At 40.5% G+C, this 72089-nt stretch overlaps 7 protein-coding genes across 7 annotated transcripts; all 7 read left to right on the top strand.

The window, feature by feature from the left end:
• Positions 1 to 9098: 9098 nt before the first annotated feature.
• Positions 9099 to 10257, top strand: LOC311488893 (SLAM family member 6-like; the record flags this gene model as incomplete). Its single annotated transcript, XM_084545755.1, has 3 exons — positions 9099 to 9120; positions 9207 to 9512; positions 9597 to 10257. The coding sequence occupies 3 exons, from the start codon at positions 9099 to 9101 to the stop codon at positions 9920 to 9922; spliced, it is 654 nt and encodes a 217-aa protein (XP_084401881.1). The 3' UTR covers positions 9923 to 10257.
• Positions 10040 to 12290, top strand: LOC311488892 (SLAM family member 5-like; the record flags this gene model as incomplete). The annotated part of the gene is made up of 3 exons (XM_084545754.1): positions 10040 to 10109; positions 11333 to 11677; positions 11762 to 12290. The coding sequence occupies 3 exons, from the start codon at positions 10040 to 10042 to the stop codon at positions 12085 to 12087; spliced, it is 741 nt and encodes a 246-aa protein (XP_084401880.1). The 3' UTR covers positions 12088 to 12290.
• Positions 12291 to 29859: 17569 nt separating this feature from the next.
• LOC311488891 (SLAM family member 5-like) lies at positions 29860 to 40359 on the top strand (the record flags this gene model as incomplete). The annotated part of the gene is made up of 3 exons (XM_084545753.1): positions 29860 to 29881; positions 29968 to 30273; positions 39202 to 40359. 3 exons carry the CDS (start codon positions 29860 to 29862, stop codon positions 39510 to 39512), a joined length of 639 nt encoding a protein of 212 aa, XP_084401879.1. The 3' UTR covers positions 39513 to 40359.
• Positions 40360 to 42589: 2230 nt separating this feature from the next.
• On the top strand, positions 42590 to 43699 carry LOC311488890 (SLAM family member 7-like; the record flags this gene model as incomplete). Its single annotated transcript, XM_084545752.1, has 3 exons — positions 42590 to 43109; positions 43194 to 43478; positions 43578 to 43699. Exons 1-3 carry the CDS (start codon positions 42743 to 42745, stop codon positions 43697 to 43699), a joined length of 774 nt encoding a protein of 257 aa, XP_084401878.1. The 5' UTR covers positions 42590 to 42742.
• An 8417-nt stretch (positions 43700 to 52116) lies between these two features.
• Positions 52117 to 53678, top strand: LOC311489471 (SLAM family member 6-like). Its single transcript, XM_084546562.1, has 2 exons — positions 52117 to 53020; positions 53105 to 53678. Exons 1-2 carry the CDS (start codon positions 52657 to 52659, stop codon positions 53413 to 53415), a joined length of 675 nt encoding a protein of 224 aa, XP_084402688.1. The 5' UTR covers positions 52117 to 52656; the 3' UTR covers positions 53416 to 53678.
• A 3479-nt stretch (positions 53679 to 57157) lies between these two features.
• LOC311488889 (uncharacterized protein) lies at positions 57158 to 58969 on the top strand (the record flags this gene model as incomplete). Its single annotated transcript, XM_084545751.1, has 3 exons — positions 57158 to 58379; positions 58464 to 58748; positions 58848 to 58969. The coding sequence occupies exons 1-3, from the start codon at positions 58013 to 58015 to the stop codon at positions 58967 to 58969; spliced, it is 774 nt and encodes a 257-aa protein (XP_084401877.1). The 5' UTR covers positions 57158 to 58012.
• A 6314-nt stretch (positions 58970 to 65283) lies between these two features.
• On the top strand, positions 65284 to 66674 carry LOC311488888 (SLAM family member 6-like; the record flags this gene model as incomplete). Its single annotated transcript, XM_084545750.1, has 3 exons — positions 65284 to 65295; positions 65689 to 66037; positions 66122 to 66674. 3 exons carry the CDS (start codon positions 65284 to 65286, stop codon positions 66445 to 66447), a joined length of 687 nt encoding a protein of 228 aa, XP_084401876.1. The 3' UTR covers positions 66448 to 66674.
• Positions 66675 to 72089: the final 5415 nt, after the last annotated feature.

Here is a 72089-nt window from a genome sequence, read left to right as displayed (position 1 = left end):
AAAATGATTCACGGGGTCCATTTTCATAAAGCAGGCTTGACAAGCTCAGAGCTGACCCATCCAGAGATGGAGAACAGCTGACCAGAGTTAGACCAGACACCTCTGAGTATAATCTCTCTGAACACTGGTGAATGAAAAAAAAATGAATGAATAGAAAGTTCCAATAATACGATTCACATGAAAGTGGGTGCTGAATTTAAAACAAGTCTCACATGTTCACTTTCACTTTTGCATGATGATGATGTGAAACTTTGGTTTCACCTGTAAAAATAGAGCGGTGAGAGAGGGGGCTGTAGTCTGTGGTGTGGTGGTTGATTCAAAGCTATTTCCATTGTTGCATTTTATAGTCGACAAAGCAAGAAGCTCTACCATGTCTCTCTCTGTGATACTTGGACTGATACTCTGCCTTGAAGCAACAGGTAGGACAAGAACACTGACTAATTAAATGTTGATAACAGGAACCGCAATGATACCAGCTTCTTTATTTGGATTAATAAAAGTAGCAGTAGGGGCACAAGTTGATTGAGTTTTTATCTAATGTAGCGACTATTATCCAAAAGCAAAGCAGTCGCTGAGAGGCTAAGGTATGGGTGTTAGCTGATCGTCTGACGCGCTGTACAAACAAAGTATCCGCTGAGATCCAAGAATGCGTTTGACGGGTTTATTGAAGAAGTGGGATTGTACAACTTAATCATAACGTGCTCAAAGTGAAGAAAAGAAAAAGGATCCAGAGCACTCAAAGCAAACTCAGGGAAAACAAACTTAAACAGCGGTCAACGAGAAATACGGCCTCCCAGTAACTCACCCTCTCTCTCTCTCTCTACTTCCGCCCGTGCACCTGTCTTAAATTAACTAAATGTTACCGCCCCCAATTACTGTGATATGAAAATAAACAACAAAAAAGTAACAAAATATAAAAACCCAAGTAACCCAAATAAACTGTTAAATCATATTACTTAACATCTCATAATAATCAATGATATATGATACTAATAATAATAAACACCTTCATGGCTCCTACACACCAGCCCCTAATTATTAAGCTATTATCTAATAATTACCCACAATAGGAATCATGAAATAATTAAACTAAACAGAATACATAATCACATTACATTCTTCTTCTTCTTCCGTCTTCATGATCCTGAAAAAAGTCAGTCGGTAGGGCCAGAGGTTACCAGCACATAGCCCTGTGATCTGTGTTCACCACAGTCACTATTAGTCAAGCGTCAAAGTTAAGTCAGATGTCTAGTCAGAGGTCTAGGCCTTGTCATCTGTAGCAGCCGCCCCACCTCCAGGATCGGCTTCCTGCAGCAGACATACCTTGGTTATAGGCCGGTTCAGGCAACTACTCTTGGTCTTGATGCGCACCTGACGCACAAAGCCCCTTCGGTCCGGAAAGGTTTGCAGAACTCGTCCTACGACCCAGGAATTACGAGGCGCTGTGCTGTCCACTATAAGCACCAGATCTCCGGGAACAAGGTTTCGCTTCGCTCCTGACCATCTCTGCCGCTCCTGCAATTGAGGTAAGTACTCCTTAACCCATCTCTTCCAGAAAAGGTCTGACATATACTGGACCTGCTTCCATCGCCTGCGTGCGTACATGTCAGCTTCCTGGAAAACTCCTGGTGGGAAAGATGGTAATGACTTCAAAAGCAGCAGGTGATTAGGTGTCAATGCTTCCAGGTCGTGAGGATCCATGGAAGCTTTCGTTATCGGTCGGCTATTGATAATGGCTTCCACTTCACAGAGAACGGTGTGAAGTCCTTCTTCATCCAAACTTTGCACATTCAAGGTGGAGTTGAGGACTTTGCGGACTGATCGAATCAACCTCTCCCAAGAACCACCATGATGGCTGCCAGCTGGGGGATTAAAAGTCCATTTTATCCCTTTCTGAAGGAGGACATCATTAATCTGCATCTGATTCCACTGCTCAATTGATGTTTTCAGTTCTTGTTCTGCTCCCCTGAAATTCGTCCCATTATCTGAGCGCAATTCCCGTACTTGACCACGTCTTGCTATAAAGCGTCTGAGAGCATTTATGAAGGCATCGGTGTCGAGAGAAGGTGCCACTTCAATGTGGATTGCTCTTATGGCCATGCAGGTAAAAATTACTCCATACCTCTTCACGACACTTCTTCTGCTCCTCACCTCGAAAGGTCCAAAGTAGTCTACTCCTACCCGAGTAAATGGAGGTTCATCTGGAGTCACCCTTTCAGATGGTAAGTCTGCCATTAGCTGAGACACTGGCTGAGCATTCAAACGTCGACAGCTCACACACTTTGACAGAACACTCCTTATGGCTGTACTAGCTCCTAAGATCCAGTATTTCTCACGCAGCTTGGACAACATGTGGTTTCGCCCACTATGTCCCACTTCTTGATGGACGTGTCTCAGCAAAAGGGTCGAGATATGCGAATCTTTTGCCAGTATCATGGGATGCTTAGCTTCCGCTGGCATAGATGACCTGCTGAGCCGGCCACCAACCCTCAGAACCCCATCTTCCAATAGTGGGCAGAGTGTGTGGATGTGACTGTGAGCCTTGACACTTATGCCTTTTTCCAGCATGGCGAATTCTTCTGGAAACCTTCTCCTTTGGCTGAACTTGATGATCTCCAACTCCGATTTCTCCAACTCCTCCAAAGACAGGCAACTTGAAAGTCTCTTTCTCTTGAATGTTTCCATATCCCTCTCCAATGAACGTCGCTGTTGTTCTTCATCCAATCCTGATTGTGCAAGAGTCATATTCAACTGTCTCCTCTTCTGACAGAGAGATGAGAGCCAAGTTTTGAATCTCAAGATCCAGGCTACAGACTTTCTCAGACGAATCCAAGAGCTGAAGTGGTGGATCATGCGAGATACTGCATCAGCCTCCTCACTGGCCTCTACAGCATTCACTGTGGTTTCCTTCTTGACCTCAGGGTCATCTTCTGTTAGTCGATGAATATCCTCGGGGTTGACAGGCCACTCATCCTCTGGTTGAAGGAGAAAACGAGGCCCTGACACCCACGTTGCATGCTTGAGAAATGCATCACCTTTCACACCCCTGGAGGCGACATCGGCTGGATTACTTGCTGTTCCAACATACCTCCACTGAGAGGGTTGTGAAACCTTGCGAATTTCTGTGACTCTGTTGGCAACAAAGACTCTGAACCTGGATGTCTCATTCCTGATGTATTTGAGCACCGAAGTGCTGTCAGTCCAAAACACAGAGTCTTGAAGTTGCATGTGCAGCTCTTTTCTCCACAAGATGTCGATGCGACTGGCCATGGTGGCAGCGATGAGCTCCATTCTGGGGATGGTAGCAGGTTTCAATGGTGCCACCCTTGCCTTTCCCATGACAAAAGCACTGTGCACCTGTGATTGTGCATTTCGTGACAACAGGTAAGTCACTGCTCCATAGCCATCCTCGCTTGCATCACAGAAATGATGTAATTGCGCTGTAGTCACTTCCCCAAAGTCTGACGGTTTCAGACTCCTCATGATGTTACATTTCTCCAAATGACAGAGTTCATCCAGCCAACTTGTCCACTCCTGAGCCACGGTCTGGGGTATGACATCGTCCCAGCCAAGCGCTCTCCTGCACAGATCCCTTAAGATCTTCTTGGCAGACAAGACAACAGGACTCACAATCCCAAGAGGGTCATAGATGGAGCTAACCATAGAGAGAATTCCTCTCCTAGTGAGTGGTCTATCCTTAACAACAATCTTGAACTTAAAAGTATCAGACTGAATGCACCACTCCACACCAAGCACTCTCTCCATGGGTGGCAAATCTTGGTCCATATTCAACATTTTCATGTCTTTGGCTCTGTGCTCTTCAGGTATTGCATTTAAGACATCACGCCTGTTGCTTATCCACTTCGTGAGTCGAAACCCACCTTTAGCACAGATTGCAATGAGCTCATGATAAAGAGACACAGCTTTCTCCTCTGAAGCCACAGATACCAGGCAGTCATCCACGTAAAAGCTATGCAAGACTTTATCCATTGCTTCCTCGCTGAATTGTTCTTTATTGTCCTCTGCGCATTTCCTGAGGGCAAAATTGGCACAACTGGGAGAGGATGTTGCCCCAAAGAGATGCACCAGCATCCTGAAGTCCACATGATCTTGACTTAAGTCTCCAGCAGGCCACCAAAGGAATCTCAAGAAGTCAGCATCCTCTGGTGGTACCTTCACCTGGTGAAACATCGCCTCCACGTCCGCCATGATGACCACTGGTTCCTTCCTGAACCTGCTCATCACACCAATCAGTGAACTTGTGAGGTCTGGGCCCTGTAAGAGTTGAGCATTAAGTGATGTTCCTTGGAAACTTGCTCCACAGTCAAAAACAACCCTGATTTTCCTCTTCGTAGGATGGTAAACGCCTTGATGCGGGATGTACCAAACCCTGCCATCATTACGTTCCAAATCCTCTTCAGGTACCCTTTCAGCATAGCCTTTGACAACAAGATCTTCCATGAAGGCCTTATAGTCAGCATGAAATGAGGAATCCTTCTGAAGCCTCTTCTTCAGATGTAAGGCACGCTGCTCAATGATTTTCCTATTATTTGGCATTCTAACGTCCTTATCCCTCAATGGCAGGTTGATCTGATAATGACCATTGACCTGTTTTGCTGAACTTGTAACCAGCTCCATGAACTTTTGTTCCTCTCTTGACATGCCAGGCTGTTCCTCCACGCTGCATTCAGGGAAGTCTGTCTTAAACTGCTGCTGCCAAAGTTCGTCCAAAGTTACAACTGAAACTCTGTTCACGGTTAACTCTGGCTGCTCACCGCCACTGTCTTCACTCAGCGGCCCATTCACCGTCCAGCCCAGCATTGTTCTGATTGCATAGGGTCCATCTGCTACACTGCGAATCACTTGCAAGGGTTCCAAGGCTTTAGAGACATTTGTCCCAATTAACAGCTCAATCCCTGCATCAATCTCAGGCAAGTGAACATGCTTCAAATAAGGCCATTTCTGAATATCACCCTGTTTTGGAATGTTTCTCTTGTGAACAGGCATATGTGTTTGCGTGTAAGCCTTGGGCAGCTCACAGAAATGCTCCCCAGTCAAGCCAGCCACTTCCAGTCCTGGCACCACATGGCTGCTCACCACTTTCTCTTGGCCCATCGTCCGTAGGAGAATATGGACCTTCTTTCCTGGAATATTAAGTTTTTCCCTTAGAGCCTCTGTACAGAACACAGCCGTACTCCCTGGGTCCAAGAAAGCATAGGTGGTGACAATCGTATTGCCCTTCTTGGACTTAACTTGCACTGGAACTATTGGAAGTTTGCAGTCGCGATCACCAGCCCCTGTAAGCCCACTTGACATCAGGGCGCTGTTGACGGACACCTCTGATTTCCTCTCAGCTTGGTCCGGATCCTTGTCCTTTTCTTTTTGTGGAATGTGAAGAACAGTTGGATGTTTCAGACCACATTTTGCACAGGAAATCCGTTTTCTGCAAACTTTGCTCATGTGTCCAATGCATAAACAGCCAAAACAGACTCCCTTCTCTCTTAAGAAGCTTATCTTCTCTTTCTGTGCCTTCTTCCCCAACTGTGGACACAAATCCAAAGCATGTCCTTCTCCACAACAGATGCATGTCCTCCTTGCAGACTCCATATGCTCCTTTCCTTTAGTTCCAGGCTGAGTTTTGTGGATCACAGGAGCTACAGTGGTGGCAAAGCTGGTTCCCTTAATTCCAGAACGAGTTTGTGGATTAGGCTTGTTCGCTCCTCTATTAGTCATCAGTGATGGAGCGTCCTGTATGTTTCCAAACACTGGGTCAGTTAGAACCCGTACTTGCTTCTCTATGAAAGTTGTGAGGTCAATGAATGTAGCCCTCTGGCTGCGCCTATCCTGTAGTTCACAGGCTGCGGAACGCCACTTGTCTCGGAATTTGTAGGGCAACTTTTTTATGATGGTTAGCATGTTAGCAGGTATATCCAGTTCATGCATATATTGCACCTCTTCCATAACATTACAGCAACTTCTGAGAAAAAGGCTATAATCACGAAGAGCTTTTGCATCTTCATTCTTGATTGACGGCCATGAAAGAGCTTTTTCCATGTATGCGTATGAAATCCTCTGCTCATTTCCAAACTGCTCCTTTAACAACACTTTTGCTTTAGCATATCCTCTCTCAGACTCCATATGCTGGCAACTTCTGATCAATTCCTTAGGGTGGCCCCTTGTGTGCTGCTCCAGGAAATACAGTCTGTCACTGTGATTTGCAGTGTTCTTCTCCACACCGTTCTCGAAGGCCTTCACAAACGCATGATATTTTAGTGGATCACCGTCAAAGATTGGTATCTCCCTCTTAGGCAAAGATGAAAGGCACTGCTGTTGCACCAACAGTGATGTTATCTCATTTTGTTTGCTCATAATGCCAAACATATTGCTTTGATCTTCATTTGGACCAATATTTAAGGCATTTCCATCTTGCATTTGCATCCCTTCTAGAGTACTGTGATTCACTGCATACAAGTTGGATCTATGTGAATGAATCAACTGAGATGAATTTCTTTCCTTAGGTCTTGTTCCTGCATCCAGGTAAGCATGGTTGTTTCCATGTTGTGACCTTTGTGGTACAAATGACTTTGCTTTAGCACTGAGGGTCAATTTTTGTCCTTTTGCCAGATAGGAGTTCATTCCATCTGAGCGCTTTGATACAGAGGTTCTCTCACTCAAGATGCTTCGAGACTTGAGCACATCCAGTTTTGCCATGTTTGCTGCAATTTCCTCATCCAATTTAAGTTGCTCCTTCCTTTTACGCAGCCGTTCCTCCTCCTCTTCCAGTTCATGTATATCTTTTAATATTTTTTGTCTTGTCCTTAAAGCTGCCAAGTCAGCCTCTGCTTTGAGACGTGCAGAAGAAATACTGGAAGCAACAGACTCTCTTCCTGTGGCAGAGTTTCGTGATTTGGACACCCTGCTTCCCACATTTGAAACACTGTCATTTGGTTTTACATTGTCTTGCAGATCCTCTGCATCAATGATGGAGGCAGCCTGTTGTTGAGTTTCATCGGATATTGGAGGAAGCACCTGTTCATTCATTTCACCAGAATCAGTTTGAAACAATTCATCTGGCTCAATCAACCACTGCTCAACACACCTTTGAAATGTGTTGCTATAGGTCCTAATGCTAGAAAACCATTCATTATGGATCTTCTGTTGCTCCTCAGGGAGTAAAGGAATCAGCATGTCATGTGACTTGGTGGCATTTCCACACTGATCAATTAAACTCTCCAGAAGAGATTGTACTTGTGAAACATTTTCCTTATTTTTCATGAATGTTTTAATTTGTGGTATGAACCCTTTCATTTTATTCACACTCTTTCTTCTTTCATTTTGAAGCTCTTCGATTTTGTTTGCCAAAGCCTTTGCTGTGGGCTTAGATTGCCTTTTCCCACTTTCCATTTCAGAATTTGAAACAACACTCTTTTGACTCATTTTCTTTCTTTTTTCCAGTTACTTCTCAATACATGTGCATCCAGAAACTTCAACAAGTACAAAGAGCGTTACGCACATAGCAGAGCAGCGGCAATTTCAAAGAGACAAAGCGGAGATTTAACGGAGCATGGAGGTAGGCTACAGTGCATCCAAACACATCCACAGATCCATAAACGTCACGCACATTAGTAGAGCAGCGGCAATTTCGAAGAGACAAAGCGGAGATTCAACGTAGCATGGAGATATTACAGCACCGAATCCACACAATCAATGCCAGCGATCGATGACCAACTCAAACGGTGTTCAATCCAATAATGTCCCCAATGGACAAACAACAGCTTATGCGTGCCGCATTCCTTCCAATCTGAGTACAGCTTAATGCGCATAAACACCAGCAAGCCTACCTGGCTTTTGAGTGCGTCGTCCGAGGCTATGGCATAATGAAAGTCAGTGCAGTCTTCCTTCCTTTATCTCCGAAGATCCTTTCTCCCATTTGATCCTTGAAATGTCCGCAGTTGCTTTCCCAATGCCGTTTCTCGTTGACAAAATGTAGCGACTATTATCCAAAAGCAAAGCAGTCGCTGAGAGGCTAAGGTATGGGTGTTAGCTGATCGTCTGACGCGCTGTACAAACAAAGTATCCGCTGAGATCCAAGAATGCGTTTGACGGGTTTATTGAAGAAGTGGGATTGTACAACTTAATCATAACGTGCTCAAAGTGAAGAAAAGAAAAAGGATCCAGAGCACTCAAAGCAAACTCAGGGAAAACAAACTTAAACAGCGGTCAACGAGAAATACGGCCTCCCAGTAACTCACCCTCTCTCTCTCTCTCTACTTCCGCCCGTGCACCTGTCTTAAATTAACTAAATGTTACCGCCCCCAATTACTGTGATATGAAAATAAACAACAAAAAAGTAACAAAATATAAAAACCCAAGTAACCCAAATAAACTGTTAAATCATATTACTTAACATCTCATAATAATCAATGATATATGATACTAATAATAATAAACACCTTCATGGCTCCTACATCTAATGATTAGTAAAACACACATGTAACCTGAAAGAATGTGTTGTTCTATCAGAGAAGAGAAGATGACAGTAGTTTATCTTTCTTTATATGTATAATCATGAACAGATGGACCAAGAGAGCACAGATAAAAAAAGAGGGAGGGGTTTATAAGAATGGCTTCTTTATATTGAAATAAACTATGAACAAATTAAGACCTAAACTAATATGTAACGTTATAAAGGAAGCATCACTGTGAGTTTTTATTTTAAATAAATGTATTTAAATAGACACTTCTGACTTCTCTCTGCAAACGATAACTCAGCTTCCTGTTCCTGATCTGAGAAAATAAAATGCAACAACTAAAAATCTTAAGTACTCAATGTCTGTATATAAAATGTGAGACAAATCATATTCATGGGACAAAATGTGACAAGAGTTATTAATATACTGCAGAAAGAGGTTTGCCTCTTTGATTTTCAAGTAAAGCTTTGAACACATTGAATAGTTGTCAGCAGGAACAAGACAAAACGTTACGTCCCCTTGCAGCCCCTCTGCTGTCCTTGCAGTGGCAGTGCAAGTGTCTTTAGGTGGTGCATGAGCTTGATTTCCTCAACCAGCCACATCTGAAAAGGTGTCACATGGTTAAATATGAAGGATGAAGAGCAAACATGTAAGATAAAGTATTGGCATCAAAAACTATGCTGTATATTGAGTTAGAATTTTATTTTTCATTATCATGTATCTACTGTTTTACAGGGTCCAGTGCTGTGACTCCTGTGTTTGTGAAGAGAGGAGATGATGTACTTCTGGAAGTCATGAATAATGCTCCAAAGGAATTTATACTTCTTGCCTGGAAATTTAATGCAAGCAAAGTTTTAGTAGCATATTCACCTGGTAGAAAACCAACAGTCTCTAAAAGTTACACTGGAAGGGTTGAGTTCTTTGTGGAAAATTACTCAGTGAAATTGAAGAATCTACAAGATGCAGACAGTGGAGTTTATACAGCACGAATGACAGTGGATGAAGACCAAACAATAGCTGAATACATGGTCACAGTTCAAGGTAGGTTTCTTAACATTTCAGACACTGACAGAGAACATCTGCTGTCATGTTTCTAAACCTCCTCCACCTACTTTCCTCCATCAGATCCAGTGTCTCCAGTTGATCTGAATCCAGACTCTGTGTCCATCAGCTCAGACTCCTGTAACCTAACTGTGACCTGCAGCACAGAGGACTCAGACATCAGCAGCACTTTCAGATGTGACACCAAAACCTGCTCTCAGGAGGGAGGAGAGCAATCAAAGGTCACCAACTCTGGAGCTTCCCTCCGTGTCCACCTGTTGAATGAAACAATCATCTGTAACCACAGCAACCAGGTTAGGTGGGTGAAGAAAATGGCAAAGATTCAGGATTTCTGTTCCCTACGTGCTGGTAAGACTGACAGACAAAACATTTTGCTAATAAAAACATAAAGGTTAATGTAGCTGAACCTGTTCTGGTTTTATGATTGATTATAACAAAGTGAATTCTTCTGAACACATGTACAACCATGAAGAAATATCTCAGGCAGCTTGAGGTCATTTTGAGACATGGACAGATGGAGCAAAGAATCAAAGATGGAACAAGAGGGGAGAGAGAATAATGACAAAGTGGAAGGAAGTCTCCTTTTTTCAGAAGAGACTGTACAGAGGTGTAAAGAAATGTAAAGAGTTCTCTGTCATGGGGCAAAATGTGACAAGAGTTATTAATATACTGTAGAAAGAGGTTTGCCTCTTTGATTTTCAAGTAAAGCTTTGAACACATTGAATAGTTGTCAGCAGGAACAAGACAAAATGTTCCGTCCCCTTGCAGCCCCTCTGCTGTCCTTGCAGTGGCAGTGCAAGTGTCTTTAGGTGGTGCATGAGCTTGATTTCCTCAACCAGCCACATCTGAAAAGGTGTCACATGGTTAAATATGAAGGATGGAGAGCAAACATGTAGGATAAAGTATTGACATTAAAAACTATGCTATATTATGGGTTGTACTTACTTGTCGACTCTACTGCTGTACCGTGGAGCTTGAAGTAGGAAGTCGAGAAGTCGCTGATCACGTGACAATAACAACACGGACCCCTCAAGAAGATAGGTGAGGACCCCAGGGTGTCATTGCACAAAACTAGCAGCATTTTGTGGAAATACTTCACTTTCGATAGTGACATGCAAAATGTGTAAGTCAGTCCTGAAATACAACAGATGTACTGTTTAACAAGTTCACCAAACTTCCTGTGGGAACAGAGAGAAAGAGGCTGCAAAACAACAATTTGATGGTGAATTTCATTGTCTAAATACATTAGACCTTTAGCTGCTATACACGGAAAAGAAACTTCGGACATATTCTGCATTTTTTTTTTTCCATCCCAGCTACATTATTCTGCCTTACAACATGCTGTGAAATAAACGCTATTAACAGTCCTAATTTATATAGGCTATACATACCTGCAGCACGCAATATTTTTAAGCTCATGTATTTATGTTCAGTTCTGTTGTCTTCTATTACTTGACGTTGTTGTGGCTATAGAGCGTGTTTCTTTTTGAAATTTATTTATTATTTATTTATTTATTTATTTTTTGCCCAGTTAGAAGTGTCAGACTGACGGTGTTTATGGTGTTGACGTGGTCTGTTCAAGTTTCAGTAAACTTGCAGAAAATCCTCCGTAGCTTCCTTTGTGTGAGACGCTACAGTATTCAGGTCAAGAATATAGATTTAATTGTTGCAAAGCGTTACTTTCTACTATATTTTTATGTGTAACATCATCGACTAGTTGACCTCGACTCGACTTTCAACACATATTATTCAACTTTAAAAAAAAAAATCTAAAGGCTTACCCCTACTGTATGATTTAGAATTTTATTTTTCATTATCATGTATCTACTGTTTTACAGGGTCCAGTGCTGTGACTCCTGTGTTTGTGAAGAGAGGAGATGATGTACTTCTGGAAGTCATGGATAATGCTCCAAAGGAATTTAATTTTGTTGTCTGGAAGTTTAATATAAGCAAAGTTTTAGTAGGATATTCACCTGGTGGAAGAACAAGAGTCTATGAAGGTTACACTGGAAGGGTTGAGTTCTCTGTGGAAAATTATTCAGTGAAATTGAAGAATCTACAAGATGCAGACAGTGGAGTTTATACAGCACATGTGACAGGGGACCATGAACAAACAATAGCTGAATACATGGTCACAGTTCAAGGTAGGTTTCTTGGCATTTCAGACACTGACAGAGAACATCTGCTGTCATGTTTCTAAACCTCCTCCACCTACTTTCCTCCATCAGGTCCAGTGTCTCCAGTTGATCTGAATCCAGACTCTGTGTCCATCAGCTCAGACTCCTGTAACCTCACTGTGACCTGCAGCACAGAGGACTCAGACATCAGCAGCACTTTCAGATGTGACACCAAAACCTGCTCTCAGGAGGGAGGAGAGCAATCAAAGGTCACCAACTCTGGAGCTTCCCTCCGTGTCCACCTGTTGAATGACACAATCATCTGTAACCATAGCAACCAAATTAGCTCCACGAAAAATACGACAAAGATTCAGGATTTCTGTTCCCTACATGCTGGTAAGACTGACAGACAAAACATTTTGCTAATAATAACATAAAGGTTAATGTAGCTGAACCTGTTGTGGTTTTGCTCTGACACTTTTATCATGTTTGCAGGTCTCTCTGATGGTGTCTCCATCTGTCTGGTGAAGACAGTCGTGTTCTCTGTTGGTCTGATCATCATGGTGTCTGTCGTCATCAGTGTCCACCTCATGGAGAAGATCAGGAAACAAGAATAAACAGTTCTCCACTAATCAAATGTACATAGAGCTCAATCGCTTATAGTGGAAATCTTAAAGTTACCTGAGTTACCTTTTTTCTCTTATAGCACTGCTTTTAGTTTGTTTCTTTATAAAACGAATGTATCCCTGTTGTCTTTGAGTTAAACATGCAAAATCATGCATAATAAATATAGCAGTACCTGAAGAAAGGCAGAAATTATGATGAACCACTGATTGTACCCAGTGATGCAAGGGATCACTTACAGATTGGTGGGGCCCCAGACTCTAGATCAGACCCACCTAACAAGAGTCCAACAAGCTTGAGACAAGAAACAGAGACAAGAGACAAGAAACTTCCCTCAGAACGTGAGTCAGGCTACAGAATAAAGGAGACATTTCTTTAATGGGACAGAGCACGTCAGGTCCAGATGTAGATCATGAGGCGTACAACCCTCCATTCAGCACCTGTAAACCACAATCAAAAGGAAACAGGGACACTGGAGGAGTCATGGCACTGTAAACATGATTTTACAACATCCAAAAGCACAAGAAATATTTCATATATTTACACACACTCTATTTACATCAGACATGACAAAAGCCTCTACATGTTCATTCATGAAGTTGATTCTCAGGCCGAAACTGGTTTCGAAATCAAGGTGTCACCACTTCTGCTTTCACGCCTCTCTCTGGTCTGTACTGTCTTTCTGCTCATATTGTTGAAACCTGAGGTCAGCTTTCAGTTAAAATAAACGTCCCTCTCACCCTTTTGGGGTGGTATCTGTGTCATCCTCAAGCTTGGGTCCTCTACCAGAGGCCTGGGAGTTTGAGGGTTCTGCGCAGTATCTTAGCTGTTCCTAGGACTGCGCTCTTCTGGACTGAGGCTTCTGATGTTGTTTCTGGGATCTGTTGGAGCCACTCCCCCAGTTTGGGGGTCACTGCCCCGAGTGCTCCTACTACCACGGGGACCACGCTCGCCTTGACCATCCACATCTGTTCCAGCTGTTCTTTCAACCCTTGGTACTTTTCAACCTTTTCGTGTTCCTTCTTTCTGATGTTGGGCGTCAGCTGGTATATCGCCACATCTATCACCACCGCCTTCTTCTGCTCTTTGTCTACCACCACTATGTCCGGTTGGTTAGCCAGGACCTGTTTGTCAGTCTGGAAGCTGAAGTCCCACAGCACCTTGGCCCTGTTGTTCTCAGCCACCTTCTGTGGTACGGCCCATTGGGATCTGGGTACTTCTATTCCATACTGAGTACAGATGTTCCTGTACACTATTCCAGCTACTTGGTTGTGTCTCTCCATGTACGCTGACCTGGCTTGCATCTTACACCCTGCTATTATGTGCTGGACTGTCTCAGGGGCATCTTTGCATAGTCTGCACCTTGGATCTGATCTACTCTTGTAGATCTTGGCCTCTATGGCTCTTGTACCTAGGGCCTGTTCTTGTGCTGCCATGATCAGTGCCTCTGTGCTGTCTCTGAGTCCAGGCTTTTCCAGCCATTGGTAGGTCTTCTCGATATCAGCCACTTCTTCAATTTGGCGGTGGAACATGCCATGTAGGGGCTTGTCCCTCCAGGTTGTCTGCTCCTCTTTCTCTGCACTCTTATCGGGTTTCTGTTGCCTGAGACATTCACTTAGTAGTTCATCCTTAGTGGCCATTTTTCTGATGTACTCTTGGATTTTTGATGTTTCATCCTAGATAGTGGCCTTGATGCTCACTAGTCCGTGGCCTCCTCTGTCTGCTTAGTGTACAGTCTCAGGGTGCTGCTTTTGGGGTGGAACCTTCCGTGCATGGTGAGGAGCTTTCTTGTCTTATGTAGGGATGTGTTGTATCAACCAGCAACTCAACATTAAACCTCCTTTAACATTTTGTCACATCTATAAACCTCAGTGGTGAGTTTTGTCCACATCATCTTCCTTCTACAAGGGGTTGCATCACTTTCAGAGTTTTTGAGCCATACACTGATCAGGCATTCCATTATGACCACCTTCCTAATATTGTGTAGGTCTCCCTTGTGGCGACTTATCAGAGAATGGACATGGGCCTTCTGAGGGTGTCCTGTAGTGTCTGGCAACAGAATGTTGTTAGTGGGGGGCCTTTGGGTCCTATATGTTGAGGGGAGGGGCCTCTGTGGATCATCCTAGAGATACTTGATCAGTTTGGGATCTAGTGAATTTGGAGGCCAGGTCAACACCTAGTGCTGTTCTTCATGTTTTTTTTTTTTTTGTTTGTTTTTTTAGTTGTAGTGAGGGAGCTGTACTCACTCCCTCACTTGTCAGGTCAGCCCTTTCTTTTTTGCATATTTACTTTTATTTGGTATGTTTTTATTTAGTTAATATTTGTTAACTAAATATGGAGCTGTTTAATACATTGACTTGGTTAATATATTTTCTCCAGGGTTTATTTTATTGGTATTGGTGTTTTTTTAACCATTTCCTCTTTTGGAGGTGTTCCGGTCGAGGTGGTGTTCAAGAAGCGCACTTGAACGCCACATAGACGGCCTCCTGAGTTGCGTAGATTTCCACTTAAATCGGGACGTAAGCTCAAATCTACAAGCATTTATAAGCACATTTCCTTTGTACATCCCGATCGAGCGTACCGGACCCCTCCCTGTCCACGCCCCTTTTAAATATGCAAATCCCGGTCCACGCCCTTTTTAAATATGCAACTCTCTGTCCACGCCCATTTTAAATATGGAAATCATATTTAAATTGACCCTGCACCTGAGATTCCCCTCTCTGCGCTATCAGAAAACGAAAATATAAGAATGAGTAAGACGGGAAAGAAGAAGAACTTCACAGAAAGAGAATTGGAGACGCTACTGACTGGAGTGGAGATGCGTAAAATGTGCTCTTTGGCACGCTGCCACAATGTTTACTTGCATTTGCGCATCACGTATGATCTTCCTGTTGACATTTACAAATTCATGCGATGGCGCTTTTATATCAATGTGTGTGCAGTCGATAGCTCTGATTACATTCAGAAAACCGTCTCTGGCTGCAGATTGCTCTTTTTGTTGACCTGTTCAGATGCATTGTGGGTATCTGATATACCTGGCTGACATGCGGATAACTCCGTCCCACGCGGCTGGCATGGCTCTGTTCAGGGTCGACCGGCACAGTCCCGATCGGTCGGAGTAATAGTTTTCACATTGATGACAGTTTCCCGGCATCACCTCTAAGTGTCGCCAAAGGATCGACATCTGTAGAATCCTACTTACGCCAGCAAAATAGTTGCCGTAGGAATGTACGTAAGTTACGGACCTTTCACTCTTGATACATCTGAACTTTTACGTAAATGAGTACTTACGTAACGTTTTTGTACTTACGCAACGTTCGTACATGAGGCCCCTGGGGCCTCCAATACAGACCGGACCATCTAGGATTTAGAGGGGGAGAAACTGGGATTGCTCTCTTTTATATTTTCTTTTTGTTAAGTCTAATATTAATTTAAGATTAAAATATTTGTTTTGAAGTTAATGTATTTTAAAAGGGTTTAATTTAAAAACTTGCTTACACTTGTAGTTTCTAGGTTTGGTTGTTTTCATTTCTACCTTGGTTTAGTCTACACTTAAGAGGAGGTGTCAAGTTCGCCGGGGTCTCTTTTCTTGTGGGGCTGGGCTTGGAACGAGATGGCTTCTGCTGCCAGGTTATATTTTTGTTTGTTTGTTAATAAAGTGATCAGAGCTCTGAGTTCGGTGGCTTGGTCATCATTTTTGGAGCACTTTATGCTTCTTCTGAAGGCTGCTCTCATTCTGGGTGGGGGTGAAAACATCAATCTCTAACAGTTGTTCTTAAAGCGTTTTTGTGTGTGTGTTCCTGTGTCAGGCTGCATCCTGCTGGGGATGGCTGCTGCCATCAAGGAGTGTCATTGCTATGGGGTTGAAGTCCATCTAGTCTGTATTTATTTTGAATGTTAATGTGACCTTCTGTTTCCAGGGAATATAAAAAATGCACTAAAATGTGCAGATAAACCCAGTTAAGATAAAGAAACCTTTAAGGTTCATGAGTTTGTTAAACATGCTACACATGGTCATCATGGGAGTCAGATGCATTCAGATGTGTCTTCTTTAGGTGGAAGTTACTTCAGCCATTTGGACATTTTATGTAACTTTTTCTTCTTGACCTTCTCCACGAAACAGATAACACAGACACCATGATGATCAGACCAACAGGGAACACGTCTGTGTTCACCTGACAGATGCAGACGCCATGGGAGAGACAGCAGAACAGGAAGTTTCATTACAACAACAGAAGAGGAACTTGACATAAAGTTTGCAAAATATTCATGAAGGAGATGCATGCAACGCATGACGTATTTACAGAATTTGTTTTGGCAATTAACACCAAAGGTAACAAACGCACCAGGGACAGAAGAAGCGACTAACATGTAAAGTTATAATTAGTAACACACATGTGCAACCTGAAAGAATGTGTTGTTTTATCAGAGCAGTGGCAGCATGATACATGCTTCTTTTTTAGACTGAGGAATTGAGCACCAGGGGCACAGCTGAGCAGAGGTTTCCTTTGTTTGTATGACCAGTGTGTTGTGAATATTAGTGTACAGAATAACTAGGTCATATTAAGGAGACATAAATCCCAAATATGTATAATACAGACAAACCTGGAGGATTTGTGGAAGATGATAGTATTCATGGTGGTTCACACTTTCACACTCAACCTTGCTTGAAGGACTTGAGGGAGGGGACTGTAGTCTGTGGTGTGGTGGTTGATTCAAAGCTATTTCCACTGTTGCGTTTTATAGTCGACAAAGCAAGAAGCTCTACCATGTCTCTCTCTGTGATACTTGGACTGATGCTCTGCCTTGAAGCAACAGGTAGGACAAGAACACTGACTAATTAAATGTTGATAACAGGAACAGCAATGATACCAGTTTCGTTGTTTGGATTAATAAAAGTAGCAGTAGGGGCACAAGTTGATTGAGTTTTTATCTCATGATTAGTAAAACACACATGTAACCTGAAAGAGTGTGTTGTTCTATCAGAGTAGAAAAGATGACAGTAGTTTATCTTTCTTTATATGTAGAATCATGAACAGATGGACCAAGAGAGCACGGATATAAAAAGAGGGAGGGGTTTAGAAGAATGGCTTCTTTATATTGAAATAGACTGTGAACAAATTAAGACCTAAATTAATATGTAGTGTTATAAGAAAAATTACAAAGTGGAAGAAAGTCTCACTTTTTTCAGAAGAGACTGTGCAGAGGTGTAAAGAAATGTAAAGAGTTCTGTCATGGGGCAAAATGTGACAAGAGTTATTAATATACTGTAGAAAGAGGTTTGCCTCTTTGATTTTCAAGTAAAGCTTTGAACACATTGAATAGTTGTCAGCAGGAACAAGACAAAACGTTACGTCCCCTTGCAGCCCCTCTGCTGTCCTTGCAGTGGCAGTGCAAGTGTCTTTAGGTGGTGCATGAGCTTGATTTCCTCAACCAGACATATCTGAAAAGGTGTCACATGGTTAAATATGAAGGATGAAGAGCAAACATGTAGGATAAAGTAATGACATTAGAAACTATGCTGTATATTGAGTTAGAGTTTTATTTTTCATTATTTTGTATCTACTGTTTTACAGGGTCCAGTGCTGTGACTCCTGTGTTTGTGAAGAGAGGAGATGATGTACTTCTGGAAGTCATGGATAATGATCCAAAGGGATTTTACCAACTTGTCTGGAGATTTAATACAATCAACATTTTAGCAACATATTTACATGATGCAGGACCATCAGTCTATGAAGGTTACACTGGAAGGGTTGAGTTCTCTGTGGAAAATTCTTCAATGAAATTGAAGAATCTACAAGATGCAGACAGTGGAGTTTATACAGCACATGTAACAGATGGTCTAGTTGAACGAACAATAGCTGAATACATGGTCACAGTTCAAGGTAGGTTTCTTAACATTTCAGACACTGACAGAGAACATCTGCTGTCATGTTTCTAAACCTCCACCACCTACTTTCCTCCATCAGATCCAGTGTCTCCAGTTGATCTGAATCCAGACTCTGTGTCCATCAGCTCAGACTCCTGTAACCTAAATGTGACCTGCAGCACAGAGGACTCAGACATCAGCAGCACTTTCAGATGTGACACCAAAACCTGCTCTCAGGAGGGAGGAGAGCAATCAAAGGTCACCAACTCTGGAGCTTCCCTCCGTGTCCACCTGTCGAATGATACAATCATCTGTAACCATAGCAACCAAGTCAGCTGGACTCAGAATAAGACAAAGATTCAGGATTCCTGTTCCCTACATGCTGGTAAGACTGACAGACAAAACATTTAGCCAATAATAACATAAAGGTTAATGTAGCTGAACCTGTTCTGGTTTTGCTCTGACACTTTTATCATGTTTGCAGGTCTCTCTGATGGTGTCTCCATCTGTCTGGTGAAGACAGTCGTGTTCTCTGTTGGTCTGATCATCATGGTGTCTGTCGTCATCAGTGTCCACCTCATGGAGAAGATCAGGAAACAAGAATAAACAGTTCTCCTCTAATCAAATGTACATAGAGCTCAATCTCTTATAGTGAAAAACTTAAAGTTACCTGTGGAGGATGAGGATGTCATCTGGAAAAATCCCCAAACAACAATATTTATGGGGCCCAGTTAAAATTGTAAAATCGTTTAGAATGAATACAAGCAATTAACACAGTACAGATTGCTGGGGCCCCAGACTCCAGATCAGACCCACCTAACAAGAGTCCAACAAGCTTGAGACAAGAAACAGAGACAAGAGACAACAAACACTGTAAACATGATTTTACAACAACAAAATGCCCATTTTGTGTATTTACACTGTATTTACATCAGACATGACAACAGCCTCTACATATTTGTTCATGAAGTTGATTCTCAGGCCAAAACTGGTTTTGAAATCAAGGTGTCACCACTTCTGCTTTCTCGCCTCTGTCTGGTCTGAACTGTCTTTCTGCTCATATTGTTGAAACCTGAGGTCAGCTTTCAGTTAAAATATGACATGCTATATATATCCTGTAATACATTAAGTATATATAAAATAAATAATGTACTGTAGAGGACAGTAAACCTCAAATGTGGTTCATTCTGATAAGGCGGCTGTGATGTGGGGATGTGTTTTTACTCAACATTAAACGTCCTGATAGGGACAAAAGTGTATTTTTCAAATTTTATTTTTTTGATTAATTGGCTTTGGTTATGCTTGTTGCTATGATATTTGGCAAAGGTGTGTAGTTTTTATCAAATTTTGATATTTCAAAAACAATTCTCTTAATATAGTATTTTACCATTAAGGGACGAAAAGTGTCCTCTTCAAAAATGCCATATTAATACCACATGTTAATATTTTTTTTCAATTTTTTTCAGTCTTTTAATCATCTTCAGTCCTATTCACAAATATCCCAGAAAAGGTTTAAAAAAGGCAACTGGGCTTGTAGACTGCAGTTCAGAACTGAAGAAGCTACTTGGATGAGTGGTGAAACGTCTTCTCAAAAACTCTACAAGTCCAGTTACCTTTTTTAAAACTTTTAGTTTTTGGTATATCACGACCTGGATGACTGAGAACCTTCACCGTCCTATTCATAAATATCAAATACTTGATTAATTTCTGACTTTCTACCCTTTATATTCCAGTGTTTGCGATGTCATCACAAATTCTTCTATAAAAAACACAAAAATTTAAATATTTTCATTAATCTAAATGCAAGGTGGATTTTTCTCGGGAGGACAAGTTAACACTGCCTGGAGTATAGGAGCTGCACTCACTCACGCAATAACAGCGGGACCACCACCAGGGCACCAGGACCACCACTTTGGGCTCACAGCAACTGAAAGTGAAAGAAAATAAAACTAATGGGTCTTACATGACACAAATCGAATCTGACAAATGAGCAAAACAACAACAAGGATCACAAACCGTGATGAAAAATTATATTTTCAGTCAACCAAGAAACATCCCAAAAGAAGGGAAAAAATAAATTAAATTTACAATATGGAAAATAAAGTAAACAAAAGAAATAGCTTACCAGACACAATTACCAAATAATGTGTAACATTAAATGATGACTTATAAAGCTACATCAAACTAAACAGAAACCTAACCTGAATCAGTTAAACAAAATAACTGAAAATAACAATCAATAAAGTAACAGAAAATAACAAAATCTGAATCTAAAGACTAAATTCAAAGCATCATGAAGAAAAGGAAAGAAACAGAAAAATATGTCTCTTTCACACATTAAAACATCCCGTTAAGGATTAGCCCTACAGGCAGCATGCTAGCAGTCTGCACCAAGTGGCCAATACAAAGCAGCAGTGGACCCACCCAGCAGCCAGTCCCTGAGGAAGGAGAAGTTGAAACATATTGTTGAAATCTGAGGTCAGCTTTCAGTTAAAATATGCATGACAACCAGAAACAAAATAGTCTGCATTAAACCATGTAACTAACCTTTATATACAAATAGTAGAAGTTGACCTATGTGCATTTAAGAGGAAACACAATGAAACCGGAAAAACACAGAGATGACAACACTGTAGCTTGTGGTGCAGTTGCTGGTGGAAAACACGTCAGACTGTTACATTTCTATTGAACAAAGCAAGAAGCTCTACCATGTCTCTGAAGGTTACACTGGAAGGGTTGAGTTCTCTGTGGAAAATTACTCAGTGAAACTGAAGAATCTACAAAATGCAGACAGTGGAGTTTATACAGGACAAATGACAGGGGATCAACAGCAAACAATAGCCGAATACATGGTCACAGTTCAAGGTAGGTTTCTTAACAGTTCAGACACTGACAGAGAACATCTGCTGTCATGTTTCTAAACCTCCTCCACCTACTTTCCTCCATCAGATCCAGTGTCTCCAGTTGATCTGAATCCAGACTCTGTGTCCATCAGCTCAGACTCCTGTAAGCTCACTGGGACCTGCAGCACAGAGGACTCAGACATCAGCAGCACTTTCAGATGTGACACCAAAACCTGCTCTCAGGAGGGAGGAGAGCAATCAAAGGTCACCAACTCTGGAGCTTCCCTCCGTGTCCACCTGTTGAATGAAACAATCATCTGTAACCATAGCAACAAGGCCAGATGGTCAAATGACATAGTAAAGATTCAGGATTTTCTGCCCCCTACATGCTGGTAAGACTGACAGACAAAACATTTTGCTAATAAAAACATAAAGGTTAATGTAGCTGAACCTGTTCCGGTTTTGCTCTGACACTTTTATCATGTTTGCAGGTCTCTCTGATGGTGTCTACAAACCAGCAACATGATGAAAACAAAACACCATTTGAAACTTTTACAAATAGAAACATTGCTTAAGTTTCATGATGAAGGAAATGTACGCAACACTTCAAGGATATTCAGAATTTCTTTAGCCAAGTAACACTGAAGGTAAACATAAATGTTGTCACTCCACAGGGTGTGTGTTACTGATCAACCACTGATTGTACCCAGTGATCCAAGGGCTCACTTAGTAAATAAAATGCTTGTGATGAGAATTATTTTTGAGGATATTATCTGGAAAATTCCCTAAAAACAATATTTGTGGGGCCCAATTTCATAAAGCAGGCTTGGCAAGCTCAGAGCTGACCCATCCAGAGATGGAGAACAGCTGATCAGAGTTAGACCAGATACCTCTGAGTATATTCTCTCTGAACATTGGTGAATGAAAAGGTCCACTTTATAAAAGGGCTAAAGTCAGTCACAATTTGACTTCCTTCCATATAACACACATTTCATTCATAACGTTATAAATACAGGCCTATAACTCATAACTGCATGTTTTTGTTTTTATGAATTGTGTGAAATGGTCAAATAAAAACAGGTAATACAAAACGATTATGTGGTCACCAAGGTGAATTGGTTTAGTCTTGACTTCTGGTCGTGAGTGACAGTGTTGGAGGATGGAAATCTGTTGATTGTCGAGTGTCAAAAAAACAGAGATGGACAGAAAAAGGTCAAAGAAATCAGGTGACCAATTTAGGAAAAAAAGAAAAGAAAAGGGGAGAAACGAGCAGAAGATAAAGGTATGCTATGTTCTCTCTGTATGATTACAGTATCCAGGTCATGAATGAAGGGCTAATGTTAATTGTTGGTATACGTTTCTTAGACTTTTTGCTATGATGCTTGCAGTGCTTATACAACAGTAATTCGTCTTAACAAACACCAGATCTAATTTCACCGTAAGATTGTGCTTTGCAACAAAACTGTTACAAGTTCAGTTATTATTTATTTCAATCACGTTGGGTCCTGTAATTAATTCATATCTGTAGGTAGTTTCAAAGATGAACATTTGCCATTTGCTACAACTCTATTTCGTGTCAAACTTAGTTTAACGAGTCAGAACTAAAAGTGTACCAAGCATAGAATTCGAGGCAGTAACCAAGGAGCTAATTGTTCCTCTCTGAAAGATAGATTAATATAGCATCTAATGACTGACATTTAGCATGTAAGAGCATGTTTATTTAAAATTGCAATTCATGGATGTTTTGTATAAGAGTTATATTGTAGTCTATGGTCTTTTGATGTCAGTTTCAATTGCAATTTCAGGGGCACTTCTAAAAGATTTTGGAGCATCCTCTGCCACTGGTCAGGATGAGCCACCCACCTCCCCTGCTAAACAAGACCTGCCTATGTGGGAGGTGGAGATTGTGCACCTTATAAAGTGTGTTTCCTGTTGTAATTGCAATAGTTAAATAACTGGATTCTCTTAAGTGTGATTTTCAAACGTTCTATTGAAGGATTTGTGCAATTGAGAAATATAAGTTTCTGTTTCACTTATATTGTTACAATAGAACATGGCTGTTTGTGCAAAATTTTGTTATTGTTAACATTGTTTTGCTTGTTCTACAATTTTGCATTCACATTTTTATCATGTCCTATTTTTAAAAAAAAAACTTTTTTAAAAGTTTTATTTATATTATTTTATATACATACATTTTATTTATTCTTATTTATTATTTTTATATTTTTTATGTATTGTTATCTTGTTTGGACATTTTTACACTAAAGTTGTTTTGCATGGAAGTTATCTGTAGCCTGTGTCTATTGTACCACAAAGTTTTTTCACTGTTCAAGCATGAGGATATGGCACCACCTTGTGGAATGTTTGCTACCAGTCATTGTTTCCTTGATAAAAACGAGTTAGCCCTGGTTGACTTCTACAAAATAAATGATTGTAACAACGAGCCAGTCTTTTGAACGGCTCTTTGATAGGATCCTCAAGATCCGGCTCCCTTCAAAGAACCATAAATCCCATCTCTATGACGCTATGATGACCGAAGTGTAGAATGAATGGGCCGCCATCTGCTGTAAATAACAACCAGCAGTGACCAAAGGAGCCAGAGGGAGAAACAGGGAGTAGTGATGTGTCATGTGCAAAAGAGCCGATGCTTGGTAATGAATCAGAAGAGCCGGCTCTCACCTGTTGGGAGTCGGCTCCACCATTCTTTTTTTTTCCTTTTGCTCTTCATCTCTGCTTGTGTGAGGAAGGAGGGGCAGAACTCTGTTTTGATGGGTAGACCATGTGGACTTAGGATCGTACCATTATGTAAAAGCAGACAGTGGCAGATATTCACAGAGAGAAGGAATCGCATCAACCCGTCAAAGCTGAGGCATCTGATTTTTCTCAATGTCAATATGCACTAAAGGCATTTATAACGTTTGTTTACTTTTAAAAAAGGAATTTAATGGCGGCATAAAATAGTTATTTTGACTATATGACTAAAGATAAGATGAGATAATCCTTTGCAAAATTTGCAAAAAACAAAGCCATTTCACTTTCACCAGTTATTTATAACTAAAGAAACTACTTGAATGCCTTCAATAAAACTCAAACAAGTCCAGGTGCCATTGTTTTAGCTCCATTTCAAATTCATTCATCTTCTGTAACCCCTTGTCCTCTGGATGGTCGCAGGGGGCGATGGTGCCCATCCCGGTTGTTATAGGGCGAGAGGCAGGGTACACCCTGGACAGGTCTCCAGTCTATCTCAGGGCTAACACAGAGAGACAGACAACCATTATTTTTCTATATAGCGCTTTTCTACCTATTGGTACTCAAAGCGCTTTACAGTCATCGCTCACACAAGCACACACACATTCACACACCAGTGCCACGCACTGGGAGCATCTGGTGGTTCAGTGTCTTGCTCAAGGACACTTCGGCATGTGGCACATTCCGGGGATCGAACCGCTGGTTCGTGGACAACCCACTCTACCTACTGAGCCACAGCCGCCCCCCATTCACACTCACGCCTATGGCCAATATAGAATCACCAATGAACCTAACCAGCATGGCTATGGACGGTGGGAGGAAGCCGGAGTACCCATTTCAAAAATGTGTAAGTAAAATCTCAATCTTTTACCTCTTTATTGTTTCAGGTTAACAAATTTTACACAGTTACACAGACAGGCCTTAAGACAGTGCTTCAAGATCACAGATGCACCTTTACCTGCATAACGATGCTCCATTCAGAGGTACGTATTCCCAAAGTAATCTCTAATGAAGCACAACATTTCTGATCTGCGCTAAGTCCAGAGCTCTTTGTCTTTGGCGCGTTGCCTACTCTTCCCAGTTGGTAATTCAACCTTGCTTTAATACCAGAGGTGGACAGAGTACACACCTTCACTACTTGAGTAAAAGTACAGATACTCCTTGTCAAATATTACTCCAATACAAGTAAAAGTAGCTTAGTCAAAATATTACTTAAGTACTAAAGTATTTGCTTAAAAAAATACTGAAGTAAAAGTATTTTGTCACGACCTGGCTCGTAAGCCATGACAAAATACCAAAGAAACGCAGTTAAACATAAAAATCAACCAGTTTATTTAAACAACCAAAAGAACTCAGAAGAATTAGTGAGATTTGAACGTGAGGATCAGTGTGTCTGTTGATGGATGCATAATAATGTGTGTGCATTGTTGGTGGGTGTTAAAACAAAACAAACAGGCCGAAACCAACGGAACCAAAACCCACATTGGAGGAGTCCAGGTGGAAGATGAGAGAGAGAGAGAGAGTGAGGACTGTGACTGCCTGGTTTTATCAGCTCAGGGAGACTGGCCAGGTGCTCCCAATTGCCCAAGATTAGCCCCACCCACTGAGGTACCTGCAGAAACAGAGAAGACAAGACAAGGGAAAACACAAAACAGGCCCTAGTGGCAGGTGGCCGTCACAATTTAAAAAGTATCTCAGGAAATACAGGAAAGGAAAGTAGCTTTATTGTCATTATACAATCCACTCTACAATCCATAGCCTCAATCTTTCTCTTGCAGACAGCTTCTCTCTCTCTCTCTCTCTCACACACACACACACACCCACACACACACACACACACACACACACACTACAAGCTCAAACAATTACGTTTAAAATGTTCATCAGCCATTTAACAAACATTAAGCTACTTTACATACCGCGACGTGCTTTTTTAGGTTGGAAGATGAGTTCTTGTAGGCCGTGATATAATTTGTTCGTGGTAAGCACAACAAACATTTAAACTGAAACAAATCAGTTTTTGCTCGGTGGGAATTTCTCCAGGTGTTCCTCCAGTTTCTTCCTACATTGTATGGATTGTATGGCATGACGTAGTACAGGTACGGCAATACGACCAAGACAAACCATATGCGACTCAGCAGAAACAGTTTATTTTCTCAGAATTTTGAAAAAAAAAAAATAATAATCAGCTGACGTAAACTCAAAAGTTGCGAGTAACGAAAGCATCAACAGAAATGTAGTGGAGTAAAAAGTACAATATTTGTCCTTCAAATGTAGTGGAGTGAAAGTAAAAGTATCCCCAAAAAATAATACTCAAGTAAAGTACAGATACTCAAACACTGTACTTAAGTATAATACTCAAGTAAATTTACTTCGTTACTGTCCACCACTGTTTAATACCAGTGTTGCGTTCATAAAACAATCATGTTAAAGTGTTCCTTTCCTCCCTTCACTCATCAATCACTAAAACCACAGTTTTGTCACCTTGCTCTGAATTATTAACGAGTCGATGGAGACACATGACGCATGCAGAAAGCATTCAGGCAGAGCTCGGGCAGTTTCATTTCACTCCTTGTTAAACTTTCATGCACATTGTTATGCTACCATCTACATAATGCAGGCAGTAACACAAATATATGGACCTGTTTTAGATTTAAGCTCCCATGCAGACTTTTTACAACCGACAGGGAAGGGGTGCCAACATCTTGGGGCCCCAGGTCTTTAAACTTTAAACTACAGCACTGGCTATGTGCTATACTATAAGGTGAGAGAATGGGAATTAGCTAAAGTGATTAAAGTATTAACACATAACGACCAGTCAACTAAGGTACAGTTACTAAAATACTGAGATTTGGACTTTTCTGTAATGTTAGTTAACTATTTACTGGAAAAATCTGCCTACAGGTTTCAAATGTAACCGAATAGAATCGCCACCGGTCGTCATTAGAAAATACCAATATGATATTTATATGGTCACAGTCACACAAAAAGATAAAGTAAGTAAATCTGATGTGAATCTGGGCTTAAGACTATTTTATGACTAATGTTTGTTTTTCAATTCAGTTCAATTCAAAAGTTTATTGGTCACATGTTTTTGTAAAAAAGAGCATTCTTTACATACATACTTTCATTATTGACCTGTCTTCTGACTTTCTCAAGTAGATTAAGAGGCTTAGTGGGTAAATATGAAAAAGATGTAATTAAAGGTGCGTCACAAGAGTTCAAGATGATGTGTTAAAGTTGACTGTTTTGTCCAAAAGAAAAAACAGCTTGAAATCCTCAGGTATACAAAACACAGTGATATCTTACAGATTTTGTTTTTGCTTTTAACAACTTGATTTACGAAGAAAATCCATTCAGATTTGATCCAGGTCGCATTCTTTCCCCATCTGACGATGAATTCTTTGAGTCATTGTCTAAAACTGCCCATCTAATCAGTGAAAAGCGTCAGCAGATAGAGTTTAACGGTGTAGAGGTGCATCTGATGAGGCCACAAACTGACCAGCAAGTCACCAATCAGTTCTGCTTTCTTTGTCTGGCTTTGATCGCAGCTTCATTGCATTCAGTTCCTTAAATCACTTCCTCCAAAGTACTTTCAAAGAACCTGTGCAGCATCTGTGATTCTGGAAAGACAGCAGACAGAGTTGCACGAGAGTATAAAACACTAAACTGGCAAGAGATGTGCAAACAGTCTTGTTTCGGTTGGGTATCATAATTTTGGCGTTCCTGCCTGAATGAAGCAGGGAGAGATCTGTTCTACAGCTTCATGGCTTTGAAGTCTGTGGATTGGGAAAGATTAGGAGCAACTTGTACATCATCAAATTGCAGATGATGCATCAAAGCTAAATGTGTCCGTTTTTGTTTGACAGATTTGTCTCCGTCTCACTGAGGAAATTCATTCTCAGTGGGCTCCACGTAGAAAAATCTTTTCACACTCTGAAAAGATTTAACAATATGACTTTATTTACATAACAGGTAGAACAAGAACACTGACTAATTAAATGATAACAGGAACAGCAATGATACCAGCTTCTTCATTTGGATTAATAAAGGGAGCACCAGGGGAAGACCTGACTAATGTGTAAAGTCCTGCAGTTTCAAGCAGTGAAGAGCGTGTTAAGAGTTCACTGGATTAGAGAAGTTGACTTGTGTGAATTGACGAATTAACACCATGAAACCGGAAAAACACAACAATGACAAGACTGTAGCTTGTGGTGCAGTTGTTGGTGGAAAACACTTCACATTGTTACACTTCTATTCAAGCAAGCCTCTACATATTTGTTCATGAAGTTGGTTCTCAGGCCGGAACTAGTTTTTCTCACGGCGTATAAAATCAAGGTGTCACCACATCTGCTTTCACGCCTTTGTCTGGTCTGTACTGTCTTTTTGCTCATATTTTTGAAGCCTGAGGTCAGCTTTCAGTTAAAATATGACATGCTATGACAAACAGAAGCACAACAGTAAACCTCAAATGTGGTTCATTCTGATAAGGCGGCTGTGATGTGGGGATGTGTTGTATCAACCAGCAAATCAACATTAAATCTCCTTTAACACTTTGTCACATCTATAAACCTCAGTGGTGAGTTCTGTCCACATCATCTTCTTTCTACAAGGGGTTGCATCACTGTCAGAGTTTTTTGAGTCATACACCGATCAGGCATAACATTATGACCACCTTCCTAATATTGAGAACAGAGAACAGAGAACACGTCTGTGTTCACCTGATAGATGCAGACGCCATCGGAGAGACATCAGAACAGGAAGTTTCATTACAACAACAGAAGAGGAACCTAATATGAACTTTGCAAAATATTCATGAAGGAGATGCATGCAACACATGAGGTATTTACACAATTTGTTTTGGCAATTAACACCAAAGGTAACAAATGCACCAGGGACAGAAGAAGTGACTAACATGTAAAGTTATAATTAGTAACACACATGTGCAACCTGAAAGAATGTGTTGTTTTATCAGAGCAATGGCAGCATAATGCTTCTTTTTTAGACTGAGGAATTGAGCACCAGGGTCACAGCTGAACAGAGGTTTCCTTTGTTTGTATGACCAGTGTGTTGTGAATATTAGTGTACAGAATAACCAGGTCGTATTAAGAAGACTTAAATCCCAAATATGTATAATACAGACAAACCTGGAGGATTTGTGGAATATGATAGTATTCATGTTGGTTCAAACTTTCACACTCAAACTTGCTTGAAGGACTTGAGGGAGGGGACTGTAGTCTGTGGTGTGGTGGTTGATTCAAAGCTATTTTCCACTGTTGCGTTTTATAGTGGACAAAGCAAGAAGCTCTACCATGTCTCTCTCTGTGATACTTGGACTGATGCTCTGCCTTGAAGCAACAGGTAGGACAAGAACACTGACTAATTAAATGTTGATAACAGGAACAGCAATGATAGCAGCTTCTTTATTTGGATTAATAAAAGTAGCAGTAGGAGCACAAGTTGATTCAGATTTCATCTAATGATTAGTAAAACACACATGTAACCTGAAAGAATGTGTTGTTCTATCAGAGAAGAGAAGATGACAGTAGTTTATCTTTCTTTATATGTATAATCATGAACAGATGGACCAAGAGAGCACAGATAGAAAAAGAGGGAGGGCTTTATAAGAATGGCTTCTTTATATTGAAATAAACTGTGAACAAATTAAGACCTAAACTAATATGTAATGTTATAAAGGAAGCATCACTGTGATTTTTTATTTTAAATAAATGTATTTAAATAGACACTTCTGACTTCTCTCTGCAAACGATAACTCAGCTTCCTGTTCCTGTTGTGAGAAAATAAAATGCACCAACTAAAAATCTTCAGTACTCAGTCTTACAAGTCAATGTCTCAATGTCCGTATATAAAATGTGAGACAAATCATATTCATGGGGCAAAATGTGACAAGAGTTATTAATATACTGTAGAAAGAGGTTTGCCTCTTTGATTTTCAAGTAAAGCTTTGAACACATTGAATAGTTGTCAGCAGGAACAAGACAAAACGTTACATCCCCTTGCAGCCCCTCTGCTGTCCTTGCAGTGGCAGTGCAAGTGTCTTTAGGTGGTGCATGAGCTTGATTTCCTCAACCAGACACATCTGAAAAGGTGTCACATGGTTAAATATGAAGGATGAAGAGCAAACATGTAGGATGAAGTATTGACATTAAAAACTATGCTGTATATTGAGTTAGAATTTTATTTTTCATTATTATGTATCTACTGTTTTACAGGGTCCAGTGCTGTGACTCCTGTGTTTGTCAAGAGAGGAGATGATGTACTTCTGGAAGTCATGGATAATGATCCAAAGGGATTTATAATTTTTGTGTGGAAATTTAATACAAGCAAAGTTTTAGTAGGATATTCACCTGGTGGAAGACCAAGAGTCTATGAAGGTTACACTGGAAGGGTTGAGTTCTCTGTGGAAAATTACTCAGTGAAATTGAAGAATCTACAAGATGCAGACAGTGGAGTTTATACAGCACAAATGACAGGGGCTAAAGACCAAACAATAGCTGAATACATGGTCACTATAGAGTCTTTCCAATAAAAACTAATATATTTGAGCCACTGAGGGGCGAACGGGGAAAACTCTTTCGGACGCGTGTTGGATAACAATAAAAACCAATGTCCCAATGCGGCGTGTTTTTGGTGCAAAGACCCGTTTATTTTTCTTCCATTCATGAACTTAAAAATTTAACTCAAAATACCAATATTGGCTGTATAACGCTTATCTTGACACAGTACTATATCTCACACGGTCAAAAACTGTATGTACTCCCCTTCACACACCTGCCACTCATTATCTGGAGCTTACCTTTATGCCTTTTTCTGGCACTAATGCTCCACCTGGCGTTGAGCCCAAAAAAACTACACATAAAAAATAAAACAAACCCAAAATACTTAAACATGGCTCCAACACACCGGCCCCTAATTGTTCATGGCAGGAGGGCATAACAATTATAACACATATATTACATAATGGAGCCAGCAAATAATTTTACGTACATAATCAAACCCAAAACCATGTCTGTAGGTCAGAGGTTACCAATAATATTTGCAAAATGCAGCTCATGTCACAGCTTCTTGCAGAAGAAAAAGTTTGGTCACTGGCCTGTCTAGTATGCTAGTTTTAGTTTGCACTTTTACAGAGCGCACTAACCCTTTTCTGTCTGGATAAGTCCGTAGGACTCTTCCAAGCAATCATGAACTGCGTGGGGCAGTCGGATCTGCAATAAGCACAATGTCTCCTGACACAAGACTCCTTTTTTCCTTACTCCATTTTTGACGCTCCTGTAGCAAAGGTAAGTATTCTCTTATCCATCGTTTCCAGAAAAGGTCAGAGATATACTGTATCTGCCTCCATCTTCTCTTGATGTAAAGGTCGTCCTTTTCAAACAGTCCAGGTGGTAAGAGTGGTTTTCTTTTCATTGTGAGCAGGTGATTGGGCGTGAGAGCTTCCAGATCATTGGGATCTCCAGATAACTTGGTGATGGGGCGATCATTTAGAATAGATTCGACTTCACACAAAACTGTCTGGAGTCCTTCATCATTCAGGGTCTGCTGATGTAAGACTGATGTTAGAATCCGTCTTACCATTCTTATGATGCGCTCCCACACACCTCCATGATGAGACGCATTTGGCGGGTTGAAGCTCCATTTTATTCCTTCCTGTAGAAAAGCATCTTGTATTTTTCTGTGATTTAAAGCAGCAAGAGCTTCTCTCAACTCCCTTTCAGCACCAATGAAGTTGGTTCCATTATCAGAGCGTAAATGAGAGACCTGTCCTCTCCTACAAACAAACCTGCGCAGAGCGTTTATGCAGGAGTCTGTATCCAATGAGTACGCAACTTCCAAATGTACTGCTCTACATGCCATACATGTAAAAATGACTCCGTAACGCTTCTCCAGGCTACGTCCTCTTTTGACCTCAATTGGTCCAAAATAGTCAACCCCCACATTGGTGAATGGAGGAAGATCTGGAATGATTCTTTCCACGGGCAGGTCAGCCATTTTCTGCTCACCCAACTTTGCTTTATGGCGCCTACAGAATCCACAGTTGGACAGGATTTTTCTTGCTGCTGCATTAGCACTGGTGATCCAATATTTCCTCCGCAGTCTGGAGAGAACATGGTTTCTCCCACTATGGCCCAGTTGTTCGTGAATGTGCTTTAATATTAAACAGGATACATGTTGGTCTTTGGATAGGATGACTGGATGTTTTGTTTCCTCAGGCATGGCTGCTTTACTCAGTCTCCCTCCAACTCTAAGCAATCCATCCTCCAGGGTGGGGTCTAGTTTGTAGATCGTACTCTGTTTTTTCACTTCACATTTGCCAGATGATAATGCAGCATATTCGTCTGGAAACCTTTCTTGTTGAGCAAAGCGAATGATTGATGTTTCTGCTTCAACAAGGTCGTCTGGAGTCAAACTTTGTACTCCAAATGCAGCTTTAAGCTGTTGCATTTCCTGTTCCATCTGATTATTGCTGATGTTTGCTATCTCTTGACTGAGTAGTTTTCTTTTTTTTGCCATCTCCTGTAGAAATTTCCTTATTTTCAGAAACCATGCCACTGACTTCTTCAACCTTTTCCAGTCTGGAAAATAGGTTATCAGTTGATGGGTGGCAGTTGGTGTGTCTTCAACAGTCACTGCATTGATCATGAGCTCTTTTTTGACCTCTGGGTCATCAGCAGCAATGCTGGAATCCAAGCTGCTTACTGGCCATGCCTCCTCTGCTTTCTGCAGAAATTCAGGGCCTTCAATCCACCTTCTGTTGGTCAAGAAATGATCCATCATTAATCCCCTTGAGGCTTCGTCTGCAGGATTTTGGGTGGTATGAATGTACCTCCACTGCGAGACATCAGTTGTTCTTCGAACGGAGGATATCCTGTTTGCCACAAAGGTTTGAAATCTTCGGTTCTCATTCCTGATGTACTTCAGTACTGATGTACTATCAGTCCAGAAACATGATTTCTCAAGTGGAAGCTGGAGTTCCCCTCTAAGCATTGTGTCCACTCTAACAGCAAGAAGTGCAGCAGTGAGTTCCATACGAGGAATCGTCTCTGGCTTGAGTGGTGCCACTCTGGCTTTGCCTTGCACAAAAGAGACATGGATATGGTTGTCGTCGTTTTGCATCCTGAGATATGTCACAATGCCATATCCACGTTCACTTGCATCTGAAAAGTGATGTAATTGGCAATGAGTGGGTTGTCCAAAATCCAGCGGCTTGAGGCATCTGTTTACAGTGAATGCTGTCACCCTTTCCAGGTCTTTTAACCATTTGATCCATTGCTGTTGGAAAACTGAGGGAATTTGATCATCCCATCCAAAGCTCCTCCTACACAGATCCTGTAGTATGAGCTTAGCTGAAAGCGTGAGTGGAGCAAGAAATCCCAAAGGATCATAAACCGAGCTGACCACCGATAGAATTCCACGTCTGGTATGGGGCTGCTCTTTGAGTGCCATCTTGAACTTAAACGTGTCTGTCTCAACACACCAATGAAGGCCAAGGGCTCTCTCAACTGGCAACTGATCTCTGTCCAAATCCAACTCATGTAAAATCTTTGCTCTCTGCTCCTCTGGAATGGATGACAGTACACCACGGTTGTTGCTAATCCATTTTGTCAAATGGAAGCCTCCCTTATGACAAACAGCAGTCAAGTCCTTGACCAAGTTGACAGCCTCCTCCTCAGACGGCAAGCTTTTGAGACAGTCGTCCATATAGAAATTCAAATTAACTGTGTCAATTACTTCAGCAGGGAAACTGTTCTGGTTATCTTCTGCAGTCTTTCGTAGAGCATAACAAGCACAGCTGGGTGAAGATGACGCCCCGAACAGATGCACAGTCATCCTATACTCCACAAGTTCATGCTTTAAATTGCCTTCAGGCCACCACAAGAAACGCAGGAAATCTCGATCATCCTGGGACACGTTGACTTGATGGAATATAGATTTTATGTCAGCCATTACAGCCACAGGTTCTTGTCTGAATCGTGTGAGAACTCCTAACAAGGAATTAGTAAGGTAAGGGCCCTGTAAAAGCTGACTGTTGAGAGAATTTCCTCTGAACTCGGCTCCGCAATCAAACACAACACGAAGATTTCCTTTTTTGGGATGATACACTCCGTGGTGTGGAATGTACCACACCTTTCCATCAGATCGTTCCAACTGATGTTCAGGAACAAGTTCAGCATATCCCTCCTTGATAACATCACTGAGAAAGTTGGTGTATTCCCTGTGGAACTTCTCATTTCTCTCAAACCTCCTCTTCAATCCAAGCATGCGTTGCTTAGCAACACATTGGTTGTTTGGTAGAGAGACATTTTCTTTCTTAAAAGGAAATTTCAAGATATAATGTCTATCTTGAAGCTTTACTGACTCCTTCATGATTTCCATGAACCTCTCATCATCTTTTGACATCTCCTCTTTGTCTGCTGATGTATGTTCATTAAAGTCATGGTTGTATTGCTTATTCAGTAACTCCTCCAGCCTTTCTATGGATATCCTGTTACCAGTAGCAGCGAGGTGGCCACTCTCACACCGCTCATCACTGTATCCTTTAAGGGGGCCATTAATAACCCACCCCAATAGGGTCTTAATGGCGTAGGGTCCGTTTCCGTGACTATTAATTACTTCCCAGGGTTCAAGCAATTTGGAGGCGTTGGTTCCTATCAACAACTCCACGTCAGCTTGGATGCGAGGAACATTAACACCGTTAAAGTATGGCCACTTAAGCCGAAATTATGCTTCCGCGTTGACACAGCGCGTCCGTGCGTACGGACCTATTACGGACCTATTGCGTCCTTGCGGACCCCCGTGCGTCCTACGCAAGGGCCAGACGCGCACCTCCCAAAAATCCTCGACGCGCGTCGAGGCGACGCAACAGCAACGCAGCAGCAACGCAGCAGCAACGCAGCGGCATTGGCTGTGATTGGTCCGCTAACTACATCCGCTGGAGACCGCTTTTCCGGTTTCCACTCATAAACATAATTGTCTCCTTTGTCGTGCCCTAATTTGCAATAGAAGTATTTCTTCCTCTGCTTGAATAATTTGGAGCTCCAGTCAGTCTCTCTGTCTCGGTGTCCATCGTTCACTGTGACTACGGCAAAAGCCGGAAGGTAAATAACGAGGCGAGATAGTCACAAGAGTGTCGGTCGGTCGGTCGCAAAAAACCATAGCGCCCTCTACCGGTGTGGCATGCATTTCGACACGTAAACCCCACGCAGAACCATCACGGTCTCACACTGCGTCCAAGCAACTGCGTGGCCATTGCGTGGCCATTGCGTGATCACTACGCGGAAGCATAATTCAACCTTTAGCCAGTTCCTCTTCTTTTATGATGTTATCAGTGCTCACAGGCATCCTCTTCTGAGTGTAGACCTCAGGTAAGTCATAGTACTGTTTTCCAGTTAAACCGGAAATCTCCAGACCTCTCAACCTGTAACTGGACACTGATGCTCTTGGGCCCATGGTTCGTAAACTGATTTGAGCTTTCTTTCCTGTCATATTCAACTTCTTCATTAGGTTTTCAGAGCAAAAGGTGGCTGTACTGCCTGGATCTAGAAATGCGTATGTTTGTATGATTTTGTCACCTTTGTTGGACTTTACTTGGACTGGTAGGATAGACAGGATCCCATCACTGTTTCCGGCCCCTGTATAATCACATGGCTGCAGAGAGACTAGTGTGCTGCTCACTGATGGTTCCTTGGACTGTTTAAGGTCTGTGTTACCTGTTTTCACCTTTTGGTTTATGTGGAGAACACTGGGATGGGTTTGGCTGCACACTTTGCAAGTCAATCGCTTATCGCAGTCCTTGCTCCTATGCCCAATGCGAAGGCAGCCAAAGCAGACTCCTTTCTCCTTAAGAAAGTTTATCTTGTCCCTGTGTATTTTCTCCTCAAATCTTCGACACTCCTCCAGTGGGTGATCTTTATTGCAACACACACAACTGCTAGTGATCTTTGCAGGTGCAATTCTTTGCCTTTGAACCTGTTTAGAATATTTGGATTCTTCACAGGTAGGGGTTTCAACGGTGGTCACAGTGGTTGCAAAACTGTCTCTTTTAAATCTTGGCTTTGACTGTGATTTTGTTGTGTTAACGTTTTTGCTTCCTGCAGTGAGTTGTGTATTCTGAATGTCCCCAAAGATTGGATCAGAGACTATTTTGACTTGATGCTCAATGAATGTGACAATATCAATAAACTGTGCCCTACGATGGAATCCTTCCAGTATCTCACAAGCAGAAACTCTCCATTTTTCTCTCAGCTTGTATGGAAGCTTCATAATGACTATTTTCATATTCGCCGGCATATCCAGTTCTCTCATGTATTGCACGTCCTCCATTGCATTACAACATTCCCGCAAAAATAGTGCATATGCTTGAAGTGATTTGACGTCTTCAGGTTTTATGAGTGACCAATTGAGAACCTTCTCCATGTATGCTGCACTGATCTTGTGTTCATTTCCAAAGTGTTCTTCTAAAAGTTGTTTAGCTGTAGTGTAGCCTCTGTCTGGATCCATATGCTGACAGCTACGCACTAACTCCTTTGGCTGACCTCTGGTGTATTTGTCCAGAAAATACGAACAATCTCCTTTGTTGCTGGCATTGTTCTCCACACAGTGTTCAAAGGCTCTGATAAATGTTCTATACTGCAGAGGATCCCCGTCAAAGTATGGAATTTCCCTTGGTGGTAGCAAATGAGCTGCTTGTTGTTGCATTAGCAGCGTTGATATTTCATTTTGCCTTTGCAGCAGGTTATAAAGTGCTGATGTTTCATCATTTCTTTGAAGAGGTAGTTGAGACTGTGTAACATTTGGATTTGTTAGTTGAGGGCCCAAAAGAGGTTCACTTATTGCTTTTCCATGCTTTGTTGTTTCACTTAGTTGAACATCCTGACTGTTATTTTGTGTGTTGCATTCCTATATGCATGTTGTTTCATGAATGGTTGACGCTGTGAGTCCACAAGTGCAGGTTGATATGCTTTTGCCTTTGGGTTAAGAGTGGTGGAAGTTTCCTTTAATACTGTTCCTTTTTCATGAGGGTTGAAAGTGGTGCAAGTGTCCTTTTTTCCTTTTTCAAAATAAGATTGCATTCCGTCGGATTGTGTTTTTGAGAGCGCTTGGAGGCTGGAAGATGATAAAACTGCTAGCTTAGCAGCAGTAGCAGCCATTTCAATATCGAGCTCCAGCCTTTCCTTTCTCCTCCTCAGTTCCTCTGTTTGTTCCTCCAGAGCATGTTTCTCCTTTAATGCTGCAGCGCGAGCTTCAAGTGCAGCTCTCTCTGCCTCAGCCCGAATGCGTGCTGATGCAGTGGATGATTTTCCGCTTCTTGAGCTGGCGTAACTTTTCAGGTTTGATTTTCCACTAGAAACATTTGTTTCGATTTTGGAGATGCTGTCACTGGGTTTGACTTCACTCTCAGCACAATCCTCTTCATCAGGTTTTGAAATATCTGTTTTTACCAACCACTTGTTCACATCATCAATAAACTCATTTACACTCAGCATTTTTGCTTTGAACCATACCTCATGTTTGTCTTTTTCTGCAGGAGGTAAGTAATTCAACAGAGCGTTATGTGTTTCCGTTGCTTCATTGCACAGAGTTTTGTATTTGTCAAAAGAACAATGTAGCCTACTTCCGTTTCATACTCTCTGTCCTGCATTAACTCTTGAATGGTTACTTTTAGATTAGATGCTTTGTTTAGTTTAGACTTTCTTGTTTTTTGCAGCGTTTCCAGTTTATCCAATAATGCCCGTTGTGTTAGTTTAATTGTACGTTTACTGGCAGATTGGTTATCAATTTCCACACTGTTTGCGCCCTCACTGGGCTGCGTACCAGCTGTGGCGGACTCATCAACATTAATGCTTTCATTTTGTGCCCTTAAATCCATGACCAAACACACACACAATCAGAAAGAACGCTTTCAATAAACACCTTTCACAGATCAATACACGACCCCACACATTTTCAATACTAGTTCAAACCAAAAAAAAACAAAAAACAAAAAAACAAAAAAAAAATTCCAATGCATATGCATTGGAATTTTTTTTTTATTTTTTTTTTTTCCGGTAAAGTGTGCACACAGCGTTTAATTGGCCATTTAATAGTTGGTAGCGCTACACATACCTCTGGTCCCAATGTGTGTCGGTGCATCCTGGTGCGTCCCGGTGGTGATCGTGCTCCCGGTTTGCGGTCCGTGCTGCTGGCAAGCAGACGCTGTGTTTCTTTAGCCTGGCTCCGCCTGCCTACGTACTTCCGCTCATTTGCATTCCCTACAGTACTCCGTCTGGAATAGCTTGATCCGCTAACGTTTACTCCGGCCAACTAGTTGGCGGACCAATCAGCGAACAGAGGGCGGGTCTGAGAGCGATTACGTTTCAGTTGCGCGCCGAGTTTGAAATGTTTACACCATTGGTTTACACGAACGGAGACGGATATACTCGAAGCCATTCGCTCCGTTGTGGATATGCTTACTGGCATTACAGCACTTTTATTCCAATTTCGCGTCCTTAATTGCAATGGGGGATGGTAGAGTAGCGATTTGTTAACTTGTTGCGTTCTTGAAAGCGGAAGTACGAGGCAGCAGAGCCTGAAGGCTCCGGCGCATAACATACGTCATTACCAAACGTTAGTGATTGGTTAAAGGAACTCCGATGATTTTAAACCTCAAACTGCCCTCCCACCAGGAAATAAACGTTTGCCAATGGAGCTAGGCCAGACTCTCTGCGAAGTCAGAGAGTCTGGTATCCAGGCTAGTGTTTCTTGTCCACACAGTTCAAACGATCCCACTGAAATCCAGCAATGCCCAATAGATCCAATACGAACCAAATCCAGTGATGTCCAATCGATCCAATACGAATCGGAAATCAAACGGTATCCAATCGATCCAACTCGAACCACAGAAATCCAGCGATGTCCAGTCGATCAGCTGCTTCCGTGAACGGCGATCCTAACGAGTTCGTTAACTAGTTTTTGACTTAAATATAGAGTCTTTCCAATAAAAACTAATATATTTGAGCCACTGAGGGGCGAACGGGGAAAACTCTTTCGGACGCGTGTTGGATAACAATAAAAACCAATGTCCCAATGCGACGTATTTTTGGTGCAAAGACTTTATTTTTCTTCCATTCATGAACTTAAAAATTTAACTCAAAATACCAATATTGGCTGTATAACGCTTATCTTGACACAGTACTATATCTCACACGGTCAAAAACTGTATGTACTCCCCTTCACACACCTGCCACTCATTATCTGGAGCTTACCTTTATGCCTTTTTCTGGCACTAATGCTCCACCTGGCGTTGAGCCCAAAAAAACTACACATAAAAAATAAAACAAACCCAAAATACTTAAACATGGCTCCAACAGTCACAGTTCAAAGTAGGTTTCTTAACATTTCAGACACTGACAGAGAACATCTGCTGTCATGTTTCTAAACCTCCTCCACCTACTTTCCTCCATCAGATCCGGTGTCTCCAGTGGATCTGAATCCAGACTCTGTGTCCATCAGCTCAGACTCCTGTAACCTCACTGTGACCTGCAGCACAGAGGACTCAGACATCAGCAGCACTTTCAGATGTGACACCAAAACCTGCTCTCAGGAGGGAGGAGAGCAATCAAAGGTCACCAACTCTGGAGCTTCCCTCCGTGTCCACCTGTTGAATGAAACAATCATCTGTAACGATAGCAACCAAGTCAGCTGGACTCAGAATAAGACAAAGATTCAGGATTTCTGTTCCCTACATGCTGGTAAGACTGACAGACAAAACATTTAGCTAATAATAACATAAAGGTTAATGTAGCTGAACCTGTTGTGGTTTTGCTCTGACACTTTTATCATGTTTGCAGGTCTCTCTGATGGTGTCTCCATCTGTCTGGTGAAGACAGTCGTGTTCTCTGTTGGTCTGATCATCATGGTGTCTGTCGTCATCAGTGTCCACCTCATGGAGAAGATCAGGAAACAAGAATAAACATTCATTCATTCATTCATTCATCTTCTATACCCATTTAGTCCTGTTAAGGGTCACGGGGGTCTGCTGGAGCCTATCCCAGCTGTCATCGGGCGAGAGGCAGGGGTACACCCTGGACAGGTCGCCAGTCCATCGCAGGGCTAACACAGAGACAGACAACCATTCACACTCACACGCACACGCACACCTACGGCCAATTTAAAGTCACCAATTAACCTAATGAGCATGTCTTTGGATGGTGGGAGGAAGCCGGAGTACCCGGAGAGAACCCACGCAGACACAGGGAGAACATGCAAACTCCACACAGAAAGGCCAGCCGGCCCATGGATTCGAACCGGTGACCTTCTCGCTGTGAGGCATCAGTGCTAACCACCTCGCCACTGTGCCACCCCCAAGAATAAACAGTTCTCCACTAATCAAATGTACATAGAGCTCAATCTCTTCTAGTTTTTTTTTCCCCTTATACCACTGCTTTTTGTTTGTTTCTTTATAAAATGAGGTGTAGATCATGAGGCGTATAACCCTCCATTCATTCACCTGTAAACCATGATCACAAGCAAACAGGGACAACTACTGGAAGAGTCATGACACTGTAAACATGATTTTATGACATCCAAAATCCAGAGGAAACATTTCGTATATTTACACTGTATTTACATCAGACATGACAAAAGCCTCTACATATTTGTTCATGAAGTTGATTCTCAGGCCAAAACTGGTTTCAAAATGGATGTGTCACCACTTCTGCTTTCACGCCTCTGTCTGGTCTGAACTGTCTTTCTGTTCATATTGTTGAAACCTGAGGTCAGCTTTCAGTTAAAATATGACATGTTATGACAAACAGAAGCACAACAGTAAACCTCAAATGTGGTTCATTCTGATAAGGCGGCTGTGACGTGGGGATGTGTTGTATCAACCAGCAAATCAACATTAAATCTCCTTTAACATTTTGTCACATCTATAAACCTCAGTGGTGAGTTCTGTCCACATCATCTTCTTTCTACAAGGGGTTGCATCACTGTCAGAGTTTTTTGAGCGATACACCAGTCAAGCATAACATTTAGACCACCTTCCTAATATTGTGTAGGTCTCCCTTGTGGCAACTCATCAGAGAATGTACATGGGCCTTCTGAGGGTGTCCTGTAGTGTCTGGTAACAGGATGTTGTTAATGGGGGGCCTTTGGGTCCTATGGGTTGAGGGGAGGAGTCTCTGTGGATCATCCCACAGATACTTGATCAGTTTGGGATCTAGTGAATCTGGAGGCCAGGTCCACACCTTGTGCTGTTCTTCATGTTATTTTTAGTTGTTCCTAAAGTGGTTTTGTTTGTGTGTCTGTATCAGGCTGCATCCTGCTGGGGATGACTGCTGCCATCAAGGAGTGTCATTGCTATCGGATTGAAGCCAGTCTAGTCTGTATTTATTTTGAATGTTAATGTGACTTTCTGTTTTCAGGGAATATATAAAATGTACTAAAATGTGCAGATAAACCCAGTTAAGATAAAGAAACCTTTAAGGTTCATGAGTTTGTTAAACATGCTACACACGGTCATCATGGGAGTCAGATGCATTCAGATGTGTCTTCTTTAGGTGGAAGTTACTTCAGCCATTTGGACATTTTATGAAACTTTTGCTTCTTGAGCTTCTCCACGAAACAGATAACACAGACACCATGATGATCAGATGAACAGAGAACACGTCTGTGTTCACCTGACAGATGCAGACGCCATGGGAGAGACAGCAGAACAGGAAGTTTCATTACAACAACAGAAGAGGAACTTGACATAAAGTTTGCAAAATATTCCTGAAGGAGATGCATGCAACACATCACATATTTACAGAATTTGTTTTGGCAATTAACATCGAAGGTAATAAACGCACCAGGGATAGAAGAAGAACCAACAAACATGTAAAGTTATAATTAGTAACACACATGTGCAACCTGAAAGAATGTGTTGTTTTATCAGAGCAGTGGCAGCATGATACATGCTTCTTTTTTAGACTGAGGAATTGAGCACCAGGGGCACAGCTGAGCAGAGGTTTCCTTTGTTTGTATGACCAGTGTGTTGTGAATATTAGTGTACAGAATAACTAGGTTGTATTAAGAAGACGTGAATCCCAAATATGTATAATACAGACAAACCTGGAGGATTTGTGGAAGATGATAGTATTCATGTTGGTTCACACTTTCACACTCAAACTTGCTTGAAGGACTTGAGGGAGGGGACTGTAGTCTGTGGTGTGGTGGTTGATTCAAAGCTATTTCCACTGTTGCGTTTTATCGTCGACAAAGCAAGAAGCTCTACCATGTTTCTCTCTGTGATACTTGGACTGATGCTCTGCCTTGAAGCAACAGGTATGACAAGAACACTGACTAATTAAATGTTGATAACAGGAACAGCAATGATAGCAGCTTCTTTACTTGGATTAATAAAAGTAGCAGTAGGGGCACAAGTTGATTGAGTTTTTATCTAATGATTAGTAAAACACACATGTAACCTGAAAGAATGTGTTGTTCTATCAGAGAAGAGAAGATGACAGTAGTTTATCTTTCTTTATATGTATAATCATGAACAGATGGACCAAGAGAGCACAGATATAAAAAGAGGGAGGGCTTTATAAGAATGGCTTCTTTATATTGAAATAAACTGTGAACAAATTAAGACCTAAACTAATATGTAGTGTTATAAGAAAAAAGACAAAGTGGAAGAAAGTATCACCTTTTTCAGAAGAGACTGTAAAGAGTTCTCTGTCATGGGGCAAAATGTGACAAGAGTTATTAATATACTGTAGAAAGAGGTTTGCCTCTTTGGTTTTCAAGTAAACTTTGAACACATTGAATAGTTGTCAGCAGGAACAAGATAAAACGTTCCGTCCCCTTGCAGCCCCTCTGCTGTCCTTGCAGTGGCAGTGCAAGTGTCTTTAGGTGGTGCATGAGCTTGATTTCCTCAACCAGACACATCTGAAAAGGTGTCACATGGTTAAATATGAAGGATGAAGAGCAAACATGTAAGATAAAGTACTGACATTAAAAACTATGCTGTATATTGAGTTGGAATTTTATTTTTCATTATCATGTATCTACTGTTTTACAGGGTCCAGTGCTGTGACTCCTGTGTTTGTGAAGAGAGGAGGTGATGTACTTCTGGAAGTCATGAATAATATTCCAAAGGGATTTATAGATCTTGTCTGGAAATTTAATACAAGCAAAGATTTAGTAACATATTCACCTGGTGGAAGACCAATAGTCTCTGAAGGTTACACTGGAAGGGTTGAGTTCTCTGTGGGAAATTACTCAGTGAAATTGAAGAATCTACAAGATGCAGACAGTGGAGTTTATACAGCACGAATGAGAGTGGATCTAGTTGAACAAACAGTAGCTGAACACATGGTCACAGTTCAAGGTAGGTTTCTCAACATTTCAGACACTGACAGAGAACATCTGCTGTCATGTTTCTAAACCTCCTCCACCTACTTTCCTCCATCAGATCCAGTGTCTCCAGTTGATCTGAATCCAAACTCTGTGTCCATCAGCTCAGACTCCTGTAAGCTCACTGTGACCTGCAGCACAGAGGACTCAGACATCAGCAGCACTTTCAAGTGTGTCAACAAAACCTGCTCTCAGGAGGGAGGAGAGCAATCAAAGGTCACCAAGTCTGGAGCTTCCCTCCGTGTCCACCTGTTGAATGACACAATCATCTGTAACCATAGCAACCAAGTCAGTTGGACGATGAATAAGACAAAGATTGAGGAATTCTGTTCCCTACATGCTGGTAAGACTGACAGAGAAAACATTTTGCTAATAATAACATAAAGGTTAATGTAGCTGAACCTGTTGTGGTTTTGCTCTGACACTTTTATCATGTTTGCAGGTCTCTCTGATGGTGTCTCCATCTGTCTGGTGAAGACAGTCGTGTTCTCTGTTGGTCTGATCATCATGGTGTCTGTCGTCATCAGTGTCCACCTCATGGAGAAGATCAAGAAACAAGAATAAACAGTTCTCCACTAATCAAATTTACATAGAGCTCAATCTCTTCTAGTGGAAATCTTGAAGTTACCTGTGGAGGATGAGGATGTCATCTGGAAAAATCCCCAAACAACAATATTTATGGGGCCCAGTTAAGATTGTAAAATCGTTTGGAATGAATACAAACAATAAACACTGTAAAGATTGGTGGGGCCCCAGACTCCAGATCAGACCCACCTAACAAGAGTCCAACAAGCTTGTGACAAGAAACAGAGACAAGAGACAACAAACACACATGATTTTACGACATCCAAATGCACAAGAAATATTTCGTAAATTTACACTGTATTTATATCAGACATGACAAGAGCCTCTACATATTTGTTAATGAAGTTGGTTCTCAGGCCAAAACTGGTTTTGAAATCGAGGTGTCACCACTTCTGCTTTCTCTCCTCTGCCTGGTCTGTACTGTCTTTCTGCTCATATTGTTGAAACCTGAGGTTAGCTTTCAGTTACAATATGACATGCTATATATATCCTGTAATACATTAAGTATATATAAAATAAACAATGTAGAGGACAGTAAACCTCAAATGTGGTTCATTCTGATAGGGCGGCTGTGATGTGGGGACGTGTTGTTACTCAACATTAAACGCCCTGATAGGGACAAAAGTGTCCTTTTTAAGTTTCATTTTTTTGATTACGTAGCGTTGGTTATGCTTGTTGCTGTGATATTTGGCAAAGGTGTGTAGTTTTTAACAAATTTTGATATTTCAAAAAGAAATTCCACAATACTCTTTTTTTACCATTAAGGAACAAAAGTGTCCTCTTCAAAAATGCCATAGTAATAGGACGTTAATATTTTTTTTCAATTTTTTTCAATTTTTATTTTTATTTATTTATTTTTTACATAAAACTTTTAATCATCTTCAGTCCTATTCAGAAATATCCCAAAAAAAGGTTTAAAAAGGGCAACTGGACTGTAGTTCAGAACCTATGAAGCTTCTCGGATGAGTGGTGAAAAGTCTTCTGAAAAACTCTACAAGTCCAGCTGCCTTTTTTTAATCTTTTTTTTTTATATATATATATATCATGACCTGATGACTGAGAACCTTCACAGTCCCATTCATAAATACCAAATATTTGATTCATTTCTGACTTTCTACCCTTTATATTCCAGTGTTTTAGATGTCATCACAAATTTTTCTATAAAAACAAACACAAAAATTTTAATATTTTCATTAATCTAAATGCAAGGTGGATTTTTCTTGGGAGAACAAGTAAACACGGCCTGGAGTATAGGAACTGTACTCGCTCACACAATAACAGGGGGACCATCACCAGGGCACCAGGACCACCATCTTGGGCTCACAGCAACTGAAAGGGAAAGAAAACAAAATTAATGGGGCTTACACGACACAAATCGAATGTAAAAAAACAAAAATGAGCAAAATCACAAACAGGATCAGAAACCGTGATGAAAAATGATATTTTCAGTCAACCAAGAAAATTCTAAAAAGAAGGAAAACTAATTTTTAAATTTACAATATGGAAAATAAAGTAAACAAAAGAAGTGGCTTACCAGACACAATTACCAAATAATGTGTAACATTAAATGATGAATTATAAAGCTACATCAAATTAAACAGAAACCTAACCTGAATCAGTTAAACAAAATAACAGAAAATAACAATCAACAAAGAAACAGAAAAAAAAAAAAAATCTGAATCTAAAGACTAAATTCAAAGCATCATAAGGAAAAGGAAAAATAGGTCTCTTTCACACATTAAAACATCTCGTTAAGGATTGGCCCTACAGGCAGCATGCTAGCAGTCTGCACCAAGTGGCCAATACAAAGCAGCAGTGGACCCACCCAGCAGCCAGACCCTGAGGAAGGAGAAGACAGTGCTGCACCAGAGTCAGTTGTTAGGAGTTATTTCCATGAACAGGTAAAAGTGACAAATATAAATCACATTTTTTTTTTCTTTAAATTTAGGAGGACGCCTAATGTCACAATTTCATTATTTAATTGTTCTATCTCCCACCCCTGTGAGCAGGTAGCTGGAGCAGCGACAACCAGAAACCCCACAGCAGATGCTGTCATGGAGACCACAGCCTTACCAAAGTCATGGTTTAAGAAGCTCTGTTTAGTGGCAACAACGGTTCCATCTGAAAGAGTATTCTCTAAGACAGGACAAATATTATCAGAGAGAAGTTGCCTCAAGCTGGCAAAAGTTAGATAGATCACTTGTCTTCCTTAACTCAAATTTGCCAAAGGATAAGAAGGAGAGGCAGTAGAACCTGCAACGGATGCAACTGCTTTATTATTTCAGGGATGTCTTTAATTTTGTTCACACTTATCGTTTACATTTTGTTATTGTTAACATTTTTCTGATTGTTCTACAATTTTGCATTCACATTTTTATCATGTCCTAATTTTTATTCTAGTTTTATTTATATTCTTTTATATACATACATATTATATATTTTTTTTGTATTTATTATTTTTATATCTTTTCTGAATTGTTATGTTGTGTGGAAATTTTTACACAAAAGTTGTTTTGTGTGGAAGTTATCTGTAGCCTGTGTAGTTTTTATTGTGCCCCAAAAATTTTAGGTGAGGGAAAATTCAAAATAGTGATTTCACTGTCAAAGCATGAGGATATGGCACCACCTTGTGGAATGTTTGCTACCAGTCATTGTTTCCTTGATAAAAGGATGGTTGACTTCTAAAAAATAAACGATTGTAACAATGAGCCAGTCTTTTGAACGACTCTTTGAAAGCTCCCTTCAAAGAGCCATAAATCCCATCTCTATAACGCTAGGATGACCGAAGTGTAGAATGAATGGGCCGCCATCTGCTGTAAATAACTATCAGTGACCAAAGGACCCAGAGGGAGAAGCAGGGAGTAATGAAGTGTCATGTGCAAAAGAGCCGATGCTTGGTAATGAATCAGAAGAGCCGGCTCTCACCTGTTGGGAGTCGGCTCCACTATTCATTTTTTTCCCCCTTCAGCTGTCATCTCTGCTTGTGTGAGGAAGGAGGGGCAGAACTTTGTTTTGATGGGCACACCATGTGGGCTTAGGATCGTACCATTATGTAAAACCAGAGAGGGGACAGACTGTGGCTGACTGATTAAGACAGTAGACAGCGGTGAACAGGACAGATACTCACAGAGAGAAGGAATCGCATCAGCCCATCAAAGCTGAGGCATCTGATTTCTCTCAATGCCAGTATGCACTAAAGACATTTGTACCGTTTGTTTTCTGAGTTTGGTTCCATTTTTGCATGTGTGGATTTGATTGCAGCGTTTTGTTCATTTGTTTGAACAGTTTTATTAAAATATTAAACAAAAGTAATAATACTTTTGTAAGACAATAACTGCACAAAATTAGACAATTATTAGGCTTCTCATAAAAACATTAAATCAAAAAGGCTTATCAACACACTAACCATATATATTTGCTGTGCTGGGCTACAATAGGGAGCCGAAAGAGTCGAGTCTTATTTGGGAGCCGAGGCAAGAGAGACGACTCTCAGAAAAGAGCTTAGCCCTAGCCTCATGCCCTGATTGGCCATAAAAACCCTAGGGCCCAGCAGCAGCAGGTTGCATTCAAGAGCAGACACGCATCATACTGCTACACATGTTTAATACAGACAAACTTGGAGGATTTGTAGAAGATGATAGTATTTATGTTGGTTCATACTTTTACATTTAAACTTGCTTCGTTTAGAAATAGTTTCATAGTTGAATTGATTTCAGTCTTCATCAAAAGAGATCAAGCAGTAAAAAGTGTGTTAAGAGTTAACTGGATGAGAGAAGTTGACCTATGTGCATTTAAGAGTAAACACCACGAAACCAGAAAAAACACCATGATGTCAATACTGTAGCTTGTTGTGCAGTGGTTGGTGGAAAACACTTCACACTGTTACATGTTATATTCGATAAAGCAAGAAGCTCTACCATGTCTCTCTCTCTGATACTTGGACTGATGCTCTGCATTGAAGCAACAGGTACACAAACATTATTTCCTAGTATATACAGTCAATGGTTAATCAAAAAAGCAGTATAGATCCTGGCATAAAAAATATCAAGTGCTGAGGATGGATGGGCAGGTCAGTCAGAGATTCTATTGAACAAGAATACTGTAGGTTGAAGCTGCTTATTAAAAAAACAAAAACAGAGAAAATGAACACGAACTGTTCATTTTGGAGTCTATGAACTTAGTATAAAATAAAAAAAATGTGAACTATGAACTTGAACTAGTTCACTCTTATCCCTGCGAACTGAACTTTGAACTAGTTCTTGTTTACTCCACACATGCAACCTGAAAGTGTTCTATCAGAGAAGAGAAGATGATAGTAGTTTATCTTTCTTTATATGTATAGTCATGATTCAGATATAAAAAGAGGGAGGGCTTTATGGGAATTGCTTCTTCATATTGAAATAAGCTGCAAGCAAATTAAGACCTAAACTAATATGTAATGTTATAAGAAAAATGACGAAGTGGAAGAAAGTCTACTTTTTTCAGAAGAGACTGTGCAGAGGTGTAAAGAAATGTAAAGAGTTCTCTGTCATGGGGCTAAATGTGACAAGAGTTATTAATATACTGTAGAAAGAGGTTTGCCTCTTTGATTTTCAAGTAAAGCTTTGAACACATTGAATAGTTGTCAGAAGGAACAGGACAAAACGTTACGTCCCCTTGCAGCCCCTCTGCTGTCCTTGCAGTGGCAGTGCAAGTGTCTTTAGGTGGTGCATGAGCTTGATTTCCTCAACCAGCCACATGTGAAAAGGTGTCACATGGTTAAATATGAAGGATGAAGAGCAAACATGTAGGATAAAGTATTGACATTGTTTTACAGGGTCCAGTGCTGTGACTCCTGTGTTTGTGAAGAGAGGAGATGATGTACTTCTGGAAGTCATGGATAATGCTCCAAAGGAATTTCGAATTCTTTACTGGATATTTAATATATACTACCCTTTAGTAGTATATGTATTTGGCGGAGAACTAAGAGTCTTTGAACGTTACACTGGAAGGGTCGAGTTCTCTGTGGAAAAATATTCAGTGACACTGAAGAATCTACAAGATGCAGACAGTGGAGTTTATGTAGCACGAATTATAGGGCCTAAAAGACAAAAAATAGCTGAATACAACATCACAGTTCAAGGTAGGTTTCTTAACATTTCAGACACTGACAGAGAACATCTGCTGTCATGTTACTAAACCTCCTCACACCTACTTTCCTCCAGGTCCAGTGTCTCCAGTTGATCTGAATCCAGACTCTGTGTCCATCAGCTGCAATCATAGCAACCAAGACAGCTGGACGAAGATTCAGGATTTCTGTTTCCTACATGCTGGTAAGACTGACAGACAAAACATTTTGCTAATAATAACATAAAGGTTAATGTAGCTGAACCTGTTCTGGTTTTATGATTGATTATAACAAAGTGAAGTCTTCTGAACACATGTACAACCATGAAGAAATATCTGAGGCTGCTTGAGGCCATTTTGAGACATGGACAGATTCAGCAAAGAATCAAAGATGGAACAAGAGAGATAAATAACAAAGTGGATACAAAAAAAGTATGTAAAAAGTATGCTGTATATTTAAAAAGGCCTTTTTTTTTAAGGTACTTCTAGGTTGGAGCATTTTTCTTTGTTATTTTGTATACAAGTGGCTTCGTTAAAGAAATAAATGAATATTATTATTTCAACCACAAAAAGGATTTCGTTGGTTTATTACGTGTTGGAGGAGCAGTCAAAACTAAAGCAATCAGTAACCAGTAGTGACCACAGGATTGGTCACTACAACTATCCTGTCTTACAACACTCTGTGAAGTACTACATTTGCGCCCAAGCTTTAACTTCCTGGCTGATGTCTTGAGATGTTGCTTCAATGTTTCCACATAATGTTCTTTCCTCATGATGTCGTCTATTTTATGAAGTGCACCAGTTCCTCCTGCGGCAAAACAGCCCTACAACATGATGCTACCACCCCCATACTTCACAGTTGGGATGGTGTTCTCAGGCTTACAAGCTTCCCCCTTTTTCCTCCAAATGTAACGATGGTCATTATGGCCAAACAGTTCCACTTTAGTTTCATTGGACCACAGGACATGTCTCCAAAAATTAAGGTCTTTGTCCCTGTGTGCATTTGCAAACTGTAATCTGTCTTTTTTAATGTTTCTTTTGGAGTAATGGCTTCTTCCTCGCTGAGTGGCCTTTCAGTCCATGTCGGTACAGGACTCGTTTCACTGTGGAGAATGACGCTCTCTTTCCAGCTTCAGCCATCATCTTGACAAGGTCTTTAGCTTTTGTTCTGGGGTTGATTCGCACGTTTCGGACCAAAACACGTTCATCTCTGGGACATAGAACCCATCTTCTTCCTGAGCGGTATGATGGCTGGACATTCCCATGGTGTCTATACTTGCCTATAATTGTTTGAACAGATGAACGTGGCACCTTCAAGCATCTGGAAATTGTACCCAAGGATGAACCAGACTTGTGGAGCTCCACAATTCTCTTCCTGATATCTTGGCTGATTTCTTTTGATTTTCCCATGATGTCAAACAAGGAAGCAGTGTGTTTGAGGTGTAGCCTTAAAATACATCCACAGGTGTGTCTCAAATTAACTCAAATGTTGTCTGTTAACCTGTCAGAAGCTTCCAAAGCCATGACATCGTCATCAGGGCTTTTCATCATTGTTTAAAGACATAGTAATCTCTGTGTATGTAAACTTCTGACTTTAAAGGAAAGTAATACAAAATTCTCTAAGAAATTCTCTCTCTCATTATTGTGGCATTTAGCAAATAGAAATAATTTTAGTAATCCTAACTGACCTAAAACAGGAGAGGTTTAGTCTGATTTAACTTCAGACAGTGAGGAAAAAAGGTTTATGTGTCTTTTAACACAGTGTATGTAATCATCTGGTTTCAACTGTATGTTCAGTTCTGTTGTGTTCTATTAGTTGATATTGTTGTTGTTGTGGTTATAGAGCGTGTTTATTTGTCATTTGCTCAGTGAGAGCCGCATATTAGAAGTGTCAGACTGACGGTGTTTATGGTGTTGACGTGGTCTGCAGCCGACAGTAGCCTATGTTCAAGCTTCAGTAAACTTGCAAAAAAGCCTTCCTTTGTTAGAGACGCTACAGTATGTGTTCAGGTCAAGAATATAGATTTAATTGTTGCAAAGCATTTCTTTCGACTGTGTTTTTATGTGTAATGTCATCGCCTAGTCGACTCGACTTTCACCACACATTAGTCGACTTAAAAAATCCGAAGTCATTCAACCCCTATTGTATGAGTTAGAATTTTATTTTTCATTTACAGGGTCCGGTGCTGTGACTGATGTGTATGTGAAGAGAGGCATTAATGTACTTCTGGAAGTCATGGATAATGCCCCAAAGAAATTTATGGTTGTTGTGTGGACATTTAATAGAAGCAAAGTTTGAGTAGGATATTTGCCTGGTGGAAAACCAACTGTCTCTGAACGGGTTGAGTTCTCTGTGGAAAATTACTCTGTGAAACTGAAGAATCTACAAGTTGCAGATAGTGGAGTTTATACAGCAAATGACAGAGAGTCTAGATGAACAAATATTAGCTGAATACATGGTCACAGTTCAAGGTAGTTTTCTTAACATTTCAGACACTGACAGCGAACATCTGCTGTCATGAATAACAAGGTTGTATTGGCGGAAGAAATAAGTCCAAATGTGGTCAATTTAAGGAAGCCCACTGGATTTGTTGAAGCAGATGATAGTAATGGTGTTGATTGTGTTTTCACTTAAATACTTTCATATACAAAGCTGCTTCCTTGACAAAGGGTTGAGTTGACTTACATCTTTATAAAAAGATTCTGAAGCAGAAAAAGTGTGTTCACTGGATTAGAGAAGTTGACCTATGTGCACTTATGTGTTGACACCATGAAACGAATGATGACATCTTTGTGGTGCAGTGGTGCAGTGGTTGGTGGAAAACACTTCACCCGGTTTCATTTCTATTTAAGCAAGCAAGAAGCTCTACCATGTCTCTCTCTGTGATACTTGGACTGATGCTCTGCCTTGAAGCAACAGGTAGGACAAGAACACTGACTAATTAAATGTTGATAACAGGAACAGCAATGATAGCAGCTTCTTTATTTGGGTTAATAAAAGTTGCAGGAGAGACAGAACTAAACTGTAATCCATATCATTTCTTTAGTTTCTGTATTATGCACATATGTAACCTGAAAGAATATGTTGTCTTATCAGAGCAGTATGAAAGAAGACAGTACATTTTCAAAGCGTGAGAGTCTTCCTTTGTATGTATGACCTAAAACGTGGAAAAGATTCAGAAGAACAGAAGATGAAGGAAAGAGAGAGGAAAGTGACAGTAACTGTTCATCCATGTTTACGTTCAAATAAACTGATCAAGACTTAAAAATGTTCAAATGCCAATACTTAATAATGTTATAAAGGAGGCATCACTGTGAGAATGAAGGAGGTTTCAAGTAAATGTATGTATAAGTATTTAAATAGACACTTCTGACTTCTCTCTGCAAACGATAACTCAGCTTCCTGTTCCTGTTCTGAGAAAATCAAATGCACCTAAAAATCTTCAGTACTCAGTCTTACAAGTCAATGTCTCAATGTCTGTATATAAAATGTGAGACAAATCATATTTGAATAATTAATTAAAATCTTGACACACCTTTAATTAAACATAGTTCCCATTACTGGTATATTAAAGATTGGCGCCAGAGTGGTGTGGTGGTTAGAACTGATGCCTCACAGCCAAAAGGTTCTGGGTTCTAATCCATCAGCCGACTGGGGCCTTTCTGTGTGGAGTTTGGATGCTCTCGTCACCCTCCAGAGGACAGGTGGTTACAGAAAATTAATGAATGAGCTTGATTTCCTAAACCAGCCACATCTGAAAAGGTGTCACATGGTTAAATATGAAGGATGAAGAGCAAACATGTAGGATAAAGTATTGACATTAAAAACTATGCTGTATATTGAGTTAGAATTTTATTTTTCATTATCATGTATCTACTGTTTTATAGGGTCCAGTGCTGTGACTCCTGTGTTTGTCAAGAGAGGAGATGATGTACTTCTGGAAGTCATGGATAATGTTCCAAAGGAATTTATACTTCTTGTCTGGAAATTTAATAGAAGCAAAGTTTTAGTAGGATATTCACCTGGTGGAAGACCAAGAGTCTCTGAAGGTTACACTGGAAGGGTTGAGTTCTCTGTGGAAAATTATTCAGTGAAACTCAAGAATCTACAAGATGCAGACAGTGGAGTTTATACAGCACATGTGATAGTTGCTAAAGACCAAACAATAGCTGAATACATGGTCACAGTTCAAGGTAGGTTTCTTAACATTTCAGACACTGACAGAGAACATCTGCTGTCATGTTTCTAAATCTCCTCCACCTACTTTCCTCCATCAGGTCCAGTGTCTCCAGTTGATCTGAATCCAGACTCTGTGTCCATCAGCTCAGACTCCTGTAAGCTCACTGTGACCTGCAGCACAGAGGACTCAGACATCAGCAGCACTTTCAGATGTGTCAACAAAACCTGCTCTCAGGAGGGAGGAGAGCAATCAAAGGTCACCAACTCTGGAGCTTCCCTCCGTGTCCACCTGTTGAATGACACAATCATCTGTAACCATAGCAACCGAGTCAACTGGACGAAGAATATGGCAAAGATTCAGGATGTTTGTTCCCTACATGTTGGTAAGACTGACAGACTGAATAAATAAATTACTTAAATAACTGGCTTTACACTTTTAGTTTGTCTGTCTTTATAAGGGTTTAATTGAGCTACTGAGTGGCAAAAAAAAAAAAATCATTCCCTAATTTTGCCTACTTTACTCCATCATATTCAGTGTCTCCAGTTGATCTGAATCCAGACTCTGTGTCCATCAGCTCAGACTCCTGTAGCCTCACTGTGACCTGCAGCACAGAGGACTCAGACATCAGCAGCACTTTCAGATGTGACACCAAAACCTGCTCTCAGGAGGGAGGAGAGCAATCAAAGGTCACCAACTCTGGAGCTTCCCTCCGTGTCCATCTGTCCAATGAAACAATCATCTGTAACCATAGCAACCAAATCAGCTGGACTCAGAATAAGACAAAGATTCAGGATTTCTGTTCCCTACATGCTGGTAAGACTGACAGACAAAACATTTTACTAATAATAACATAAAGGTTAATGTAGCTGAACCTGTTGTGGTTTTGCTCTGACACTTTTATCATGTTTGCAGGTCTCTCTGATGGTGTCTCCATCTGTCTGGTGAAGACAGTCGTGTTCTCTGTTGGTCTGATCATCATGGTGTCTGTCGTCATCAGTGTCCACCTCATGGAGAAGATCAGGAAACAAGAATAAACAGTTCAGTTTTTAGGCACCCACAGTTCTCCATTTAAGTCCACAGTGCCTCTGTGCAGTCCACAAAATCACCAGAAAAAACAAGAAAAACATAATTAATAAGAATTAAATAAATGTGTATTCACACAGAGAGAGAGAGGAGCTCATGACCTAGAACGAGAATTCAGTGTTTCAATGCAGAAATTAAAAAGAAAAACTACAAATTTTATGTAGTCCCTCCATTTCCTCCAGTATTGGTCACCTTTTTCAGTATTGTATTTCAGGGAAAATGTTAACCTTTCCATGTTATGAATTTCTTCCACTATTCCTATCCAGTCTGGAATTGTCGGACACTCCTTGCTCAGCCATTTCCTGGTTATTGCCTTTTTGCTACTCGCCAGTAATACTTGTAATAGGTATCTATCTTGTTTATTTATTTCAAGAGGTATGTTTCCTAAATATATAACACTGAAACTGAGATCAGGCTGCAAATGAATTATTGATTGAATTGCTGCTATAACGTCTTCCCAATAAGATGATATTATGGGACATCCCCAAAATATGTGAAAGTGGCCAGCTGACATATCACCACACCCTCTCCAACATCGTCCTTGAGCTGGGTTATTGGTCTGTAAACTTTTGATTCTGGGAGTTATAAAAAGTCTTCTAATGTTTTTCCAGGTGAATTCCCTCCACAGATCGGAGCGAGAGGTAGTGGACAAAGTCCTACAAATATTTAACCAATCATCCTCAGTTAACTGTATATTAGCGTCTTTTTCCATCTTGATTTAATATACATTGTGGAGACCTCTGTCCTTCTGTAAAGCTGAATCAATCCTGGAGATTAGTTTTATACTCGGGTTTCCTTTATAAGCATTGACAAATATCTCTATCAGGTTCATTACTTCTTCTCCAATAGTTCTAATGTTTTTATTAAAGTAATCTCTCAATTGAAAATATCTGAAGAGATCCTGTTTCTCCATATTGTGCTTTTCCCTGAGACACTCAAAGGAATCTAAGACAGTATGGTCATAGCACATGTTAATATTTTTTTCTGCTTTTTTTTTACATGAATCTTTTAATCAACTTCAGTCCTAATCATGAATACCAAATATTTGATTAATCTCTGACGTTCTACCCTTTATATTGCAGTGTTTGTGATGGCATCACAAATTTTTCCGTTAAAATAAATAAATAAATAAAAAATAAACACAAAAATTGAGATATTTTCATTAATCTAAATGAAAAGTGGATTTTTCTCAGGGCGACAAGTAAACACAGCCTGGAGTATAGGAGCTGCACTCGTTCACACAATAACAGGAGGACCACCTCCAGGGCACCAGGACCACCACCTTGGGCTCACAGCAACTGAAAGGGAAAGAAAACAAAACTAAAGGGGCTTACATGACACAAATCGAATCTGACAAATTAACAAAACAACAAACAGGATCATAAACCGTAATCAAAATGATATTTTCAACCAAGAAAAGTCCCAAAAGGAAAACCATTTATTAAATTTGCAATATGGAAAATAAAGTAAGCAAAAGAAGTAGCTTACCAGACACAATTACCAAATAATGTGTAACATTGCACAGAACAGGAAGGACTTAGCTCGGGTGGTGAGGACAGCACAGGGGATTGTGGGCTGTCGTCTACCAGATCTGGACTCTGTGTATGCTGCCCGAGACCAGAAGAGGGCCAGACGCATCGCAACAGACCCCACCCACCTCTGGCCATGGACTGTTTGTAACTCTTCCTTCACTGAAAAGTTACAGAAACATCAAAACCACAACCAACAGACTGAGAGACAGCTTCTTCCCCAGAGCTGTGAAGTCAGTCACACCCCCTCCCGCCCTGCACACACACGCACACACTCAACCCTCCCCCCTGACCCCGCCTACCCCCCACCATGGACACTTTACAATCATTGCAATGTTTGCACTGTGTACAAGGTTTGCTGCTAACAATTCATTCATATGTATATATTTGTACAGCTGTATTTTTACTTTTTATCTTATTTTATTCTTATAGTTAAAAATTGTTGCTTATTCCATTGTCTTTTTATATTGCACTATTTAAGCCAGGAGCTACTGCACAAAATTTCGTTATGTTCTCACATAATGGCAATAAAGGATTCTGGATGAAATGATGAATTATAAAGCTAGATCAAACTAAACAGAAACAACCTAACCTGAATCAGTTAAACAAAATAACTGAAAATAATAAAATCTGAATCTGAAGACTAAATTCAAAGCATCATGAGGAAAAGGAAAGAAACAGAAAATTAGGTCTCTTTCACCCATTAAAACATCCCGTTAAGGATTAGCCCTACAGGCAGCATGCTAGAAGTCTTACACACGACGTTGGCTGCACCAAGTGGCCAATACAAAGCAGCAGTGGACCCACCCAGCAGCCAGACCCTGAGGAAGGAGAAGTTGAAACATATTGTTGAAACCTGAGGTCAGCTTTCAGTTAAAATATGACATGCTATGACAACCAGAAGCAACAGAGACTGTATTAAACCATATAACTAACCTCTATATACAAATAGTAGAAGTTGACCTTTGAGCATTTAAGAGGAAACACCATGAAACCGGAAAAACACAGCGATGACTAGACTGTAGCTTGTGGTGCAGTGGTTGGTGAAAAACATGTCACACTGTTACACTTCTATTTAACAAAGCAAGAAGCTCTAGCATGTCTCTCTCTGTGATACTTGGACTGATGCTCTGCCTTGAAGCAACAGGTAGGACAAGAACACTGACTAATTAAATGTTGATAACAGGAACAGCAATGATAGCAGCTTCTTTATTTGGATTAATAAAAGTAGCAGTAGGGGCACAAGTTGATTGAGTTTTTATCTAATGATTAGTAAAACACACATGTAACCTGAAAGAATGTGTTGTTCTATCAGAGAAGAGAAGATGACAGTAGTTTATCTTTCTTTATATGTAGAATCATGAACAGATGGACCAAGAGAGCACAGATAGAAAAAGAGGGAGGGGTTTATAAGAATGGCTTCTTTATATTGAAATAAACTATGAACAAATTAAGACCTAAACTAATATGTAGTGTTATAAAGGAAGCATCACGATGCATTTTTATTTTAAATAAATGTATTTAAATAGATACTTCTGACTTCTCTCTGCAAACGATAACTCAGCTTCCTGTTCCTGATCTGAGAAAATAAAATGCAACAACTAAAAATCTTAAGTACTCAGTCTTACAAATCAATGTCTCAATGTCTGTACTGCTTTCTTTGCTATTCTTGATGACTTCATCAATAAATTGTATGAATCATTGTCGAACCGCATGGATGCAGTCCTTCAAGCTCATGGAAGTCATACAAGATATTAAATATGGATCTCACAGCACCAGTACTTAATTCACTGATGTTATGCATCATATTTTTGTATTTGAAGTAAATGATTTGTTCAATTTTCACATTACTTTCTGTAGGCAACAAAACTTTTGTCTTGCCAAAATCTGACCTTTCTGTGTTCATTAAATGATCAATCTTTCTTCAGTGAAGCAAATTTGTTTTAGTATATCAAACATAATTTGGGAGGGTTTTAGCTTTCATATGAGCCATTTCTAAAACCAATGGATTAATTAAAAGTCAGGTTATAAACTGTTGTTTCTACAAAATGGATAAGTGACAAGACTTTTGTCAGCGACTGTATATAAAATGTGAGACAAATCATATTCATGGGGCAAAATGTGACAAGAGTTATTAATATACTGTAGAAAGAGGTTTGCCTCTTTGATTTTCAAGTAAAGCTTTGAACACATTGAATAGTTGTCAGCAGGAACAAGACAAAACGTTCCGTCCCCTTGCAGCCCCTCTGCTGTCCTTGCAGTGGCAGTGCAAGTGTCTTTAGGTGGTGCATGAGCTTGATTTCCTCAACCAGACACATCTGAAAAGGTGTCACATGGTTAAATATGAAGGATGGAGAGCAAACATGTAAGATAAAGTATTGACATTAAAAACTATGCTGTATATTGAGTTAGAATTTTATTTTTCATTATCATGTATCTACTGTTTTACAGGGTCCAGTGCTGTGACTCCTGTGTTTGTGAAGAGAGGAGATGATGTACTTCTGGAAGTCATGGATAATGTTCCAGAGAGATTTCGATATTTTTACTGGACATCTGGTATAAGCAATGTTTTAGTAACATATTCACCTGGTGGAAGACCAGTAGTCTATGAACGTTACACTGGAAGGGTTGAGTTCTCTGTGGGAAATTACTCAGTGAAATTGAAGAATCTACAAGATGCAGACAGTGGAGTTTATACAGCACGAATGAGAGTGGATCAAGTTGAACAAACAATAGCTGAACACATGGTCACAGTTCAAGGTAGGTTTCTTAACATTTCAGACACTGACAGAGAACATCTGCTGTCATGTTTCTAAACCTCCTCCACCTACTTTCCTCCATCAGATCCAGTGTCTCCAGTTGATCTGAATCCAGACTCTGTGTCCAACAGCTCAGACTCCTGTAACCTCACTGTGACCTGCAGCACAGAGGACTCAGACATCAGCAGCACTTTCAGATGTGTCAACAAAACCTGCTCTCAGGAGGGAGGAGAGCAATCAAAGGTCACCAACTCTGGAGCTTCCCTCCGTGTCCACCTGTTGAATGAAACTATCATCTGTAACCATAGCAACCAAGTCAGTCGGACGGAGAATACGACAATGATTCAGGATTTCTGTTCCCTACATGCTGGTAAGACTGACAGACAAAACATTTTGCTAATAATAACATAAAGGTTAATGTAGCTGAACCTGTTGTGGTTTTGCTCTGACACTTTTATCATGTTTGCAGGTCTCTCTGATGGTGTCTCCATCTGTCTGGTGAAGACAGTCGTGTTCTCTGTTGGTCTGATCATCATGGTGTCTGTCGTCATCAGTGTCCACCTCATGGAGAAGATCAGGAAACAAGAATAAACAGTTCTCCACTAATCAAATGTACATAGAGCTCAATCTCTTCTAGTGGAAATCTTGAAGTTACCTGTGGAGGATGAGGATGTCATCTGGAAAAATCCCCAAAAAACAATATTTATGGGGCCCAGTTAAAATTGTAAAATCGTTTGGAATGAACACAAGCAATAAACACTGTAAAGATTGGTGGGGCCCCAGACTCCAGATCAGACCCACCTAACAAGAGTCCAACAAGCTTGAGACAAGAAACAGAGACAAGAGACAACAAACACTGTAAACATGGTTTTACGACATCCAAATGCACAAGAAATATTTCGTAAATTTACACTGTATTTACATCAGACATGACAAAAGCCTCTACATATTTGTTGGTTCTCAGGCAAAAACTGGTTATGAAATCGAGGTGTCACCACTTCTGCTTTCTCTCCTCTCTCTGGTCTGTACTGTCTTTCTGCTCATATTGTTGAAACCTGAGGTCAGCTTTCAGTTACAATATGACATGCTATATTTATACTGTAATACATTAAGTATATATAAAATAAACAACGTAGAGGACAGTAAACCTCAAATGTAGTTCATTCTGATAAGGCAGCTGTGATGTGGGGATGTGTTGTTACTCAACATTAAACGCCCTGATAGGGACAAAAGTGTCCTTTTCAAGTTTTATTTTTTTGATTACGTAGCGTTGGTTATGCTTGTTGCTGTGATATTTGGCTATTTGGATATTTGGCTGTGGTATATATTTTTTTTTTTTTACATAAAACTTTTAATCATCTTCAGTCCTATTCAGAAATATCCCAAAAAAAGGTTTAAAAAGGGCAACTGGACTGCAGTTCAGAACCTATGAAGCTTCTCAGATGAGTGGTGATACGTCTTCTGAAAAACTCTACAAGTCCAGCTGCCTTTTTGTAACCTTTTTTTTTTTTATATATCATGACCTGGATGACTGAGAACCTTCACAGTCCTATTCATAAATACCAAATATTTGATTAATTTCTGACTTTCTACCCTTTATATTCCAGTGTTTGAGATGTCATCACAAATTTTTCTATAAAAAAAAAGAAAAAACACAAAAATTTTAATATTTTCATTAATCTAAATGCAAGATGGATTTTTCTTGGGAGAACAAGTAAACACAGCCTGGAGTATAGGAACTGCACTCGCTCACACAATAAGAGGGGGACCATCACCAGGGCACCAGGACCACCACCTTGGGCTCACAGCAACTGAAAGGGAAAGAAAACAAAATTAATGGGGCTTACACGACACAAATCGAATGTAAAAAAACAAAAATGAGCAAAATCACAAACAGGATCAGAAACCGTGATGAAAAATTATATTTTCAGTCAACCAAGAAAAATCTAAAAAGAAGGAAAACAAATTTTGAAATTTACAACATGGAAAATAAAGTAAACAAAAGAAGCTTACCAGACACAATTACCAAATAATGTGTAACATTAAATGATGAATTATAAAGCTACAACAAACTAAACAGAAACCTAACCTGAATCAGGTAAACAAAATAGCAGAAAATAACAATCAATAAAGTAACAGGAAAAAAAAACAAAATCTGAATCGAAATACTAAATTCAAAGCATCATAAATAAAAGGAAACTAGAAAATTCCTGCGGAAATTTTGACTGTGCCGATGATGCTGCCAGTTTCAAGTGTGCGTGGTAAATCATCATACTATATCACATCACTCGGCAACAAAGTGACTGGATGGGTGTGAGTTTGATGTCATGCATGTTGGAGGGGGGGGGGAGAGAGGAAGGAGAGGAGGGAGGGAGAGAGAGGAGGGAGCTAGAGGAGGGAGGGAGGGAGGGAGGGAGAGGGAGGAGGAGGGGGAGAGAGAGGAGGGAGGAAGGGAGAGGGAGGAGGGAGGGAGGGAGAGGAGAGAGAGACAGGAGGGAGGAAGGGAGAGAGAGGAGGGAGAGGAGGGAGGGATAGAGAGGAGAGAGTGAGGGAGGGAGAGAGGGAGGGAGAGAGGGGGGGAGAGGAGGGAAGGGGGGGGGGGGGGGGGGGCATGGAGTGCTCTGCCTCCCCATTGTAATAGTCTGAGAGTCCCTAATGTTTTGTCAGTCTCTGTCTGTAATGCTATAGTGGGAGGGGAGGTGGGGGGGTTGGAGTGGGGGGGTCATAGTGTCAGGTTCTGGAGGAAAACTATAAGCAGACAAATAGACATGTCAAATAATGTTATGTAACATACTTAATATAACTCTTATGAGTGTTCAACAGCTCATTATTTATTTAATTAAAAACATCATATTATATTAAATTACTCCAATTATATATAAAATGTCATTAATGTTGTTACAAGCCATAAATGTTTCCTACTTTATGTGGTGGAATAATATTTTTCAGTTTGACACAGTTTTATTTAAAAATATCTTCCCTTTAAAATGTAAAACTTCAACATTATGTTTTAACTTCAGTGCCGGTTTGATGACTGTGATAAGCTCCCGCTAGCAACGCAGCGAATTAGCAGGCGGCTAACCCCACTAGCCTCTGCGTTAGCTCGCGGCTAACTCCCGCGGCTAACTCACGGTTAAGTCCTGCGGGTCTGCGGTTAAATCCCGGTTAGCTCGCGGTTAAATCCCGGTTAGCTCGCGGTTAACTCGAGGCTAGCTCGCGGTTAGCTCGAGGCTAACTCCGCGTTTGAGTCCGCGGCGGTGAGCTAGCGGCTAGCTCCGCTAGCTCGCTAACATACATGAGCTATGCTGGAAGGCTAGCCTAAGGCTAAAACATTGGGCGGCTAGTAGTTAACTTCTATTAACAGTTCAGCTATGTTGGGCACAAACACTTAACATATAAATAATTGTAGAAACTCACTTACCTAATAAAGTGATAGCACAAACAGAGGAGGGAGGGAGGGAGGGAGGGAGAGAGAGAAGGGGAGGAGGGGGGGGTCATGGGGTGGCCAGCTGTGTGAAAGCAACAACAGAGGAGGGAGGGAGGGAGTGGGGGGGGGGGGGGGCATAGTGTCAGGTTCTGGCCCCTACAGTATTGAAAGGGGTAGTTCTAATGTATTGGCAGATCCTGTTATCCACTGAGAATCTTTTCCCTCCACTTTCTGTGTGCACCTGTGCTGAGCCTGCTCGTCAGGGCGGTTGCCACGCCGACGACAACGCGCACATGATATTCTATATGTTATACTCCCTTCTCTCCTGCACCCTAGGATTTGCCCTCAGAACAAATGCTCATAAATCAAAAACTACAAGTCCTATCGAGAAAACGAACACATTGTGAGCGTCAGCCAAGGGTTCTCTACAATTTAGTGTTGTTCCCACGCGCGTACTGCGAAAATTGTGGCCGTAGTCGTTTTAGAAAAAAAGTATGCGACGAGAAAAATCGTCGAAAAATCCCCCTCGCTTTCCACATACACACACATGGAGAAAAATTCGAAAACTGATCGGTGCACTCCTCGCTCGGAGGAGCCTGCAGCCCAAACCGTACGTCCCACACAAATAAAACCCACACCATCTGAAAGCCAACAAAAATCCCTACGTTTTTACGTATTTTTTATCTCTCTACCTCAAAAACTGTGGCCACCCCGTAAGATTGAACCTTTTTTTTTTCAGAATTTCGACGAAACTCTGAAGTTAGAGTGAGCGCTAGAGTGCGGCCATAGAGATCCATTATAAACGATGATTTTTTAATTTTTTTCCAAAATTTCCCCAAACCGTAAAAGGTATCGAAACGCCGTTTTCAGAAAAATAAAGCTACACTTCCCGTGCCTCGTACAAACTTCCAAGCAATTTTCTACTCCGAAGCACGGCCGAGTAATCGCTGGACAAAGCGAAGGAGGACATTTTGGAATGTTGCCGCTTTTTTCGGGCTTCTTCATTCATTTCAATGGGCCAAAACGCCCGCTTTTTGCCCGATTATTCTCGCCCCGTTGGAAGGATCGCTTAGAAAAGTCATAGCACACTTGTCCCGATTAAGGCGCACGTCTGGATATACAATTTGTCTATTTTTTTTAAGAACTCTGGGAGGAGTAGCGAACCGAAAAATTACGGAAGAAGGCGGAAGAAAATTAAACGCAAAGCAATAGTAATATATGTGATAAAAACAGAAAAATAGGTCTCTTTCACACATTAAAACATCCCGTTAAGGATTAGCCCTACAGGCAGCATGCTAGCAGTCTGCACCAAGTGGCCAATACAAAGCAGCAGTGGACCCACCCAGCAGCCAGTCCCTGAGGAAGGAGAAGCTGAAACGGATGCAACTGCTTTATTATTTCAGGGATGTCTTTAATTTTGTTCGCACTTATCATTCACATTATGTTATTGTTTACATTGTTCTGATAGTTCTAGAATTTTGCATTCACATTTTTATCAAGTCCTATTTTTTATAGTTTTATTTATTTTATTGTATATACATACATTTTATTTATTCTTAGGTGTTATTTTTATATTTTTTCTGTGTTGTTATCTTGTTTGGACATTTTTACAGTAAAGTTGTTTTGCATGGAAGTTATCTGTAGCCTGTGTAGTTTTTATTGTGCCACAAAGTTTTTTCACTGTTCAAGCATGAGGATATGGCACCACCTTGTGGAATGTTTGCTACCAGTCATTGTTTCCTTGATAAAAACGAGTTGACTTCTAAAAAATAAACGATTGTAACTGTTAGCATGTACACATTAACACGCAGCAGGATGACAGTTGCAGCACAGGAAAGTAGAGGAGGCGAAAATCTTCTTCAGCCTTTGCGGCATATTTATTTAGGCAAACAGCACTGCTCTTTATGAGCCATCAAATTGAGAGAGGGTCAAGAGGGATCGGCAAAAGGGGAACACCCATCCATACACGTGACGTGACGTCACCAATCACACTTCACCCCCTAGACAATCAACAGCACCCCCTTGTGGAGTGGAACCTGTATGTACAGAATAAATCTCAGTCATACACATTATGTCAACAGTAACAATGAGCCAGTCTTTTGAACGGCTCTTTGATAGGATCCTCAAGATCCGGCTCCCTTCAAAGAGCCATAAATCCCATCTCTATAACGCTAGGATGACCGAAGTGTAGAATGAATGGGCCGCCATCCGCTGTAAATATCAATCAGCAGTGACCAAAGGACCCAGAGGGAGAAACAGGGAGTAGTGATGTGTCATGTGCAAAAGAGCAGACTCCAAGAGCCGATGCTTGGTAATGAATCAGAAGAGCCGGCTCTCACCTGCTGGGAGTCAGCTCCACTATTCCCCCCCCCCCTTTTGCTCATTCATCTCTGCTTGTGTGAGGAAAGAGGGGCAGAATTTTGTTTTGATGGGCACACCATGTGGACTTAGGATCGTACCATTATGTAAAACCAGAGAGGGGACAGACTGTGGCTGACTGATTAAGACAGTAGACAGGGGTGTACAGGACAGATACTCACAGAGAGAAGGAATCGCATCAGCCCATCAAAGCTGAGGCATCTGATTGTTCTCAATGCCAGTATGCACTAAAGACATTTGTACCATTTGTTTTCTGAGTTTGGTTCCATTTTTACATGTGTGGATTTGATTGCAGCGTTTTGTTCATTTGTTTGCACAGTTTTACTAAAATATTAAACAAAAGTAGTAATACTTTTGTAAGACAATAACTGCACAAAATTAGACAATTATTAGGCTTCTCATAAAAACATTAAATCAAAAAGGCTTATCAACACACAAACCATATTTGTGTTGGGCCACAATAGGGAGCCGAAACAGTCGAGTCTTATTTGGGAGCCGTGGCAATAGAGACGACTCTCAGAAAAGAGCTTAGTCCTAGCCTCAGGCCCTGATTGACCATAAAAACCCTGTGAGGGCCCAGCAGCAGCAGGTTGCATTCAAGAGCAGACACGCATCGTACTGCTACACATGTTTAATACAAACAAACCTGGAGGATTTGTAGAAGATGATAGTATTCATGTTGGTTCATACTTTTACATTTAAACCTGCTTCATTTGAGAAATAGTGTCATAGTTGAATTGATTTCAGTCTTCATCAAAAGAGTTCAAGCAGTAAAAAGTGTGTTAAGAGTTAACTGGATGAGAGAAGTTGACCTATGTGCATTTAAGAGTAAACATCACGAAACGAGAAAAACATCATGATGTCAGTACTGTAGCTTGTTGTGCAGTGGTTGGTGGAAAACACTTCACACTGTTACATGTTACATTCGACAAAGCAAGAAGCTCTACCATGTCTCTCTCTCTCTCTGTGATACTTGGACTGATGCTCTGCATTGAAGCAACAGGTACACATTTATTTGAGTTATTTCTTAGTATATACAGTCAGTGGTTATTCAAAAAGGTAGTACAGATCCTGGCGTAAAAAATATCACGCGCTGAGGATGGATGGGCAGGTCAGTCAGAGATTCTACTGAACTGTAGCTTGAAGCTGCTTATTTAACAAAAAAAAAAAAAAAAAAAAAATGAGAAAATGAACGTGAACTGTTTAGAGTCTATGAACTTGAAAATTTAAAAAATGTGAACTATGAACTTGAACTAGTTCACTCTTATCTCTGCGAACTGAACTTTGAACTAGGTCTTGTTTACTGCACCCACGCAACCTGAAAGAGTGTGTTGTTCTATCAGAAAAGAGAAGATGACAGTAGTTTATATTTCTTTATATGTGTAATCATGAACAAATGGACCAAGATGTAAATGTACAAATATAAAAAGTTTAAGAAGGTTTTTAAGAATTCCTTCTTTATATTGAACAAGTTAAGACCTAAATTAATATGTAATGTTATAAGAAAGAATTGTATCTTTCATTATTTTGTATCGACTGTTTTACAGGGTCCAGTGCTGTGACTCCTGTGTTTGTGAAGAGAGGAGATGATGTACTTCTGGAAGTCATGGATAATGCTCCAAAGGAATTTGACATTCTTGTCTGGAAATTTAATACAAGCAATGTTTTAGTAAGATATTCACCTGGTGGAAGACCAAGAGTCTCTGAAGGTTACACTGGAAGGGTTGAGTTCTCTGTGGAAAATTACTCAGTGAAATTGAAGAATCTACAAGATGCAGACAGTGGAGTTTATACAGCACAAGTGATAGGGGATCGAGAACAAACAATAGCTGAATACATGGTCACAGTTCAAGGTAGGTTTCTTAATATTTCAGACACTGACAGAGAACATCTGCTGTCATGTTTCTAAACCTCCTCCACCTACTTTCCTCCATCAGATCCAGTGTCTCCAGTTGATCTGAATCCAGACTCTGTGTCCATCAGCTCAGACTCCTGTAACCTCACTGTGACCTGCAGCACAGAGGACTCAGACATCAGCAGCACTTTCAGATGTGACACCAAAACCTGCTCTCAGGAGGGAGGAGAGCAATCAAAGGTCACCAACTCTGGTGTTTCCCTCCGTGTCCACCTGTTGAATGAAACAATCATCTGTAACCATAGCAACCAAGTCAGCTGGACTCAGAATAAGACAAAGATTGAGGATTTCTGCCCCCTACATGTTGGTAAGACTGACAGACAAAACATTTTGCTAATAATAACATAAAGGTTAATGTAGCTGAACCTGTTCTGGTTTTGCTCTGACACATTTATCATGTTTGCAGGTCTCTCTGATGGTGTCTCCAGCTGTATGGGACCTTCGTGTTCTCCGTTGGTCTGATCATCATGGTGTCTGTCGTCATCAGTGTCCACCTCATGGAGAAGATCAGGAAACAAGAATAAACAGTTCTCCACTAATCAAATGTACATAGAGCTCAATCTATTCTAGTGAAAATCTTAAAGTTACCTGTCAATTTTTATTCTCTTGTAGCACTGCTTTTAGTTTGTTTCTTTATAAAATGAATGCATCCCTGTTGTCTTTGATTTAAATTCACAAAATCATGCATAATAAATATAGCAGTACCTGAACAAAGGCAGAAATTATGGAGACTACAAACCAGCAACATGATGTAAACAATGCACCATTTAAAACGTTTACAAATAGAAGCTTTGCTAAAGTTTCATGATGAAGGAAATGTATGCAACACTTCAAGGATATTCAGAATTTCTTTAGCCAAGTAACACTGAAGGTAAACATAAATGTTGTCACTCCACAGGGTGTGTGTTGCTGATCAACCACTGATTGTACCCAGTGATCCAAGGGCTCACTTAGTAAATAAAATGCTTGTGATGAGAATTATTTTTGAGGATATTATCTGGAAAATTCCCTAAAAACAATATTTGTGGGGCCCAATTTCATAAAGCAGGCTTGACAAGCTCAGAGCTGACCCATCCAGAGATGGAGAACAGCTGATCAGAGTTAGACCAGATACCTCTGAGTATATTCTCTCTGAACATTGGTGAATGAAAAGGTCCACTGTATAAAAGGGCTAAAGTCAGTCACAATTTGACTTCCTTCCATATAACACACATTTCATTCATAATGTTATAAATACAGGCCTATAACTCATAACTGCATGTTTTTGTTTTTATGAATTGTGTGAAATGGTCAAATAAAAACAGGTAATACAAAACGATTATGTGGTCACCAAGGTGAATTGGTTTAGTCTTGACTTCTGGTCGTGAGTGACAGCGTTGGAGGATGGAAATCTGTTGATTGTCGAGTGTCAAAAAAACAGAGATGGACAGAAAAAGGTCAAAGCCATCAGGTGCCCAATTTAGGAAAAAAATAAAGAAGAAGAGGAGAAACGAGCAAAAGACAAAGGTATACTATGTTCTCTCTGTATGATTACAGTATCCAGGTCATGAATGAAGGGCTAATGTTAATTGTTGGTATACGTTTGTTAGCCTTTTTGCTATGATGCTTGCAATGCTTATACAAGAGTAATTTGTCTTAACAAACACCAGATCTAATTTCACCGTAAGATTATGCTTTGCAACAAAACTGTTACAAGTTTAGTTATTATTTATTTCCATCAAGTTGGGTCCTGTAATTAATTCATATCTGTAGGTAGTTTCAAAGATGAACATTTGCCATTTGCTACAACTCTATTTCGTGTCAAACTTAGTTTAACCAGTCAGAACTAAAAGTGTACCAAGCATAGAATTGGAGGCAGTAACCAAGGAGCTAATTGTTCCTCTCTGAAAGATAGATTAATATAGCATCTAATGACTGACATTTAGCATGTAAGGGCATGTTTATCTAAAATTGCAATTCATGGATGTTTTGTGTAAGAGTTATATTGTAGTCTATGGTCTTTTGATGTCAGTTTCAATTGCAGTTTCAGGGGCACTTCTAAAATATTTTGGAGCATCCTCTGCCACTGGTCAGGATGAGCCACCCACCTTCCCTGCTAAACAAGACCTGCTATCGACCTACCTGTGTTGGAGGTGGAGATTGTGCACCTTATAAAGTGTGTTTCCTGTTGTAATTGCAATAGTTAAATAACTGGATTCTCTTAAGTGTGATTTTCAAACGTTCTATTGAAGGATTTGTGCAATTGAGAAATATAAGTTTCTGTTTCACTTATATTGTTACAATAGAACATGGCTGTTTGTGCAAAATTTTGTTATTGTTAACATTGTTTTGCTTGTTCTACAATTTTGCATTCACATTTTTATCATGTCCTATTTTTTTTAAGTTTTATTTATATTATTTTATATACATACATTTTATTTATTCTTATTTATTATTTTTATATTTTTTATGTATTGTTATCTTGTTTGGACATTTTTACACTAAAGTTGTTTTGCATGGAAGTTATCTGTAGCCTGTGTCTATTGTACCACAAAGTTTTTTCACTGTTCAAGCATGAGGATATGGCCCCACCTTGTGGAATGTTTGCTACCAGTCATTGTTTCCTTGATAAAAACGAGTTACCCCTGGTTGACTTCTAAAAAATAAATGATTGTAACAACGAGCCAGTCTTTTGAACGGCTCTTTGAAAGGAACGACTCCTCAAGATCCAGCTCCCTTCAATGAGCCATGAATCCCATCTCTATAACGCTAGGATGACCAAAGTGTAGAATGAATGGGGCCACCATGCGGTGAAAATAACAACCAGCAGTGACCAAAGGACCCAGAGGGAGAAACAGGGAGTAGTGATGTGTCATGTGCAAAACAGCCGCTTGGTAATGAATCAGAAAGCCGGCTCTCACCTGCTGGGAGTTGGCTCCACCATTCTTTTTTTTTCCTTTTGCTCATTCATCTCTGCTTGTGTGAGGAAGGAGGGGCAGAACTCTGTTTTGATGGGAAGACCATGTGGACTTAGGATCGTACCATTATGTAAAAGCAGACAGCGGCAGATATTCACAGAGAGAAGAAATCGCATCAACCCGTCAAAGCTGAGGCATCTGATTTTTCTCAATGTCAATATGCACTAAAGACATTTATAACGTTCGTTTACTTTTAAAAAAGGAATTTAATGGCGGCATAAAATAGTTATTTTGACTATATGACTAAAGATGAGATAATCCTTTGCAAAATTTGCAAAAAACTAAGCCATTTCACTTTCACCAGTTGTTTAGAACTAAAGAAACTACTTGAATGCCTTCAAGAAAACTCAAACAAGTCCAGGTGCCGTTGTTTTAGCTCCATTTCAAATTCATTCATCTTCTGTAACCCCTTGTCCTCTGGATGGTCGCAGGGGGCGATGGTGCCCATCCCGGTTGTTATAGGGCGAGAGGCAGGGTACACCCTGGACAGGTCTCCAGTCTATCTCAGGGCTAACACAGAGAGACAGACAACCATTATTTTTCTGTATAGCGCTTTTCTACCTATTGGTACTCAAAGCGCTTTACAGTCATAGACACATCTACCCATTCGCTCACACAAGCACACACACATTCACACACCAGTGCCACGCACTGGGAGCATCTGGTGGTTCAGTGTCTTGCTCAAGGACACTTCGGCATGTGGCACATTCCGGGGATCGAACCGCTGGTTCGTGGACAACCCGCTCTACCTACTGAGCCACAGCCGCCCCCCATTCACACTCACGCCTATGGCCAATACAGAATCACCAATGAACCTAACCAGCATGGCTATGGACGGTGGGAGGAAGCCGGAGTACCCATTTCAAAAATGTGTAAGTAAAATCTCAATCTTTTACCTCTTTATTGTTTCAGGTTAACAAATTTTACACAGTTACACAGACAGGCCTTAAGACAGTGCTTCAAGATCACAGATGCACCTTTACCTGCATAACGATGCTCCATTCAGAGGTACGTATTCCCAAAGTAATCTCTAATGAAGCACAACATTTCTGATCTGCGCTAAGTCCAGAGCTCTTTGTCTTTGGCGCGTTGCCTACTCTTCCCAGTTGGTAATTCAACCTTGCTTTAACACCAGAGGTGCACAGAGTACACACCTTGACTACTTGAGTAAAAGTACAGATACTCCTTGTCAAATATTACTCCAATACAAGTAGCTTAGTCAAAATATTACTTAAGTACTAAAGTATTTGCTTAAAAAAATACTTAAGTAAAAGTATTTTGTCACGACCTGGCTCATAAGCCATGACAAAATACCAAAGAAATGCAGTTAAACATAAAAATCAACTTTTCTGTAATGTTAGTTAACTATTTACTGGAAAAATCTGCCTATAGGTTTCAAATGTAACCGAATAGAATTGCCACCGGTCGCCATTATAAAATACCAATATGATATTTATATGGTCACAGTCACACAAAAAGATAAAGTAAGTAAATCTGATGTGAATCTGGGCTTAAGACTATTTTATGACTAATGTTTGTTTTCGTTATTGACCTGTCTCTTGACTTTCTCAAGTAGATTAAGAGGCTTAGTGGGTAAATATTAAAAAGATGTAATTAAAGGTGCGTCACAAGAGTTCAAGATGATGTGTTAAAGTTGACTGTTTTGTCCAAAAGAAAAAACAGCTTGAAATCCTCAGGTATACAAAACACAGTGATATCTAACAGATTTTTTTTTTTTGCTTTTAACAACTTGATTTACAAAGAAAATCCATTCAGATTTGATCCAGGTCGCATTCTTTCCCCATCTGACGATGAATTGTTTGAGTCATTGTCTAAAACTGCCCATCTAATCAGTGAAAAGCGTCAGCAGATAGAGTTTAACGGTGCAGAGGTGCATCTGATGAGGCCACAAACTGACCAGCAAGTCACCAATCAGTTCTGCTTTCTTTGTCTGGCTTTGATCGCAGCTTCATTGCATTCAGTTCCTTAAATCACTTCCTCTAAAGTACTTTCAAAGAACCTGTGCAGCATCTGTGATTCTGGAAAGACAGCAGACAGAGTTGCACAAGAGTATAAAACACTAAACTGGCAAGAGATGTGCAAACAGTCTTGTTTCGGTTGGGTATCATAATTTTGGCGTTCCTGCCTGAATAAAGCAGGGAGAGATCTGTTCTACAGCTTCATGGCTTTGAAGTCTGTGGATTGGGAAAGATTAGGAGCAACAAATTGCAGATGATGCATCAAAGCTAAATGTGTCCGTTTTTGTTTGACAGATTTGTCTCCGTCTCACTGAGGAAATTCATTCTCAGTGGGCTCCACGTAGAAAAATCTTTTCACACTCTGAAAAGATTTAACAATATGACTTTATTTACATAACAGGTAGAACAAGAACACTGACTAATTAAATGATAACAGGAACAGCAATGATACCAGCTTCTTCATTGGGATTAATAAAGGGAGCACCAGGGGAAGACCTGACTAATGTGTAAAGTCCTGCAGTTTCAAGCAGTGAAGAGCGTGTTAAGAGTTCACTGGATTAGAGAAGTTGACTTGTGTGAATTGACGAATTAACACCATGAAACTGGAAAAACACAACAATGACAAGACTGTAGCTTGTGGTGCAGTTGTTGGTGGAAAACACTTCACACTGTTACACTTCTATTCAAGCAAGCCTCTACATATTTGTTCATGAAGTTGGTTCTGAGGCCGAAACTAGTTTTTCTCACGGCGTATAAAATCAAGGTGTCACCACATCTGCTTCCACGCCTTTGTCTGGTCTGTACTGTCTTTTTGCTCATATTTTTGAAGCCTGAGGTCAGCTTTCAGTTAAAATATGACATGCTATGACAAACAGAAGCACAACAGTAAACCTCAAATGTGGTTCATTCTGGTAAGGTGGATGTGATGTGTTGTATCAACCAGCAACTCAACATTAAACCTCCTTTAACACTTTGTCACATCTATAAACCTCAGTGGTGAGTTCTGTCCACATCATCTTCTTTCTACAAGGGGTTGCATCACTGTCAAAGTTTT

The sequence above is a fragment of the Chelon labrosus genome (genome assembly GCF_963514085.1).
Source record: "Chelon labrosus genome assembly, chromosome: 6".
Classification (NCBI taxonomy): Eukaryota; Metazoa; Chordata; class Actinopteri; order Mugiliformes; family Mugilidae; genus Chelon; species Chelon labrosus.
The sequence above is the reverse complement of the archived record's forward strand: the minus strand, read 5'-3'. Positions and strand labels throughout refer to the sequence as shown.

Bases quoted from the DNA above. Each gene is read 5' to 3' on its own strand.
- LOC311489471 (XM_084546562.1), top strand. From the start codon at position 52,657: ATGCTGTATATTGAGTTAGAATTTTATTTTTCATTATCATGTATCTAC. The intron at 53,021-53,104 runs GTAGGTTTCTTA...TTCCTCCATCAG, and splicing joins ATACATGGTCACAGTTCAAG to GTCCAGTGTCTCCAGTTGAT.